This window comes from Artibeus jamaicensis, unplaced genomic scaffold, assembly GCF_021234435.1.
Source record: "Artibeus jamaicensis isolate MK-2021 breed Jamaican fruit bat unplaced genomic scaffold, CSHL_Jam_final contig_1539, whole genome shotgun sequence".
NCBI lineage: Eukaryota > Metazoa > Chordata > Mammalia > Chiroptera > Phyllostomidae > Artibeus > Artibeus jamaicensis.
In genome coordinates, this window is record NW_026521299.1 from 399,686 (window position 1) to 470,394 (window position 70,709).

At 53.4% G+C, this 70,709-nt stretch overlaps 2 pseudogenes; both read right to left on the reverse strand.

Moving 5' to 3' along the window:
- Positions 1–24,531: 24,531 nt before the first annotated feature.
- On the reverse strand, positions 24,532–26,089 carry LOC119041208 (protein FAM118B-like; annotated as a pseudogene).
- Positions 26,090–43,511: 17,422 nt separating this feature from the next.
- LOC119041248 (40S ribosomal protein S10-like) lies at positions 43,512–43,987 on the reverse strand (annotated as a pseudogene).
- Positions 43,988–70,709: the final 26,722 nt, after the last annotated feature.

Sequence of the window (70,709 nt, forward strand, 5' to 3'; positions counted from 1 at the left end):
GACGGGGGCGGGGGAGAGGCAGGCTTGGTGCCATTCACACCAAACGGTACCAAGAGTGAAGGCAGAGGAGAGGTAGAGCGGATGCAGGGCCAGGTGAGGGCAGGCCTTCTCTGGGCTTCAGTTTCCTCATCTGTAAAGCGACGGGGAGAGACCGGGTAGGCCTCGCACTTCCCCTCATCGTCAGCTCAGAGTGAAGATGAGATGCGGGCGGAGAGAAGAGGAGACCGAGAGTGTGTCAGAATTGGGTCTTGCTGGCTCGGCCGCATCACTCACAGCTCAGAGACAACTCCCCAACAAGGGAAATCTTGTTGATAAACTGATAAATGTTTAAATAGTACTATCCCAATTTTTTAAATAAAAAGCTTCTTACAAAAAATAAAGTGCCATTTCCAGGGTGAGGCACAGGGCTAGAGAGAACCCCCCACCCCACACAGTGGAGCTCCAGCGCGGGTCTTTCCAGGACAATGTCTCAAGTCTGTTCAGATAAATTCATATTCCCATTTGGACAAAATCACACGCCAGAGTGTGACTCCTTCTGATTCCATAAGGGAACCTTAAGGAATTTCATCTCCCTGAAAAAACACACTAAGTGTATAATTGTGTTTGTGTGTTTGACATTAGGGGACATTGAGAAGCAGTAAGTTTTTCATTTTCTTCTTTTTTGTGGAAATGTTTATGTGCAAGAAGTTGCAGTAGTAGAGAGGAGGAGGGCGGGGGGACACAGAGATGTGTGGGAGAGATTTTACAATTTATCAAGACATGAATACAGGTCCCTCTTTTTTTTAACCCTCAACTCTACTTTGAGCTTCTTAAATTAGGAAGCAATCTTCCTAATGGCCACCCTGAGGCAAGGATCCTTCTAGAACTCCTAGACCTGATTCATGAACATGAAATAATGCTTGGGTGGTCCCGGTGCTGGGTAAGCCCAGGGTTTGAACCACCCTGGGGTGCAGCTTCAGACGGCACGCCAGCGTGAGTGGGGGCCGGGAGACGGACTGCGGCTGTGGTTCAGAGGAGGCCGGCCTTGGTGAGCCTCGTCCCCTTCAGTCCCAACTCCCGAGGCAGGTTCCCTGTTGCCACAGCGAAGGCTCAGTTGTAAACTTCCAGTAAAACTCTGGTTCTGCTCTTTGGACCTCCCCTTTTCACAGCCTGCCTTGATTTTTGGCCATTCCAGTATGGCAAAGAATAATCTAGTATAACGAAGATGTTGCATGGGAAATGATACCATCTTTCATTTGTATAGAAAACCACTCCAACCACTCTTAGAGGATATACACCTACCTTATTAGACAGGGTAAATTATAAATGGAACTAAATAGCCCATAAGCTAGCAGGCTCTATTTCCAGAGAATCTGGAAGGAAGTTTTAAGTGCTATGAGATCAATTCCCTTAGCCAGGAGAGGGTCTCGGGGAATCCTTTTAAAATGATTTTGTGGGGAGTGGGGGTGGGGGTGGAGAATAAACTGAGATGGGGAAGAATTAAGCTTGCAAATATACCATTTAGGGCAAATGACATAAAATTCAACTTAGTGTGGCAAGCACTGACTGAAGTGCTACTGGGAATAGAAAATAAGGCCCAGCCCCAGCTCCTAAGAGATGAACAGTCCAGCTGGGGCGGTCAGACTGCGTGCTGATTCAAGAGACAAACCAAAGAAGAGACTAAACTAACTGCACTCCACCGCAACCCAGCTTCTCACTTGCCCAGGCCCATTTATTCTTTCTCTCGTGCCTCCTGGCACCCACACTTCTGTGCAAAATTCTCTCTTCCCGGATTTCTCACGTGGCCTGCCCCCAGTGATATCCCCAGACTTAGTCTACATAAGCCCAAGATTACCCCATTTCTGCTTACACCCTCCAACCCACCATTCCTTATTCCTTCTTTGTACAGCACTTCCCAAGGGCTCAGTCTGTCTTGTTTGTTTGTTTAAAGGAATCTGGCTTCACTCAAGACTAGCTGCTGGGAAGACAGTCTCCGGGCTCCCCAACCCCTTTGCTGTGTTGAAGGTTTAACTACAAAGAAAGGAGCTGATCAAAATTGAAACACTCAGAAATGACCAGATACAGATCCTTCAACGGTTTCCTAAGTTCTGGTCCCTAGTTTACAGCTTCCGATGTCCCACTGGAAGAACCACTGGAGTTCTGCCCTGGGCTCCTAAAGCCAAGCTGCCCCTACGTGGAGGCTTTCCTGATCCGTCCTGGCAGGAAGCTGGCAGAGGGCCTCGGAGGGGCGTCAGGGCAAGCAGCCGTGCTCCCTGCGTTCTGAGGTGCTCCTGCTGGGCCCTCGCCGTCCTGACTCGCCCAGACCTGTACTGGTACTAAGTCAGGCCTTCCACGGGGCTTCAGCTTCCCTCCTATAGTTACCAAGGTTTCCAAGGACACCCACTTTGGGGATGTGAGCCTTTCTGCGGGGGATCTGAAACAGGCTCTTGTAAGAATCTGGGAGTGTGCATTTTGCCCCTCAGACTCCAGCCTCCCTTGGCCGGCTCCCCACCACAGCCCGACACACGCAGTCAGGCTGAGCACAGCCGGGAACCCCTTCTAGATACAGCCTCTCTCACCACCACTGCCACCAGAGACAGCGCACTGCCTTGCAACCTGAGTCCTCCCAGGGGGCTCTGCTCCTCCGGCTTCCGATATGGGCCAGCTTATTAACCTAGTTACCACACGCCTGGGGAGAGAGGTCTGCACCTTGTTTTCTTTACATCTTTCAGTATCTCCCTCTACTTTAAAGTCCAAGCTCTAATTAAAAGCAGAGTTCTCCTTCCATCCCTCTTTCAGGGCATGTTCCCTTGCAGTTTCCCATGACTGTCGGTGAGAATAACAGTCATAGACTGATTTGGTCCGGGGGCAGAGAGGTTACTGCAGGGAGATGGATTGGGATCATCAGTGAAAATGTGGATGGTTATAAACTTTCTATTTAAATGGATTTACACAGACACAAATGGTATAATTTCAGAGTCACCTTTTGTATGCCTCCCCAAAATGGTCAATTCACTTCAGGTTTTTAAAAAGGTCTTCAGTTATTTAAAAAGGAATGATGGGGAGAGGTGGGGGTGTGGCGAGGTAGGTCGAAACCACGCTCAGCTTATTAAATCCCACTTTCTCCAAGTTCATGTTAGAACCATTTAGGCTGAAAGGAAATTACTTTTCACCTCACTGCTCTAGCTCCTCCGGAATTAGGAGCGAAGTGGAAAAGAAACGCAGAGTGGGAGAGAGGGGCTCCAAGGAGTGGACGACGGTCATTACCCAAGACTGCCGAAGAGTCTGGAGAAGAACGCAGCCTGCCGCTCCTTGGGAGCGCAGGGCGCTGCTGGGGGAACTCCAATGCCTCAATTTCTGTTGGGGAAGCAGACAAGATCCTTAGACTTCAACGGGGATGGAGAGGAACAAGAGGGTTCAGGGAGGAGTGGGAGTGGGAGGTGCCCAAGATTTCCGTGAGTGCGTCCTCGAGCCCGAAGAACACAAGGCAAACTCCACAGGCTCCTCGAAGACATCCGAGCCAGAAGGGCCTGCTGGACCCGGGCGCCTGAACTAGCTGAGGGCGCTCCCAGTAACCGACAGTCACTCCGTTCAGCTCAACCTGAGACCCTTCAGACGGCGGATGAACACACAGCTCCCCGAAGGGCAGCGAGGACCGCCCAGCCCGAACCCAGCCCCGGAAACTTCAAACCGGGGGTATGTCTCGACACTGGTCTTCAGCCCCGGCCCAGCAATCTGGAAGGCGGAGCCGCAGGGGCAGCTCAGAGCTGGAGACCCCAGCCGCGGGGCGGTGTGCGGCGCGGCGGCCCGGGTGGGGGCGCTGCCGGCTGAAGCCCTTAGTCTGGCAGGGGCGCCGGCCGTTGGACGGACCCGCTTTGCGGGCAGCACCCGCCGCGCAGCGCGCAGGCCTCGGAGTAACGGCCGCTCCCAACGGTTTTCCTGGGTCCAGTCGCGCGGCCGAGCCGCCCGGGGCTACGGACAGGCGCAAATGGGCTTTGGCCACCAGGAGGGGCCGAGGGTGCAAGCGGGTTTGGGGGCGCCTTCCCGGAGGCTGGGGCACCCCGGTGGCCCCAGAGAGAGGAGGCGGACTGTGTCCTGGGCGGGTTCAGTCCTGCTGCTGCCAAGAGCAACACTCTGTTCTTCGACACCCTTGGTCCCGAAGCCCGTGGGGAGGGGGGGGCTCGTTGGCATCTGAGCGTAGGGCAGGCACTGTGGGCCATCGAGGTCGATGGGGATTAGGTTGGGGTGGAAGCTGCCCACGCCAGAATTACATAGCTCAGCCCACGGCTTGGTTGCTGTGACCTGAGCTTGCTAAGGCTGCCTCTTCGGGAGCGATGATCCATCTTGAAGAAATGCTGGCATGAGGTGCGGCAAATAAAGGGCCCGTGTGATACAGGGAATGGGCTGAAGCGGCTCCTACAGAGCGGACTGAGTGGTAGCTCGCTGCAGATGGGCCCTGGGGATGAGAAATGTGGAAAGATAATGGACTTCCATTTCTAACAACACTGTGGTGGGCTGATGCCAGCCAAGGTTTTAACCCAGTGTAAAAAGACGGGGTGGGGGGCAATGTTCCTGGCGCCCAGCACAGCCATCTCATCAGCTTTTCGATGTCAGTCCTCAGCTCCCTTTGGGAGACACTTCCTGACTTCGGGATCCATCGTCAGTGGAATGGAGACGGAGAGGAAGGGGAAGTCTGGGGCCTCACTGGCTCCCTACTGAGATGTTGGAGGAACAGCCTTTCACAGGTTAATTCACAGTACAGGGAATCTTCTGAGCCTCACCCTGAGTTGCAGAGGGTCTGAACCCAGCAGGCATGACTGCTGGTGCCTTAGGTTTTCCGTCCTGAGCATCTGGAAAAGAGCTCTTCACATCCCAGTATTCTCGGCTCTGGCTAGAACCCAGACAGTCTTTCCTGGGGACAAAGAAAAGGGAGTAGAGCAGGCCTCCAGGCCCTCAGGCGTCCGGGAGGATCACCAGAGATGAGGCCAGGTTTTAGGTTAGCTGGGGGTCAAGATTTGCCTGTGTGACATATATGGGGCATGTTTTTTTCCCCTTTTTCTATTTTGATGTGCTTCGCACATTTGATTTGTTTGAAGAACAGCTCCCCATGTTAGAAAAAAAATATTTTAAATCCTGGACTAAATGATCCCTGGAATGTGAACACCCTGCAGGTCTGATTCATTTGGAATGGCTTTCGTTGACTGCCACCTGGCAGGGCCTCCCTTGGGCTTTGAAGAGCACAAACAGAACGCACCAGGGGACGGAGCAGGAAGGACTGGGGCTCAGTAACTTGGACACGAACTGGACTGTCCTCTGCACATACCAGGCTCACAGCAGAGCAGCCTCCTGGGGAGGCTCCCCTCGCCACAGCCTGCAGGGACTGGCCCTGCGCATGCACACTCAGGAGCCCTGCCCAATTCTCCACCGTTTCCCCTGGTGCAGGGTGTGCTGCAGCAGCCCATTGACTGTGTCCAGCAAGGTCACCCAGGTGGCACCAAAATAGACTTCTCTGACGGGCAGGGAGTGCCTCATTCACCTCTGGGCCCTTGCAGACCTGGCTGTGAACTGGTACTTGGTTGGCACTGGCACTGGCAATGCGCATCCTCACTGAATCCTGAAGGCCCAAACCACAGGAACATAAGAATCATATCAGCAGCTGGGTGGGGAGGGCCTGGGGAACCGACAGAAAATTGTGGAGAATACCCGAGAAGGTAGTTCAGTTGGAGCTTAACTACTGGAGAGCCTGAGCAGGCCCCGTTTGCTGACCCACTTGTAGATCAATGTGACTTCTGGGAACGTAAGAGCCAATAGGACGTTCCCTTTCTGCTGAACCATGAAGGATTTCTGGGTGGGCTCTGGGTTCTCTGTGGGCCCTGGCAGAAAATCCCAGCTGTCTCAGCCCCCAAAGCAATCTTCTACTCCCTAAAAAAACATAAGGAGACTACAGCAGCCTGGCCTAATTTCCTGAAGAAAGGGTCAAGGAAGACCTGAGCCTTCACTCCTGGCCCAGAGAGACTAGAGTTCAAAGGGAAGCATCTTTAGAGTGGGGAACAGTGGTCCCAAGGTCCTGACAGTGCCTAGAATCTTAGAGTTGGGGAGGAAGTGAAGTCCCTGTACCTTGCTGGTGACTTGAATCTCCAGCTTTGGTGTCCACCCCATTGGTGCTCTCTGGAGTGGCCCCTCCCTGGTTCTCAAGGAGCCAGCCGCATAGCCCTGAGCCAGAGGTGAATGAAAGGACCTGACCCAACCTGCCAGGACCACAGGGCCAGGACCACAGGGACCCTTATGTGCTATGAGGGATTTAAAGGCTGAGTGGGAAGTTCTCAGGTGTGGGTCAAGGCTGCAGGCACTGATGTCACAAGCCCCACCTAAAGACTGTCATTGTGAGTGCATTCCAGACCCTCTTCCAAGACAAACTTCCTCTCCTGCTCCGCAAAGTTCACCGTGGAGACGTGGGGAGTGGGAGGCTTTCCTGGCTTAGGATAACCCCAGGCCACGGGACAAGGCCAAAGCCTTGTTGAAGCCTCCTGTTGAGAGCTAACTATCCAAGGTTCCTGGACAGCCATCTCTGCTGGGCTCTGGGGCCTGGGGCCTGGGGCCTGGGGCTCATCTTGCAGGGACCTCTGCAAGCGGGGACGACTGTGAAACACGAGGCGAGGCCAAGGGGGACTATTACGTCTGAGGTCACGGTTTCTTCTGGACTTTAGCCAGAGGCAGAGCCCCCAGCTGCAGACTGGTCTGCTGGGAAGAAGCAGGCAGGGAAGCTGGTTTCTTTCACTTCAGGATCATGAATCCCCCTTTGAGGAAGCAAAGTATGTGATGGCTCCTTATCTGTGTGCCGGCTCAAGTGGACCTTGGGCATCAGTTACTTGAAATGGATCACTCCCATCTGTGAGGTCCTTACATATCCTCTGCATCCAAGACACCTATCCCTGCACAGAGCCCTCCTTGCGCCCGCCCTGTAGATGGAAACTCTCGTCTCCAGTTATTGCAGTGTTCCCCCTTTGCTGGATGCACGTCTCGAACATCTACAGTGGGGCCTGCAGATGTACTTTAGCCACAAATACAAGACAGTAAGAAACTCACCTAAAAAGTGGTCCTGGGACAATGGTACACTGGAGGCAGAAGAAAACTCGAACCTTCCCTTGGACGCCTCTTGCCCCAAGCCTCCCATGCTTGTGCTCTCAGGAGGAGGCTCTGTCACCTTAAGACCACAGAGCCTCAGAGAATCCCCAACCGTGGCTTTAGGTGGGATCAGTGTGGGGGAGATGGGAAGGCTGGTACTGGGGAGGAGGTGCTCACGCGGCCATGGTTTGCCTGTCTTTGCCCCCGCAGCTGCCCTTTAGACCGTCTCTCTGCAGCCGCATACCCCTGAGCCGGGAGAGCAACTGCTGGCGGATACGATGGGCTGTGGTGGGCATGGGGACCCCCGGGGACTTCCCAAACACCTCAATTGCTCCCCCGCCAGGTGTGATTCCAAAACCCAGGGTGGCCTCAACATGGGCTGACAGATAGCAGGAAGATGAGGTCCCTGGGCCCAGAGCTTGCCTTTCCATTCTTCACCCTGATGGGACAGAAATACAGAAGGTGCAGGCTTGACCACCACCAAGGTTGTAAATTCTTGGGAAGAGCAGGGCCTTTGCCTGTTTGGATCCCTGATCGCCCCACCCTGCCCCAACCGCAGATGTTTTAAAGCTGCCTCAGCACTTGGCAGGCCTGCCCTTGGCTTGCTGTAGATCCAGGCCCCCTGGTCCCCAGGCTGACCCAGTGAGGAGCCACTGGGGAGAGAGACACAGCTGGGGTCCTTTAGTCCTGCTGCTGCCCTTGTTTAAAATTTCAAGCTTCCTTCTCTTTCTCAAGTATGTTTTGATGGCATGACCTGCAGAAATGTGGGCTTGAAGCCTGGAGTGGCACAGCCTGGTCTCATTGAGTGGCCCTTTCGAAAGACTCAAGGACTGATGCTTCTCTTGTCTTGTCGGAGATAGAAGGGTAGATAACACTCCTTTCTCCGGAAAGATTAGGAGGAGGAGACTCGGCCAGGATGGCGGTGGGAGGGGTGGGATAAAAGGGCGGGCGGCAGGCTTGGGCGAGCTGGAAATAGCTCGAGGCACAGGCTTAGAGGAGCACGGGCTTCCACGGGGCAGGGAAATCTCCAGCTTGGCTTGTAGTAAATACATGAACCTATTAAAATCAATTGATTAGCAAAGGATCTCCACTTGATGCTCTTTAAACTCTAGCATATGTTCCCATTAAATAATTCACATAGTAGGTATTAATTAGAAGGCTTGGGAGCTTAAAATGTGCACTGAGGTGTTTCTTGCCAAGCAGTGCAAACCAAAACCCCTGTACAGATGGAGGCAACGTGCTGCGGGCCTGGGCGCAGGAACCTCTTCCTCCCTGTGCTCCGCTGGCCTTCCACTCAAGGCCACCCTGGCTTCGGAAGCTCCCCGGCAAGGAGGAAACCGAGGTTTTGGGAAGTCTGCAGCGATTCCCTCCCTCTGTCCGTTAGTCATGGGCAGCACAAGTCGCCCTGCTCTGGTCCCCGGCAGGTCGGCGGCAGCATGACAGCTGCCTGTCATCCCCAGCCCAGCAACACCCCTGGAGGCAGCTGCTTGCCCGAAGCTGCCACAGCCCACAACCACTCTGGGGTGTCTGTGGATTCCTAGGACACACCCCCCGCCACCAGCAGGCAGATGACTGCTCGCTCAGACATCTGCTAGGGACTGGGGGAGCCTCTGCCCCCTGGAGGCTCTCCTGGAGCCCTCCCTCCCTACCCGGCCCTCAGAGAGAGGGCGGAAGTCCAGGGTCAGTGATGGGAAGCTGTCGGACCAACCCAGAGGAGAGATCTCCCACCCCACTTTGTTTTCAAAAGGTCCCAAGCCCCTTGCCTCCTTTTCTCATCAGTTTCCCTTGAGTTTTGGCTTCTTTAGCAGATAATCATTGCTTTTAACTTTGGAAGGATCGGGGCTCTCGTGAGCCCAGCAAGGGGCCTTGTAGTTCCATTCCTGGACAGAGTGGGTGGGCAGTTTCTCCAGACAGGGTGACTCAGTTCATTTCCACGGAGTAGGAGAGGAGCTACTTCCACCAGGTCTGGTCAGAGGCCAAGGAGACGTGCCGCGGACCAGCCTTGCCAGGAGAGAGGAGGGGGCGGAAATGAGTCAAGGACGCAGGGAGTCAGGTTGGAGAGGTCTCAGCATCCCGCTGAGCCCCGAACTCCGTTTATTCAAGGCTTTTATTACAATTATGGGGAATAAGCAGGAGGGGGCTGCACCCAAGCTAGTTTATTTGTCCTTTTGGCAGTGCTACTCCACGGAACAACAGGGGAACACAGGGTGCTATCAAAACTTCCCTGTTTATCAAGCACCGGTGCATGACCTACCCTTCTACAGAGAAACAGGCTCTCTAGCTTTCTTGGGAGACCTATTGTCTAGCCACAGCAGGTTCCAGGCAGGGAGCCAAGCAAGGTGGAGAGGAACAGTGCCACGGGCAGCGGCCTTGCCAGCTGGCCCTGGCCCCCCGGCTTTGCCAAGGGGGGCTTACGGTCACGTCTCCACGAGCAGTGGCTATGCCGGGTATTCCTGACCCCCTGGCTTTGCCAAGGGGGGCTAGTGGCGCCCACAGAGACGGAAATTCATCTTATCTTCTGAGTGTATAGTTTGCAACTCACTGAGACCAACTGGGAATCAAGAAGATAGACAGGAAGAATACTTTATGTCCTTTAATTTCTACGCTCCACCAAGTGTTGAAAGACTTTAAGGACTGGAGTAGAGGAGCTGCAGGGGTCGGCCGGGGCCTGAGCCCACCCGCAGGCGCTGCCCTGGTGGGGCCGCGCCTTCCTGCCAAAGAGGGTGTCCGTGCTTTCCTCGGTGAACTCGGGTCACCAAGTGGTGTCTCCACTGGCACTTTAAACCCGTTTAGATGCCAAGCCAGCATCTAGCCTGGTGGGGAAACAGCAGCACCTGGTTGGGGGCCTGAGGAACAGGTGGGAGAGCGGTGGTGGGCGCCATGTGGCTGCCCAGGTGAAGGGCCACCCGGAAATCGCCCATATCGCCTTCTCCATGAATTGACTGAGTGTTTAATTCCTGAAAGCTTTGCTCTCCTACAGGGCTTGGCTCCATTCTTTGTTTCAGAGTCTCTCGGTGCTATTATTGCAATAACCATTCTCCTTCCAATCAGCAGTGTTTGAAGTGGAATGAATGTAACCACACGGAGGTCTCGGTTGAGAAGAGAGCCGCTGGGCTCTCGTTTAACACTTTCAGAATCAAAATCCAGGAAGGGAGGTTGGTATCCTGGATAGATGCTCCCTTTCCCGGGTTCCCTCTCTTTACTACAAGTTCAAATTAAAGACCCAGCCTAGGCAGTCACCTTAGACTCCTGAGGCCAGGCCGGGTGGTTGGCAGTCAGTGTGGCCAGCACAGGGACGAACTCCAGTACTGTCACAGTGGGCTTACTAATTAATGTTTGTGGGCTGCTGTGCAATGGAGGTGGCAACTGGTTGGCCTATTTCTTGGAGAACTTTTAAGATCTCACACCATGGGCCTCAAGCTGCAGACAAGCAGGTAGGAGGGCCAGGGAAGTAGCCCAATCTTGGCATTTCTTGTGTTAGCTGAGGAGGGTTGAGGCATCAAACACAGGACTGACGATGTGCTGTGAAGAGAAGGGCCACCTAACTTTCAGACTTCAGTGCAGGGGAGGGTAACCTTCCTTGGGGGTAGAAGTGGCACATCCCTGCTAGGGAGGCAAAGAGGGCATCCAGGCCCTGGGCTGGAGGTCAGTATGGCCCCTGGGAAGACAGTGTGTGATTCTTGGCTGACAGAATGAAGGGTGGCCAGGGTGGGGCTCCAGACCCCATGTCACCTGTTCTGTCGTTTAGGGTGGTGTCCGTGGAAGCCACCAGGTAGTCCAGACAGCCAGTGGTCAGACCATCACTTGGCGAGATTTAAGTTAGATGGATGATGGGGCCAGTGGCCGATGGCCAGGGTAAGTGGCTTTTATTCATAGGGATCAACATTTCTTAGCTTCTGCTGAGAGGCACCCAGCTTCTAAGGGCAGAAAATACCAGTGAATGGAAAAATAGAAACCTCCCAGTGCATGTAATGAGGAAGTATTGCCCAGCATAGATCCCCAGAGGTGGGAAAACGTGCCTCTGGAAACCAGAGGTGAGCTCAACAGAACAAAAGAATTGACTGGTTTGTCAAAAGCCAACCGTCACCCCTATTGTGGCTCAGATCTGCCTGTCCCTCCGGTGACTTGTAGGAGGGCTTTGCACATCCAGCCAAGGGAAACGGACCCACCTACCAGGGCAGAGTATCGGGATGTAACCAAGGTCATTGACGCGAGGCCTCTGCTTCCTTCTTCTCCCCTGTCGGTGCATCCTGAATCTGAGGCTCTGTGGTCTGAGAGGGGCAAAACATGGGAACAAGTGTTTTTCTGTTATTTCCTGTGGCTAGAAATGCAGGAATGGTCAAGAGCAGGAATCTCACAGAACAAGGCTTCCTGAGCCCTTAGCTAAATACCAGACTGTGCTTCTTTTCTTGAGGTGCCTGGGATGTGCCTTACTCCTCTCTGGCTGGGCCTTCTGTTCCAATGTGGAGAGCTCTTCCACATCATGTGCTCAAAGCCTTCCTAGATCTCAGTTCTGACACCATTTCCAGGGGGCACCTTCCCAGGCCTTTGGCCCCGGCAGCTGTCAGGGACATCTCCAGGAGCCACTCTCTTGTGGCATTTAGCACAATTTGAAATCATACAATTATTTGTGTGGTTATTTGATTAACGTCTCTCTCCCCTCCAGGAAAGCAGATGCCTGGTTCAGCTTGCCATTTTCCCCAGCCTGCTGAAAGAAATACTCTGCACTTAATAGGTACTCAATAAATATTTGTAGAATGCATGAATGAAGGGGGCATTATAAGTTCTCCTTTTCCTCACACTCACCTGTGCAACCCTCATTCACTGGGCTGTTCACTTGAATTGCTTGATTGCCTGGCTCCAGGAGGAGCAAGGAAAGAAGGGGTCCAGAGCTGCAGGGAGGGACTTGGACCCATCTGAGGCCCTTTAGCGTGATGATGATAAAGTGGGGCCACTCCAAAAACCAAAGGAGAACTCGTGAAATGACATTCAAGATGTCAGAGGCAGAGGAAGATAGACCAGCACTGAGGGGTGGAGGACAATTTGAGAAGAAGAGGTCAGAAATTCAACAGCAGGGTTTGAAGGCAGCAGGAGGGGGGCGGGGCTATAGCTGGTTGTGAGGATGGTTACCAGCCACCTGCTCAGGTGTGCTGTGGGTGAGTGGGGAACTGGGGCAGCCTTTCTGGCGGGCCATTTCAAACATAAAAAGTGGTTCCACACTGGGGACTCTCTACAACAAAAACACATAACTTTATGAGGATATACACACAAGAAAAGTTGTGGCAGGTTCACGATGTTAAAAAATTGGAAACACCCCAGGTGGGGAATTGGAGAGCAGCTAAACCCACAGCACATTCGTTCCTGTGATGGGAAACGATGCAGCCTCACCAAGAGCGTGAGAGAGACATGTGCACTGATGGGAAGCTGTGTCGACGCAATAATTGGAAAAAAGCAAGCAGTAGAACAAGGTGTGTACAAGGTGTACTAGGATTCCATTTCTGTTTTTTGGTTTTGTTTTTTATGAAATTTCCTATTTCATCTATAACTCTGGGTATTAAAATAAGAGCTGAGTCAAATTCCTTGAGAAATGTGCTGATGGCCACGAGGGAAGTCACCTTGCTCCTTCAGCTGCCCCATGAACCTGGACCATTAACAGCTGGGCCATGCCACCACCAACTCTTGCAGACAAAATATTAATTAGCATATGATAATACCATTTGTAAGTGGCTATATTTGCTGCATATGATAATATCTCTAATGGGGAGTAATTTGCATGCACGATGCTCAAGCCAGCTGCTGCCTGTAACACATTAAACCATTTTTTCCAAGGCTCTTATGTGTGAAGTGTCTCTGGAGTCTCAATACAGAGCTATCAGTGTGTCCCCGGTGGCGTGGTGGAGACCACGGCGACAAGGAGCACCACCAGGGGCTGCTGCGATGCTACCTGAACTAGATGTATAACCCGTGGGCAGCTGCGATCCAAGAGAACCATCATGCTTCTTAAGATGGCTTTCAGCTGTGAAGGAGCAGTGGAACACAGGAACGGCCTGCATAGCATAGTTGTGCACATATTGCACAACTAGTGAAAAAGTTTCATCAAGTGCCATTGTTATGTAAGGAGAGCAGGAACATGCCCCACAGTAATAGGTCATGTTCAACTTCTAGACCAACAGTAGAGAGACTTTTTGCAAGAGCCCCTGGCCCAGAGTCCTGATTCCTCACTGTACACCGAGTGTGTCGGGTGTTCATGTAAGTGGGTTAGGTCCCCATTTCTGTCTTTAACAAACTTCTATTTGTTTGCATAACACTGTGTATATATTTGTGCATTGAAAAAAGTCTGGGAGAATATGAACATACCCCACATTTGCCACCATGTCCTCTGGAATGGGACTCGGGTAGGTTAGAGGGGTGTCACACTATTCGACTCTCTCTGTGCTTGGTTAGAATAAGCACATGTTTCTTCTGTGGCAAAAAGGAAGAGGAAAGGCTGTAGGATGAGGAGGGCAGAGCGGATCTGCCCTCCGCGAGCTCAGACTCGTTCCGGCGGGTGTAGCACAGAGGCCAGTAGCGCTGGGCGGAGTGGGTGGGGGGAACGGGCAAGCGATCTACAGACTTCGAAGATTCTTCCAGAAGTTTTCTGGTGAATGGCATTTTTAAAAGAGAATGCTACTTAAAGAAAATGCTTGGTGGAGGGAAGGTTTGTTTTTTTTTTAATCTAGTGAGAGGTGTTGGCACATTAGTAGGCTGAAAGGTAGGAGGCAAGGTCAGAAGTAATTTCACAGGATATCTGGGGCACAGATACTTGGCTGAAGGCCAGCCTGGGGTGTGTGAGACCCAAAGCTCAAGTGGAAGAATTATCCAAAAAAGGAGTGAGGAGCCTGAGGGGGGAGCATGGGTAGATAACATGAGATGGGAAAGCTGGGGAGAGAGTTTCAAGTTGACGGCCTGGGTTTTCATCAGTGAATGAAGAGTGGCTATATATGTCACAGACAGGGAGCAGGCTAGGAATGGGGACAGTGGCTTGAGGACAAAGGTGACCCCTGGGAATGAATTAAAAGAGTAAACCGACTAGCAGCTGGCAGCAGAGGAAGGCACAGCTGAATTATTAATCAAGCCTTTATAATGGAACAACCCCCAGGTTCTGCATTTTTCTCTTGCAGAGCTCAAGTACAAGTCCAGGAAAAAAAAGAAAGTCATGTTCCAAGGCTGCAGAACAACAGGGCAAGTCCAGCTCAAAGAGAAGAGAGTCAAGGGTGTTAAGTGGGTTGACTGTGAGGTGCAGAGGCAACATGATATGGAACTGGGACCTGTGAGTTAGGTTGGTAGTCATGGAAGCAGCTCCAAAGACAGGGGTTTGGAGAATACAGGTGGGGCCCGTAGGGGATATCTGGGTTTAAGGACTGGTTGAGGGGATGGGTTGTAGAAAAAGAGGAGTGGAGACGGGGTTCCTTGGAAGTTGTTAAAATTGTCTAGGTGGGGGAAATATTGGGGCAAAGATAAAACCCATGATCCTGAGGCCAGAGGTCTCCATTCATTCATTCAACAAATATTTATTGAGCACCTACTATGTGCCAGGCATAATTCTAAGCCCTCATGGGGAGGTGAATGTGGGAGTCCGCTGGGTTATTAATAGATGAAGACAAGAAGAAGAGAGCCATGCGGCATGTGGCATAGGGTATGGGGCTCCGAGCGGAAGAGGAAGCATTACTTGGGAAGGAGTTAGAATAGTCAGGAGGATGAGGCAGGTGGACAGGAAGAAGAGCAACCTCTCTCTTTTAGAAGAGTTGGAGGAGCGCCATCAGGGAAAGGCAGGCTTCAGATGAGGTGGAGGAGGGAAGCTGGTGCGTTTTGCGGCTCCTCCTCGCAGCCAGCCCTGCTGTTCCCCACACCTCGGCCTCACCGAGTGGTACAGGGCTCACAGGCGGGAGAGGCAGTCTCTCCTCGGACACCACGGGGCTCCATCCCGGCACTGTGACACTCCTCTGTGACTTCAGCTCTGGATTCTGGCCCTCAGCCATTGTGCTGAAGTGGAGAGAAACAGAAGGGCCAGAGAGGGACAATAAAATAGATGCGGCACAGGAGGGAGAAAGTCCAGGAGGAGAGAGAGGTGGATGACAACCAAGCGGAAGCCAGAAGGTGTTCCTGAAAGAAGAGCACGCGGAGGAGGCGGGACTGGAAGACAGTCAGAGACAGAGGGAGACGGGGCCAGGCACGTGCGTCTGTCCAGTTCTGCCGTGTCTTAGGGGCTCCCATGAGCCAGCATAGGTCCCTCTGATGGCTTCTGCTGGGGGAGGAAGAGGTCTGGGGGCAGTGGTGGGGACCAGTGGAACAGAGAGGGCCTAGAGTGAGGTGGATGGTGACGACCCGATGGCCTGGTTTGCTCCCCCTTGGGGAGGATGCCTTTCCTCCTGCCTGAACACCCAGGCCCTTGCCCAGTATGACACCTTCCAGACTGAGATCCACTGCCTAGGGTCACCTACTTTCACTTGGACCTGTTCCCTGCACTGCTGACCTTGTCATTTGACTTGAGCATCCTGTTCTTCATTTCCCGTTTGTTGAGGAGTGGGCCTGGGGTTCGCCCGTTGGCGAGGCACTAACAGTCACACTGTGCTCTTAACTCCAGACAAAGCTTCCAGGCAGGACGACCTGGGGCCTTCAGCTTCCCCTAAATGCCAAGAAGACTGTCCTCTAGGAAGAGCCTCTCTGAGTCTGGAATGTTCTTTCTGGAAGAGCTGGAGGCAGAAGCCTTTTGAGGGAGAGAGAGAGGGAGGGAGGGAAAGGAGCTGAATGCCTGTGGATGGCTTTTCCCCCTTTTGCCTTCAGAGTCTTGGCGATGCCGGTGAGGCCCCAGCAGCAGGAGGTCAGGTTGCTCTTCCTTCTCAGTAGCCACTTTCACAGCAGCTGCTGCTTCTGGAGAAAGAAGGAAGGCAGCTGAGGTGGGTGGGGCTGCAGGGAGGGAGGAGCAGGAGCCCAGCCCTGGGCCAAGGGACAGCACTGACCTTGGTTAAAGAGGATGGGAAAGGGAGCAGAGTGCTCAGAAGGCGACTCTACCCTTCCAGCCCACAGGTGAGCACCTGCGAGTAGCAGCAGATAATTCTAGCGGAGACTAACAGAAGAGGCAAAAAAGCTCGAAATTGCTTAGACGAGGACTGAGGCAGAAGAGTGAAAAACTAAAAGTGCTAGAAACAGAACTGTTTCTGGGATTGGCGGGTGGGTCATGCACAGAGTGAAGCACGGCTGGGGGCTCCTTTGGAGGAGGAGGAAGGGGTCCGAGACGGCAGGCAGGCACCCTCACAGGTCCCTGTCCTCCTGGCTTCACCGTCCTCCTGGGTGCCTGCTGGGGGTCTCTATGCGTCCTAGTTCCCTGGCCTCCGAACCAGGGCTGCTGGGTCCTCTGGGGCCTTGAGCCAGCCCGAACTCTGAAGAAGGGGAAGCACTGGGCACTCCACTCCCAAGCTTTAGCTCTGCTCTAAGCTCTGCCTTCTTCCGAGACCATGCTAGTTCTTACAGACCAAACTCTCCTCACTTGCACCATTCCCAGGATGAGCTCGTAGGTGACAATGCCACAGTGGCCTGGGATGTAAGGCACGTCACCCTTAGGCCCTCCCCCCAGGGCTGAATCACTGAAGACTGACTGTGGAAAGAACAGGACAGGGCTCCCTGGTGCGAAGCCATAGTCGGGGCCCCCAGCTCTCCCCCTATAACTTTTTTGGGACTCTTATGCTTTCAATGTATCTTAACCCTACTTTCAGCTTAGAAACCTCTCCTGAGAGAAACCATCTGCTTACTAAATGAGTCCTTCACCCAGAAGGGTCTCCTATTCCCGACACCCCAGGGTTTTACTAACTGATTCATGGTCTCTGCTGACATATCTTTATAGACTGGGCAGATCAGCTCAGGCCTTGTTGTACACCGCTCTGCCTGGTTTTAGAAATTGTATCTCAACCCCTTGTGGCTAAGGGCAAGGGACAACCTCTGGGATGCGAGCCGCAGGAGACAAAGCTTGTCTCTGATAGGAAAGGCTGCCTCAGTTTCCTCTCCCTGCCCCCAAAGCTTGGTCAGAAGTCAATGATGGGTAAGACCCTTCACAGTGGGGGGTGGGCAACCTAAGCCAGACTCGATCACTTGGGAGGCCTTCATGGAAGGACTGGGGGGCTGCAACAAAGAGGGAGCAATGGACTCTCCTCCCCTGGCTTTGACATAGCCTGAGTCCCCATGTTCTCTGGGAGAAGCGCTTCCTGGCTCTAATCCCCTTAAGCCTGAATACCTGATGGGGAGGGGTGCAGCTCCTTGCCTTGCTAGAGCATGTCCTGGGGAAAAATCTGGCATCACAAAGACTTCCTGATAAACCTGTGAAATCTGCTCTGCTAAGAGTGCTTTCATTCTTATGTTAAGGGTTCAAGCAGGAAACCCTAAAAGTCTGTTCCTGACAGACTCTGACTCAGACTAGGCCCTCAGATCTCTTTGAAATGTTACCTACTATTTAATCCTTGCCACCCTGTATTCCTGTGTATTACAACCCAATAGAAGGCCCTGGAAGAGGGGGCTCGAGGCCTTTTTCTTCTGTGAAACTGGCCACTGCTCACTTCTCCTCCCTAAGCAGATCACATCATGTCTCGGTCATGATTACTCTCCATCTGTGGCACTGGGGGGACTTTCGAGAGAAGTCGCCCCCGCAAGGCCTCTTCTTCCTAGAACACATGAGCTTCCTGGCAGCCTTCCCTGGACTAGAAAAAAGCCTGGTCACCTCTGGCGTGAGGTGGAATAAACAGAACCCCAAGTCAGCGTCATGGGTGAAAGCTCACTGCTTTGAGTCAGCGTCAGCTGAGGTTCTGTTCTGCTTCTGCCTGTGATCCCACCCGTTCGCTGGCCTCACGTGCTCAGGGGGGCCCAGCTCCTTCTCTTCAGGCCGTTCTGGAGGCCATGCTTCCGCCACGCACTCGAGGCTGTGTCTGAGCACCCTGAAGTTCCAGTCAGCCATTCACTTCCCTGCTCCCCAAGCCTCAGCTTCCGCAGGTTGCCAACGCCAGTGCTGGGGAATTGAACTACTGCAGTTGGGTGTCATTATTGTTTTGTATACCCCGTTTCCCCTTCAGTAGGACGGGTCCCAGCTGCGTAGACCCCCTTACTGGGAACAGTGTTCATTCACCTGTCAGTTCTGCTTTTGAGTTGTACTTTGGTGATTACCTCTCCTATCTATACACATGTCTGACACACCTACTTTCTGCCTCGGATTTTTTCCCCCTTAAAACCCAGCCCCCAGGGACCTACTGCTCCATCTTCACCCAGCTGCCTCACCCCTTTCTCACTTAGGCAGTAGTTTAAAAGCCAGATGCAATGGATCATAGAGAGAGGGGGTCTAGGTGACCGTGCCCCAGCTTTGCCCTCAGTTCAAGCACACCGGCCCTTCTGAGTGTAGGCTTCGACTGGTAATCACTGCAGATAATAACAGAGGAGAGTGAGGCAGGGGAAGGTGTAAGGCCCCAGGACCAGCCCTGGGCCGTCCCCGTTTTGCTTCCTGGTCTCTATGGCGGTGTCACTGATGGCTCGCCCTCTTCTTATGTTGTGGTGGAACGGAAGCCTCACCCGTCCCTGCTCCTGTCTCACATTCTTCTCCAGAGCCAAGCTCTGCCCTCACTGCAGCTCCTCTGCCCTGCGCTGGGCACAGGGTGCTGATGAGTGGACCACGAACGGCTTCCAGTGGGGTCAGGAGGCACCAGCTGAGGTCAGACGGCAAAGGTCACCTGGTGTGGCCCTCAGCGGGAGGCCCAGCCCTGGCCTGGCTGCCCCCTCTGGTCTCAATCCGTGTGTGCCCACTCTTCCTAGGCCCCACATTTCTCTCTGCAGCACCCCACCATTGTAGACTGTCAGCCGTGAGGCCTCGATTCCTGCTGGCTCCCTGGCTGGTACAGCCCATCCGTCCAGTGTGCTTTCCTAACTTCTTAAATCCACATTTCCTGTTGGTAAACACACAGCATCTGGCGCTTGCCGGAGATTCTGAAGCGCCTGTTGGGCAGCGTGGGAGGCCCCGGCCTGCTCAAGTGGGCCCTGCGGACGCTCGGGAGGGACGAACTGTTCGCTCTGCCAGCGGCCTGCCTGGCTGTGTGGAGTGGGCCTCTCCATTGTGTGGTCTTGTTAGCGGTCACGGTGGGCTTTGATTCTTGAGGTCGGCTTAGAAAGGATTCAGAGCCAAGAATTCTAGTGTAACCGAAAGTCTATTCAGCAAGCAAAGCAGAAGTACCCTGGAAAGAAAGAACGGAGCAGGCTGCTCAGCGCTGCCCCAGGGAGCGGGCAAGGGCTGCCTGCGTCCTGCGTCCGGGAGGCAGTAACTACTGCTACTACTTCTTCTTTTCTTAAATTAATAGCCAAGCGTAACAAACGTTACCTCTCTTCCTAAGTTCTTTGTTACTACAGAGAAGTTAGTTGCGACAAAGAACTGCTTACTACAAAGAACTTAGGAAGAGAGGTAAATTTCAGAGCCACTTAGTTCTAAAAACAAATTTTAACTTAAACTTGTGGATTTTGAGCCACTTCCTTCTTTAAGTTGACTTATCTCAGGGTCTGTCATCTCCTGTCCTTGTACTGGAGTCATAAAAGGCTACTTTCCCGCCCCTCGATACTCCTGTGAGGGGGGTCTAAACCACATAGCTAACCACATGCCAGGGGAGCGAAGGTCACCTTGGGGCGAGGTCCCGGCCTACAACGGTTGTTTCCTCTAGTTTTGCCCGTTGGGCACCTGGGACTTTCGGTACCTGGCCTGTGGTTCCCGCTCTGCTCATGCCTAACTGCCTGCTCTGTCAGTCTGTACTGCAAAGACTCTCAATGGCTGGCTTTCTAAATGTATAATTTGAATGTGCTTTCATTCAAATGGCGTCTCCCTGAGATTCTGAGCTCTTCTGGACCTCCAGGTGGAATGGCTGGATAGAAAGCCTGAACCAGGGGGAGGGGTGGGCCCCAGAATGGGAGAGGGCCCTGGGTGGGGTGCCTAGGGTTGGTGTTGCTGACAGGAAAGGCCCAGAACAGTATACTGACCCTGAACTTTGGGGAAAGTTGATGCTTCGGGGGCCAGCACGGGAAGAGAACTGATTCGAGAGGACTGTGAGAGGGCAGAGGTGGGAGTGAAGAGAGGAACTAAGAAAAATCGCTGGCCCAGAAGTCAAGAGTCCCAACAGAACCCCTGTGACCATGTCGAATACCACCCAGAGGCCTGAGCTGCGCCCCAGGAGCTGAGCTCAGCGTGGCGGCAGCCCTCAGGGACCCCCGCAGGGAAGGAAGGGGCTGCCTGTCTGTGGCCCAGACAGGGAGAGGCTGAGGGTGAAGTCCTGCATGCCGGGTGGGGCAGGGGTCCCGGGTCCACACGCCCACCCCGGATGCCTTGGGAAAGAGCCGGGTTCGGCTGACGGGCACACGGGTGTGACGAGGGGAGCGGGGCGGCATGCGCAGCAGGGCTGGCAAAGGCCTCTGCGCTCCCAGCCTTTCCTCTCCTCAGTGACACAGCTGCTGCCGGCCTCTCCGGGCTTTGGGGTAGTGGCTGCAAGACGTCTGGAGACATCACGGCCAAGGAAACGTGTTGGCTGAGGGCACACACTGACCAGACAGCAGCTTTCCTGAGGCGCTTCGAGGCCTGCGCAGCTGGGGCTGAAGAACAAGTGGGGAGCTGTTCCCGGGCCCGGGTGGGAAGGAGGCCAAGACCACTGAGAAGAGCCCGGGGGCGAGTGTGGGTGAGGGGCCTGAGCACTAAAGGAAGCAAGGGAAGCCCAGGTGCTGAGACCCAGCAGCGTACCGGGACCCGGCGCTCTCAGTGACATTTTAAAATGGCCACATTTTTATAATGACTATTCGACCATCTTTGTAATCAGAAAAAAAGTCAGTTAAAAAGAAAGACTGCACAAGCTCCCATCAACAGTACAACGAATGAATAGAGCGTGGCGTAGGTCCTGCAGCGGCGCACACGGCCCTGCAGCGGCGCGGCTGCCTCTCGCCAGGGGGAGCCGTTGAGCAGAAAGGTCACACATCAAAGACTAGACACGATTTGTAATCGTTTATGTAAACTTCGAAAAGCAGGCAAAAGTAATCAGCGGGGTGGGGTTTCGGGCTGGTGATCACTCCTGGGGAGAGAGACCCCAGAAAGGGACACGCGCCCCCGGGGGCAGCTGCTCTTCCCTGAGCCCACCTTGTGCCAGCCCCGAGGGGCCACTCAGGCGGTGAAAAGCGTTGGCCACGCATTTATGACATGGTCATTTTCCTGTCTGTTTATTGATGCTGCTCCACTGAAAAAAGAGACCTGAAGCAATTCCACTGGGTTCCACTCCCGTCGCTTCTGTGATGGCCTCCACCAGGTCCTTCCGGCCGAGCCAACAGCGGCCACCACAGCAGCAGTGAGCCTTCCCTCTGCTGCCTCAGGGGAGTGTTAGGGGCTAAGGGAAATAGTCTTAAGAAAACTAAGTTGTTTGTTCAACCTTAGCTGCTTGCTCAAGCTTGGGTGGGGGCACCGCACCCACCCCCGGGCAAATGTTCCAGGAAGTTAAGTAGATAGCTTCTTGGAACATCTGTTAGGGGGGAAAATTTTTACCCCTAGCATGAGCCCCTAGGCCAATGGCTAACCTGAGCACGAGCTGTTCATGAGTCCTGCCAGCCAATCATCAGCAAGATAACCAGCCCTAGCATAAGCCCCTGAGCCAATAGCTAACTGCCACCTTTTGCTTCTGGAAGTTGCTTGCTTGCTTGCTTCTATAAGAACCCTAGCCTGTAAGTGTTATTAGGTGCAACTCTCATCTGCAGCCATCTTGGCACTGGTGCATCCGGAGGCACCCCAAGAGTTCGCCCCTGCGCAGGTAAAACTTTGGCCAATAAAGTAACATCTTTGAACCTCTGAAGGTCTCCGTCCTTTCTCTCTCAATTTTGGGATGTAACAGGGAGAACCCCACCCTGTCTTCTCCCTCTGCCCTCACCAGTTACAGTGAAAGGCATTTCAGATAAGCAGCCATATCATCAATGCTAACCACCATTTCACCTCTGGAACCCCCTGGTCTTGGGTCACAAGTATAGCTCTGCAGTTGTGCCGGCTCCACAGAGCAGGCCGTACCACACGCCAGCTGCCCTGGATCCAGCCAGGGGACTGCCTTTTTCTAATTTGCCCAAAGGTGCCCAAGAGATTCTCAACATCCCAGCTAGAGGTTGTTGGTCAAATGTTCTCGAGGTCTTACAATGTCTGGACCAGAAAAAAGGGAGTTGAGGCTTCGGCCATAGTGTTACACCAACAATAGTGGTGGGTATAGGACCTTTCATTTTTCAAAGCACGGGCAGGGGCACTGTCTGTGACCAGGGCAGGAGGAGTAAAAGCGTCTCTCCTGGCCACAGTTCCCAGGTAGCCATGTGAGAGGGCTAGCTGGGACAGTGTGCTCAACAGCCTTTTCCCTCGTCTCCGTGTGCCATCAGCAGACCCTGTGCCTGCCATTAGTTTGCAAGACACGTGTGTGCTTCCCACTGTCATCCTACTGCTGATGGAAGCCTCTGCGGCCGAACTCGTGTTCTAGTTCCTGCCTCTGATGTGAGTGTGCGGGGGAGCTGAGGCTCCGGCTCCCGGGCCCTCCCTCCCAGCAGGCTCTCTGCTCTTGGCTGTGCATCCGGCCGCCTGTGGCGTCTGGGCAGGGCCTAGACTTTTTGTTCTGCAGGACACATTTGTTTGCACCCTGCCCCCCACACCAGCCCGCCCCATTTTCAAATACACTCCATGGCTTCCTGCAAGATTTTTGCTCTTTAAACAGTTCCTTTTGATTTTTTCCCTTTACTAATGGCCACATTTCATCTTAGTTCCTTTGTCTGAAATCGAGTCCCCGAGAGGGGCACATCTGGGACCTTCCCTCTGCCATGAGAGCATTAAATACCACCGTGTGGGCAGCAAGATCCTCAGGGCCACCCGAGGACCCCTCCCTCCTGGGTCTGTCTCTTTGGAGAAGGAGCACAGCGTGTTTCCTGTCTTTATGAAGGAGAAACTCGTGTCTTAGCCAAGAGCCACCCTCATTGTCTGGTCCCAGTGAGGCACCAGCAGCTGGAGTCAGGAGAGGAGAGTTTCGTCCTGAGGAGTGAAATGGCAACTGACGGACAGGGCGACAGACAGAGCTGGTCATCCAGAGAAGTGGCGCCACTGGAAGAGGTAGCATTCCAGAAAGCTTGGTGGACATCTCGGGGCAACTAGTAAAGTGAGGTTTGGTTGTCGAAACCAAGCCCATTATGGTTGTGTGACGACCACGTGCCACTCCCCACGGCCCGTGGACTCGGGTGTTTAGACAGCCCCGGGGTGGCCTTCCCTTCCCGGAGGCCGAGCTGCCTGCCGCCGGCAGCGAGCAGCCCTCCACCTCACCTCTTCCACTCGCTTCTGTGCAGACGGCACCCAACATCCCAAGCAGCACTTTATTTCTTGGTTTGTGATTTGTGTGTGGAAACAGTTATACACTTTGTCTTTGCTTTTTGTTTTTGTGGTAAAATGAACAAGCTCTGATACAGCTCAGGTACATAAAATACTGTACACTATAAAAGATATAGAAAACTAGAGCTTCAAGTCTTATTTTTAAAAAGCCGTTAAGCTTAAGAGAAAAACAAGAATAATCAAAGAACATGTATGAATGACTCATGGATATGGACAGCGGAGAGGGAAGGGACTGACTGTGGGAGAGAGGGGTGGGCTAAGTGGAGGGGAGCAAAAGGGGGAAAAATTAGGACAATTATAATAGAATTAACAATTTTAAAAAGAAAGAAAGAAAAAATAAGAATAGAGAGCAGCCCTGGCTGGCATGGCTCAGTGGATTGAGTGCTGACCTGCAAACCAAAAGGTCACCAGTTCGATTCCCAGTCAGGGCACAAACCTGGGGTGTGGGCCAGGAGCATGCGAGAGGCTACCACACATTGATGTTTCTCTCCCTCTCTTTCTCCCTCCCTTCTCCTCTCTCTAAAAATAAATAAATAAAAATATTTTTAAAATATTAAATTTTAAAAAAGAATAGAGAGCAAAACTGCAACAAGGGCCATGGTGAGTCCCTGGCATCTGCACCCCGAGTCCTGCGTGCAGAGCAGCAGCTGCCCCCGGGAGACCACACTGATGTGCCGCGAGGGCACGAGCAGTGCGTCCAGCCTAGGCGTGGGGTGGGGAGCTGCACCTGGGTCCCGCTGTCGCTTGGGTATACTCCAACAGGAAAGGGCCATAGAAGACCAAGAACCAAAGAAAAAACAAACCAAAAAGACCAAGAACCGGCTGGCACAGGGAAGGGATTGAGTTGGAACATTCCCCCCACTCTGCACAGCCCCAACCTTCAACTCTGGGCTTGGCTCCTCCCAGGAGCTGTGTTGGGTTCCTGTGAGGTGCCTGCTAAGCACCATCCACAGTACAGCCTGCAGCGTGGGCTGACGGCGGCGACTCCTGCAGCGCGCTCACGTGTTGCGGTTCCTCATTTCACTGTGTGCTGCCCAGGAGCCAGCGAGCTGGCCTCCTCTCACCACCCCTGCTGACCCGCCCCTCCGGGAGAGCCCACAGGTCAGTCACTTGAAATATTCTGGAAGACCAGCATATCCATTTCCATAAAGGACGATGAAAATCCCCTGTCCCCATGTCTTCTCAAAGCTTCTTGAACTCATCTGCATCGCCTCTCCGAGCCAACATGCGATTTGCTGAGTCAGAGTCACACTGGACAGCCTCCGGCCTCCGGAAGGGAGGGCCTGCAGGGCGTTCCACCCACAGCGCGGCCACAAACTGGGAAAAGAAGTGATGGTGTTTACGGAGTCTCTGAATCCCTCTCATAACTTCAGTATTCCTGGGCACATTCTGATACCCACCTGGACGAGGGACGTGCTCTTAGGGTTGGTGTAGATCCCATGGATGTGGAACATGCTCAGTTTCGGCTTCTCTCGAGCCCACTCTCGGACCCCTTCTTCATCAGTAAGGTTCCAGGACGTTGTCAAACTTTTACTCAAAACCAGGGCTCCGTTTTCCAGCAGGTGGAGAACTAACTGAAGTAGCTCTCTCCAGAGTCTTCCATCTTTGACTCCAAGTCATCAAATGCTAAATATAAACAGGCCTTGAAAAACAGTGATTGAACCATTTGTAGTACCGCTAGGTGGGATAGATAGCAAACCAAGGCAGGGAGAGGGAGGGAGACGTGTCTCACCCACTGACCCAGCGGTCCTGAGCCTGGTCCGACAAGATTGCCAGGAGTTCCAGCATCACGAGAAATACCCTGAGAGCACGGGAGGAGGGGAGCCCTTGAAGCTCTGTGCATGTCGCTTCCACGGGACAGAAAGCCTTTGTAACTGTGTATTAATGCCAAAGTCTAGAAGAAGGACAAGGAGGGGTACCTAGAAGCTGGCTAAAGTATATAACCCCTGAACCCCAATAGTCAGGGCGCCCGGATTGGCTGGGTGCTCACTTGTACCTGCTGGTTCGAGTGTATAAAATAAACTTACTAATAAACTCACTAATCACTTCATTTCGTCTATACCTGGGGCATTCAAACCAGCTGGGTCCCTGCCTATAGTTTCATGCTCAACTGTGTTTCACAAATGAACTTGCTACCTCATTTCCACTATACGTGCTGTCTCTTGTGCTTATTCTCTTGAAGGCAAGGCAAGAACCGAGGACAGGGAGCCCCCTGACTCGGGTCTGCCCAGCAGCAGTGCAAGCAGAATTTCTGAATAAGGTCATGGGTTCCACAAACAACATTCTTGTCTTTATGGATACATTTCTGAAATTTTTGCTCTCCTCATTTTCTAGAGGAGCAAAATCAATGGCAGCACCCAGGGAGGCCCAGATGAACTCCTCCCGGATCTCGGGGCTGGAACTCGAGGCGCCGCCACAGCACTAATGCCTGTTCCCCAGGCATCTCACCTTCCGGCTTGGAGACGGCGTCCCGGCCTTTCTGGTGGGGGGTGTGCCATCACTGAGGAATCCGAAAATGCCGTCTGTGTCAGAGGCCTGGATCCCTGTAGAAGCCATCGAGTTCGTGTGCCCCTCCAAGTGCCGCCACCGCTCTGAGGCCAGCACAGGCACACCCAGCGTGCACCCTCACTTGACTTGGCCCAGGTTCCCCTCCACCGACTTTGTTTTTCTGCCACTTCTGGGCCTGTGTCAGACTGTGTGGGTAAATTTCACCGTTACCCCTGTTCGTTTAGAATCCTTTACGCTTCCTGCTGACCACTCATTGTCATGGAGCCAGTGCCAGTCAGAGTCTTGTACAGTTTGGTGCTGGTGGGTGTCTTCTCTGATTTTAGTTGAAAAAGTACCCTGATTCCATTTGAGTCTCACTCCCAGCAACTTAGAATCATGCATCTAACCTCTGCATTCAGTCTCAGAGGCCCTGGTGTGTCTCGTGTCCTGTAGGGAACAGAAGACTTGGGAGGAGCCCTGGCTGGTGTGGCTCAGTGGACTGAGCACCAGCCTGCAAATGAACCAGAGGGTTACCAGTTCAATTCCCAGTCAGGGCACATGCCTGGGTTGTGGGCCAGGTCCCACATGAGACCCAAACATGAGAATTTTTCTCTCCCTCTCTTTCTCAAAAAATAAACAAATAAAATATTTTTTAAAAAAAGACTTGGGATGAGCAGGAGAACTGTAGGATGAAGAACAAACAGCATGCAGAGGGTGGGAAGGACGGGAAGACAAGGTGAGCGCGGGCTGCCGCAGTCAGAGGCAGGGCGGGCCACAGCGAGCGCGCATGCGTGAGTTGACGGGAGGGGCGGGGTCAGAGGGTCTAGAGTCCAGGAACGCGCGTTAACGAGGGGGCTGGGCTCCAACAGAGTGTGCAACATTGACCCAACATAACTTTCCATTGTTTATTTTCTCTCTGAAAGTAAGATATTCAAGATTATAGAGTATATTTTTCATAATTGGTACAAAGACTGGATTTATAGTTCTATGTGGTCTAAATCAGCCTCAAAATTTATTGGCAGAAATGTTAGTTTCATAATTACTCTGCATTGGTTATGCACTCTTTCTTTAAAAATTTTCTTGACTCTATTGGGGTGGCATTGGTCAGTAAGATGATACGGGTTTCAGGTATATGACTGTGGGTTACGCATCCTTGGCACGTTTATCCCCTGGAGCCACGCGGTGACACCAGTGAAACACCCGCTCCTGGGCCTCCTCTGGCTCTGGAGGCAGATTTGCGAAGGTGTCACTATACAACACAGAGTTTCACTTTCAACGTTTGGGTGGTGTGGGGCAGCCAAGAGAAGACGCTAAACCTTTACATACTGAAATAATAATTTATTCCTTTGAGAGTATTGGGCTGGATGTGTTTGTACAAATACAAACACAAAATGAAAGATAAATTAACTTGGAAATTTTGTTTAAAATAAGAGGATTAGGGAGATTGAATGAATGAGGCAGAGAGGCAGCTGCAGAAGCCCCAACACTGGGAAGAAGGAGGAGAGGTGTGAAGCGTCCCGCTGGGGCGGGATGTCCTGTCAGCCTGGGCTGACCTGGAGGACAGGCATTCTGGGCCTGGGGACTGATGGCCCCCACCCTTTGGGACCACAGACAGGCAAACGACTGGCAGTCTGTTAGAAATCTCTCTTCTGCTGCCACACTCACCCTGCTCCACGCAGCCTCGGACTCCTCTGGCATTGGCTCCACCTCCCACCCTCCCTTCCCGCCTCCAACTGCCCACTGGCACCAACAGCACAGTCCTCAGCCAGCCCACTCCCAGCCGGACTGAAAGTGCCTCTTCCTGGGCACAGAAGTGGCCCATCTCTCCCCCTCCTAGGCCCTCAAATCTAAATAACAGGCGTCCCTCCCCGCCAGGCCTTTCCCCACTTGCTCCCTTATCCCCAGCAAACAGGCTCTCTCCAGACCCACCACCTCAGCTGGCTGTCCTCTTGGACAGGCCAAAGAGCAGAGGGCTGCCCCGGCCTCGGCCCAGCCGCCGCGTGCCTTCAGAAAGGCAGTGAGGAAGCAGACAAGAGGGAACAGGCCTCCAAAGTGTCCCCCTTTTCCTGGGACCCAAGGATGCCTGCCGCAGTGCCACCCAGGACTGCTGTGGCTTCTGTTGTTGCTGCTTTTGGTATCTGGGTATCTGAGCTTCTCACCCCACCCTCACCTCTCACCCTTCTCTGTCCATCTCCGAGGCCTGCCTGGGTCCCTTCCCCTCCGGGAGGCTTCCCTGGTTTACTCCAGCCCACCACCATCTTCCCAGTCCCCCTACAGCACAGACGTCTTACTGTCTGCATTCCATTTTTTCTCTGTCAAGATAATGAACTCCTTGAGCATGAAAGTCTGACCCTGCATGTCTTTTAAAGCCCTCCCCCACCCCACCCCCCAACTTGGGGGCGGGCAGGGAGGGAGGATAAGGAATGCCTGAGCGCTAACAGCCTGGGTCCTGATGGCTGACGGCTTGGGTTTACGGGGTACTGAGTGCGCAGCCCCTGGCTGCAGACAAGGTTGGCTCCCGTACCTGCTGAGGTCTCAGTGGGGCAGAAGAGCTGAGTTCTCCAGGGGCAATGGCCTGGTATACAAGACTCTCTCTGGACCATGGGAACATAGGGAAAGCTCAGGTGACCAGAGCCCCGGATGGGGGTGAGGCAGAAGGGATGAGGGCTCACACACAGGAAGGCCCCTTGGGAAGTGTGTAGACTTGGGAACAGGACTAGGGGTTGGGGGAACAGTGTGTGTGCTGGGCTTTGGAACTGCTGCTTTGTATATGGGACCACTGGGCCCCCTAATCAGTCCCGCTCCAACCAGGTCAGCTTAGAGAGAGAAGTATGCAGGGCAGGGATGGGGTCTGGGGTACAGGGAGGTCCCTCCCAGGGCCCAGAGCTGGGGTCCACCGCAGACTCCCAGAGGGCTGGCAACAGGGCACAGCCCCAGTGGTCGGTGAACACAGGCTGGACTGAACTGAACAGCGAGGGCAGTAAATCATCTTTCAAATGTTCCCACCTCCCAGGGAGGGAGAGACAGAGTGGGAAGCGGGGAGAGGAATCTGGTGCATTTTAGCCAGGGCTGGGTTTAGACTGTGCTTGACCTTCACTGACAACTGACCTGAAGCGAGGCAGTGGGGGAGGCTCCTGGGGGCGGGGGCAGTGAGAGCAGAGCTCCCATTAGAGACAAGCCAGGTGTTGGAATGTACCAGGACGCAGAGGACCTAGCCAGAAGGTTTGCGTCACCAGCTGAATACCTGAGCACGAGGTTCCCTGTTTCCAGACACATCTGAGGCATGGCCACCAGCTTCCTGCTGGCAGCCAGTTGTGCCCCTCCATCCCACTGCCCCTTCCCTCTCACTCCAGCTTTTCCCAGAAACAAGGCCTGTAAATCTCCTGGATTTTCTGTCACTGAGTCAGCCATCCCTGACCAGAGGACACTGTCTTGCAAACACCTACACCCTGGACTCCTGGGGCGGATCGGCAGGGTGACCCACCCTCCCTGGGCTCTGCTACACACCCTTAGAAAACATACGGTCTGCTTGGCCCATCTGATCTCAGTGTCCAGCCTTGAATAAAAGCCCCTAATTGGACATTTTTGGTCCCCGGTCCTTTCTTAGCCACCAGGCGGTCTGAGGCAGAGGGGTCTCCAGGAAGCAGCTTTTCCCCGGGGAGCAGGCCCTGGGCGCTGTTATCCACTCCTGCCCTCCTCGCCCACCCCGATCGATTTCCAGATAATAGAAACTGTCTGGCTTCTCCTGAAACATTTGTTCTTCTGCGCACTGCTGGCTCATCCCCACCCCTCCGGCTCAGCCGGCCGTGCCCCTGAAGAAGGTCTGCTCCGCAGCCCGCGGCTCCAGTGGCTCCCTCCCCCACCAAGGCTGTCCAGTCACGGCTGCTTCTGTTTCCTTCCCAGAACTTATCATTATCTGGATTTATCTTGTCCTGATTTCCTTGTTGGTGTCTGCCCCTCCTCCCAGGAAGGAAAGCTTTATGCAGACAGGTCTGGCCTCTATCCACTGCCGCTGTGCCTTTGGTTTCTAGAATGGGCTCTGACACAGAGGGGCACTCAGTGAGTATTTGTTGAATGAACGGGTGGGTGGATGACAACAGATGGACAAGCACCAGGTCTCAAGTGGGATGGCGGTGCTTATCAAGCCTCCTTGACTGTCATCTCAGGACCCTCCTCTGGGGGAGCGGCCAGCACAGGCATTCTGGGCCTGCCCAGCTGGTCTTTGCTCCCTGACGATGCCGTGATGAAAGACATGTGAAATGGAATGTAACCTCAGTTTCATTTAAACCTGAATCCCTGGAGGCAGGGAAAGGAAGGACCAAAGAGGTGTCATTCTGGTCCATCCGCCCAGGTGTGGGGCCTGCTCTCAAGGGCTAGACAGTAGAAAGGGCTGTCTCGGGGAGGGGAAGGGTTAGTGTGGTCTCCAGGTTGTCTGATGGAGTGGGAGGTGTGATGCTGTGTACAGTGAGCCTACAGGGTGTCACGGTCCCTGGGGAGCAGTGGCCAGCACAGTGACGGGCAGTGGGGAGGACCTTGGGCTAGGTGCAGGAGTGTGGGGCTGTCCCACTGCCACAGCCCAGGCGTTTGGGTGTTCTGGGTGGAGGCTTTAACCTAGATCTCTCCCATCCAAGTACTAGCCAGGCCCGACCCTGCTTAGCTTCCGAGATCAGACGAGATTGGGCGCGTTCAGGGTGGTATGGCCGTAGACTAACCTCGATCTCTTTCGAGGTTTAGCACAGTTTCGGTCCCGTTCACTTTTCTAGCTAACCGCACTGCCAGGGCCATGTCTGAGCCCCCAGCATGACCAACACAATGAGAAGTCAAAGGTAGAGAGGGCACCTGGAGATTTGCCCCTGGCCCACAGGGTCCCACCACCTCCAAGTGCAGGAAATATCAGGCCGTGGACGCAGGGGTGGGGCCGGGAAGCTCAGAGAGGAACTCAGAAACCTCACTGAAGGTGGGTTGTAGAATAGGTTGTGATACCTCTTTCTCTCTTTTAAGTGGCTCCTCCCTTCTTTCTATACTTGTTAGGGAGCTCAAATCTTTATTTTTAAGAGGAAATATCTGAGTTTGGGGAAGAGGAACTCCAAATCATATCCATCTGTGTGGGAATATGTAGTGCTAGAGCCCTTCCCATGCACACATGTCTTCTGGGGGACACTGGACAGAATTACACACAGAGCAAGAGTGGGGGAGAGGGAGGGGGATTGCCCTTCACCCCACCCATGTCCTCTTTGCCTGTCTGGCCGTGGCCAGGCCCCTCAGCCCTGATGGAGGGTCCACAAACGTCCCGTAACATTCCTCCCAAAGCATTCACTTCCGAGGCTTGGAGAACACTTGGGACCTGGTGTCTGGGCCCAAGAGATGAGAGCGGGACCCGGTGGCTTTGGAGGCTCCACTCCTGCCCGTGGATCGTCAGTGTGATGAGCGTCTGCAGCCTCCCATACTGCCGTCCCCACAGAACAAGGTGTCCCGTTGGGCGTTTCCTACGCGTGGACCTGACATCCTCTGCACCTGCCCCCCTCCCACCACACTCACTTCCCTTTCCTTGTCCTTTCGTAACTGGGCTCTTGCCAGCTAAGCCCCATCCTATTTCTGGGCCCATTCCCCATGGGTCTCTTCCTTGCTTGGGCCCCAGGGTCTCAGCACAGCACCCTCTTCCCTTCACAGCTGCAACCACCTACCCTACCCCTGAGGTCCTCTCCCTGTCCTCAGCAGGGGTAGCTGAGGGACGCTCCAGCTGCCTGCTCCTCCCAGTCAAGCACAAAGTTCTTGTCCAGTTTAAATGCCTATCTCTAAGAACAAACAACATAAGGATATTAAGAAATCCACATCCTGTGGATTCACAGGATGCAAGAAGTCTGTGTGTGGGAGACAGCGGGAGCTGAGGCAGAGCCTAAGATGAATGGGGCCTGGGACAGGTCCACATATTAGTCCCTGAGCCTCCCTGGCAGCCCTCAACCCCCATCAGTTGGGAAAGACTTGGCAGAGGGTCTTACGTGACTGGTAGAGGGGAAGGGGTTTCCAGGCAACAATGCCCACACTAAAGGTCTTCAAAGGGGGGCCCCCCTTGGGACTGATCCTGCCTGCCAGTCTGGTTTGTAGGTGAGAGTAATGGATTCCAAGCTGGAATATGTGGTTGCAAAGTTTTAGGGAGTGCTATTTTTGTAAGGACCCGGTATTAAGGTTTCTGAGGTTTGCCATCACTACTGTTCCAATTCTTGGGGAGCCATAGGCTTAGGGAGTTGAGTGAGTAAAGTTAAGAGGATAGAGGGCTAATGGTTGGCCCCCAATAGCCACAAAAGCAGAAACTGTCTGGCACTCGGGGTCCTGACCGTGAGGAAGGCGCCCTACTAGCAGAAAGGACCACAGAGAGAGAGAGCAAGAATTGCTTCCTAAGAACCCAGATTGGAGGCAGAGAGGGGACTAAAGCACTGTGCCTGGTTGAAGAGTGTGGAGGTACGGAGGAGCTGGTGGCAGCAGTCTGAGTCCGAACTGTCCATGGGTCAGTCCGCTCTGGATTGTAGCCTGGCCTTGAACCTGGCCAGGATGGTTAGAGACTCTTTAGCCTCCAAAGGAGACATGTTCTGCTAGCCTCAACTTTTGGGGGAAGAATGTAAACAAGAGCAGGGACAGGGTGGTTTGGGATGGGATAGGGTTTTAGGGTCTTCGTGGACTAAGGTGATAGCAACTACCATAGTAGACAAGCCTGTTTCCATGTCAAAAAAGAAAGAAAGAAAGAAAGAAAGAAAGAAAGAAAGAAAGAAAGAAAGAAAGAAAGAAAGAAAGAAAGAAAGAAAAAGAAAACCATCTAGAAGCAAGGCAGCAAATCCAGGAACAAAACCCAGATAGATAGGTGGCCTAATATTTTAGGACTAGAGTTGGAATATGAGAGCATTGGAATTTGCTCCAGAAGGAACGAAGGAGGCAGTGGAAGTAACCCTCAGCTTCCAGTTCTGCAGTGGTGCATTCACAACAGGTCCAGGAGGTAGCATGCCAGGCTTTGGCTCCGAAAGAAGTGTCTAATTTCCTCACTCACCTACAGTAGTGTGCTGAGGGCCAGGCTTGCTAGACTATGAGGGCCAGAGCTAGACTATGGAATTTTTACTTCAGAGAGGTCCAGATGGAAAAGAAAGGGGCAAAGCGGGCCCTGCCTGCCCAGGGGATGCTGGGAAGAAGAACAGAGAGAGCATGACTAGCTGAATAAGGTCAAAGCAAAGGGTGAGCAGCCCGTGGCCACCTGGCATGCACCTGCCCCTAAGCCACCCTTCATGTGCAGGCTGAGTGGTCATTGTATCTTAGTTTTTCTTGACCTGCCCTGGTGCCCACATGTTATAGGCAGAACCCAGGAGAAGCCAGGGGTTTGTCTACAGAGGTACCTAATATAAGGGTCACTTCAGTGTGGACACCAGGCTGGACCACGTGGAGGCCACAGCTGGCTTGGAGTGCCATCAGAAGAGCTGCATGGGCCACAGAAGGATCTACAACCCTGCACCCAGGTGGCAAAGAGCCCCACCCTGAAAACCTGAGCCAGCCACACCTGGGGCCTGGGAGAGACCCTCCATTATCAAACAGGACTGAACTTTAGACCAGATTAGGCTTTTGGGCAAGGTTTTTATTTAAACTATAGACAGAATAAAGAAATTTTGTTTCTCTTACTTTATTTCAATTGTGTTGGTTAAGTGTTGCATCCCTGCCTCCGTAGCCACCATTGTCACCAGGAACTATAGTGCTTTGAGGCTGAAAGGCCTCCTGAGCTGCCAGCATCTCCTGGTCCTTGCCAGGGTGTTTATGGTGTCATCAGTATTAAGAAACAGCAAAGTGCTGACCAATCCCACAAATGGCCTTGGCCTGAAAGTCCTGTGTCCTTCTAGACAATGCTGGACCCATGGTCTACGATGGGTGAGCCAAACATGCACACTTGGGCCTGGCTGCCCCTCCCCATGTCCCCAGGCTTAAAGTCCAAATAATCCTTGGGCCTGGGTCAGAGGAGCTTCCTCAGGGTCTGTTAATTGACCCTCCAGGGCAGTTGACAAGTCTCGTGGGCAGGAGTTTTGGGCAGCCAAAAGCAAGGTAGGTAGGAGCCATATAGGCCAGAGATCAAGCAGCACACTAATACCTCCTCCAGCAGCAAGGGAACCTCAGCTCAGACTGAGCATGAGAAACCATCTAATCCCAACAGGTTGCAAGAGCCTGGGAACTGTTGGGAACCACCCTGCCTGGTTTCAGAAGCTGTAACCTCCCCATGGCTAAGGCTGAGTAAAAAGACCTTGGGACCATAAGCCACTAAGGAGACAAAGCTTATCTTCCTGGTAGGGGCATGGCCTCTGCCCCCTTTACTTCACCCTGCTTGGCCCTAGGCAGATGACTGGTTAGCCAATGACAGGCAAGATTCCTCAAAGGAGGGGCAACCTAAGACAGGCACAGTCATGATGGGGCAATTAGGAAAGAACTTGGGGGACTACAGAAAAAGGGGTGATGGACCCTCTCCCCTCAACTTTAACATAACCTGGGTCCTCATTCTGTCTGTAAGAAATCTTCTAATCTCTTGGCTGCTTTACTTCCCCTACTTGACCTAAGCCTGAAACAATGCTAGAGGGTGGTACAGCCTGAGCAAGAATGAGAGGTTCCCCAGGGCAATCAGGCCTAAGAAAGAATGCATAAAATTCTGTGAAACCTGCCTTGCTAAGAATGCCCTCGATTTTCTAATAAGTGTCCAAGCATGAAGTGAATTTGTTTCCCAAAGTTTTATTGCCCTTTGGCTATCTGACCCTGACTCAGAATAAGCCCTCCACACCAGTTCTTTTGGTGTTATCTATTGTTTGATCATTACTGCCTGACAATAATTGATAAGCTTTACCTGTGTTCCTGTGCAAATTAAACCAAATAAAAGCCCACTGAGAAACAGTGTCAAGACCCTTCTCCTCTCAGAGATTGGCCACCTTTCTTCCCCAAGCAGATCATGTCTTTGTAGACTTATTTGCATTCAAGACAACCAGGGGTGCTCTGCTGGACAAAGCTCCCCCACAGGGAACATCCTGACTGTGCTCTTAGCCTGGGAGTGTACCTACAGCAGGTCTCCTGAGCAGGGGTGGTGGTGCAGCAGTGGGCAGCCAGGACACCTGAGGAGGGCTCGGCCAGCAGCCTAGGCATAGTGGCCACGTCCATTGGGAGAGGAAGTCCATGGAGTGTGGAAGGCTGGAGCTTGGGCCATTGGGACCTTGCCCATCTTTCTGCCATCCTTAGCATGTCATCTCCACCCTCATGGTCACAAGAGGCTGATGCTCCTCTAGGTACCATGCCCAGAGGGAAGGGACAGAAGGCCTGATGGGGTAGACTGGGCTCTTGTAGCCCTAGCACCTCTGCTTACATGCCATCAGCCAGAACCCTCTCACATACCATTCCTATGGAGGCAGGGCCTTTGCGCTGGTCCCTGGAGTGTTGACCAGGCTCTTGTGGCAATTCAACAGCAACCAAGATGGATATGGCCTCCGCCACCAGCACAGTGTGATCAGTGTAGGTTGGGGCAGCATGGCGTGTTGGGGAGCATACAGGAGAGATGTGAATCCCAGTCTGGAGGGGGCAACAGCAGGGAGAGCTTCCTGGAGGTGGAGACATCTGAGCTAAGACCTAAAGGATGGACAAGAGTGATCTGGGGAATGAGCCAGGGAGGATGACCAATGACACAGATAAGGAACCAGGAGGAATTCAGCTTCAGTGCCCAGAGAGGACCACACTGCAGAGCAAGCAGAGCCACACCAGGTACACAGGGCTCTTTGGGCCACACAGAGGGGTATGGGCAGCTATGGGATCCAGTGTGGGTTGGAGAAAGGCTTTGGCCTGCAGGGGGCACAGGCCAGACTCAGGGCAGAAGGCTAGTTAGGAGACTAGTGCAATTAGAAAGGCAGGAATAACAGAGGCCTGAGCTCATAAAATGACAGAGATGGAGATGGTACCTCAGAGACAGACCCCCCCCCAAGACTCAAATACTAATGAAGAGGTGTACACGGGTTGCTGGAGAGGGAGGGACTGCTAGCCAGAGAAACCAAGTGCAGATGGCCTTCAGTGAGGGAGGGATACAAGGAGGAAGCCTGTTCTAGGCAGAAGAAGCATGTGTGATTAGAGAGACTGGGGCCCAGCCTGTTCACCTCTTCAGTGGAAAATGTGGGTATCTGGTCCGGGAGCCCAGCAGAGTTCCCCTGCCCTCCCATCAGGCCACCGGTGCAGAGGCCATCACCAGGGGAAAAACCATCCTGCCGCTGACAACCAGAAAGACAGTGAAGGATGAGGGATATGCAGAATGGGCCTTTGCTTTCCTTTGAGCCAGCCTGGACAGCCAGCCTTGGATGGGCACCGGGGAGTCTCAGACCCTCCTCTCCAGCCCCCATCCATCGCCCTCCTGTCGCCCAGTACCACCAGCATCCTGACTCCACTCAGGTCAGTCGTGAGCTTCTGAGGATAGCAGGGGAGGTGGCAGCAGCATATCTGGGCCTTTCAGACTGTTCCCTGAGGGATGACTAAAGGCCAGGCAGGTCCAACCTCTGCCAGGGCGCTCAGTGCTCCAATGGCGGACTGTGGTGCAGATCACACTGACCAATGCTCTGGCCCATCACAGATGCAAGGGGGGTGGTTAGAGGTCATAACTCCACAGCGGGAGCTCATCCATCCCCAGGGCAGATGCAGAGAACTCTTCCCCTGGCTCTTTTCCAGAAAATGAGGAGCCTTTGAGTCTTGGCAGGGGGCGGGGGGGGTGTGCAGAGCTCCTAGAGTCCAGCCCCAGTGTCCCAGGGCCAAGCAGGGTGTAGTTGGGCAGCATAGCCACTGCTTCTAGAAGGACGTGGCCCCATGGCCTATCCTGAGACACCTCTGCCAGCCTGTCCCAAGAGCAGGTGTGCTACAATCATCATCTCCTTTTCTCTTGACCAACCCAAGAGGCTTTCGTGAAGCACCCTACACAAGAGCAGGGAGGACAGGGAGGAAGAATCCCAGTGGGTCCCACTGAGGACAAGGGTTTCAGGGGACTAGGTCAGCCTACTGGACAGGACCCCAGGGGCCGGACTATAGATGGGGGCAGCGGAAAATGGGGTGCACCAGGCCAAGTCGCTTGAGGGGCCAAGGAGTAGCTGCTTTAGGTTTCTCACCTGTATAAATAGGTCAGTAATCATTCATTCATTCATTTACACACTTATTTATTGAACAAATATTTTCAAGCCACAGTTAAACAAATGTTTTCAGATACCTGCCCCTGGAAATACATCTACAAATAAGACAGACGAGGACCCACCTCTCAGGAACTGATTTCCAAGTGGCAGGCAAGGGGACAAAACAAACACAAAACAAATTAATATTAGGTCTGAAGCTGTGGATATGATGAAGAAAGTAAAACCAAAGGGCAGGATCACAGAGCCGCAGGAGGAGGCAGGCAGCTACTGTTGGAGGAGGTGGGTGGGGAGGCAGGGCCACTCCAGGCAGAGGGCCCGGCAGCTCAGACCCCGCTTTCTCGGTGGGGCGCCTGGGAGGCTAGAGAGGACGACCAGCCTGGCACAGCCTGCATGCCTGCGGCACTGCCACCAGGAAGGAGATACCTTGGGGTGCCTTCCCATTTAAATGCTGGTGGTAATGGGGCCAGAGGGAAGGAGAGGACGACAGGGAGGTGACATGGCATGGAGGGTAGGGTTCCTCTCTGTTGGTTGCTCTATTCTCTGTGAAATGGGAGGTGCAGTGTCTGCTGAGAGTTCGGGACCGGGGGCTCTAGCTGGGGGCTAACTAGAGGCCGACTAGGAGCCAGCCGAGCCTGCCAGGGACACATGCTGGTGGAAGCGGTGCCCTGCAGCTCAGCGAGCGAGGCCAGCATGGTCGGATTGATTTGCAGTGTTTATTTGATGGATTTGGGGATGTGACCAAGAGGGTGGGCGGAGAGGCAGGCCCAGCAGCCAGAGGCACAGAGCATCGGAGGGAGGCCAGGCACCCCCATCAAGGGAAGGGAAGAGACCCAGGCACGGGCGGGGAAGTGGGTCACCCTCTGGTGGAGCAGAATCAGTGGTGGGAGAGGCTGGGGCGGCCTCCGTGCGGTGTGTGGCCACAGAAGGCCGGCCCAGAGAGAGGCTGCCCACACAGCCGCCTCACCTTCATGCCGCCAGGCACCCAGTTCTAGTCCATCGTGGCACCCAAATCCTCCTTGGGCCTTGAAACCTCAACTCTAAACATGATCCCCACTAGCACCTGAAGAAGAAAATTGGGGAAAAAATTTAAATTTTTACCTGTGTTTAAACTGTTGTAAGTTATGGAAATATAGATTTTCATGAGTAAATACAAATTTTTACAAAGTACTTTGTATTGTGATGAGAAAGATGGGGGAAAGAATTAGAATTTAGTGCCTACTATGCGCCCTCTCTCCACCAGGGCAGCAGCGGCCCCCACGCCCCCTCCACTCCCATCCCCCAGTTCTTGGCCACTCCAAGCGAGACAGCTGGGTGAGCTCAGGGACAGCCCCCGAACGTGCCCTTTGCCCAGGGACACATCCGGTCCCCACTGGGCCCAGGAGCGGAGGCGCAGTGCAGGAGGCCCCCCCCCCCCGCCCCCAGCCCCACCCCTGCAAGGAGGTACACTAGGAAAGAGAGGTGTGCATCTGGGAGAGGCTGGGGCTGAGCCTGAGTGGGAGGGCGAGGGCGAGAGTCCTGGGCTGCGCAGGGCTGGGAGGCACCTCTGAAGGCTACGTGCTCCACCCCCACCCCCACGGCCCTCCACAGCTCTCCCCACACGGCTGCTGTGGCCAGATTTCTTAGTCCCTGAGCCCAGCGCACCAGCAGGTGACTGAGCAGTGAGTGAATGGCAGCCCCGTTGCTTGGCAGCTCAGGGCCTTGGGCAAATTCCTAACCCCTCTGAGCCTCACCACCTCCCTGTAATATCGGGACAGCATGTCTTTCTTTCATAGGGTTTCTATGAGGAAAACAACGTGACAAAGCACTTCCGATTCTAAGCTAATGCCTGACACTCGGCCAGCACTCAGGAAGAACCGGGCACTCACAGTGGGATTCAGCGCTCAGAGAACACGGAAGGCCCCAACCTGTCCCCCCCCCCCACCTCCCCGCCCAGCCAAACCACCAGCCTCCTTGCTCTTTGTTAGTCTCAGCTCCATGGGTCCAACCTGCGCTTGCCCTTGACGCATGGCACCCTCCCACCCTCCTGTTCTCCATCTAAGGCTCCTGTCTGCCTACCCACCCACCCACAGGAGTGCGCTGGGGGCAGAGCCATCCTGGCCGAGCACACCGTGCTGTCGAAGGAAGTTCTCCAGCACTAAGGAGGGTCAGCTGAGAACACTGAGTCCCAACCCTGGAAGGGGGCGAGTCTCAGCAGCCGGGAGGGAAGTCGCAGTTTGCCCTGGGCCCCAGGCTGCTGGATCCTGAGAGCCCTCTGACCACCCGCTCCCACCCCAGTCCATCTGACAGCAGCAGGGCTGTGGGGCGCGGCAGCCACCCGAGGTCAGGAGTCCTTCCACACTCACCAATCCCAACTGTCCTGACTACCAAGGGGTACCGCAGCCACCACGTGACATCCATACCTGCCTTTTTGGTCATAGAATCCTGCTTTTTAGGTGGAAAACATGAGGTTGCACAATTTCGCAGTCAGCCCTGGCAGCCAGGTGTGGCCGTGTGCTGGCCAGCAACAATTGTGATGTGTGGAGATCAGGAAGCACCTCGAGGGACGTGGGGCTCCTCTGCTGGCTAGAAGGTCGGCAGGTAATGGCTGCCGTCTCGGACCACATGGCGGAAGCCCTGTGGTGAGCTTGACGGAGCAACCAGATTGTCGGGGCAGCCCCGCAAACCAGCCTGTACGGCCTACGTTACGGTGAGGGGGAAGCATCTACCTTATTTAAATACAATGACTAAAAGTCAAAAAATTTTAAAGATTTTATTTATTTATTTTTAGAGAAAGGGAAAGGGAGGGAGGGAGGGGAGAAGAGAGAGAAATATTGATTGGTTCCCTCTCGAAAGCTCCCAACCAGGTACCCAGGCTGCAACCCAGGTATGCACCCCGACCAGGAATCAGACTGGCGACCTTTCGCTTTGCAGGCTGATGGCCAACACGCTGAGCCACGCCAGTCAGAGCAGTCATCACTTTCTGTGCAGGCAAACCTGATCCCGCTACACAGTACTGTGCTCCGCCCTCCCCCTCCTGCCTCTCTCCGTGTCCCTGATACTGGTGCAGCGCTTCCCGAGTGAAGAGCACAGGAGGGATACAGGAGAGCCGGAGGCAATTTAGCAAGAGCAAGGATGCCAAGGATGCAAAAGAAGGGGGCAGAGCCGGGGAAGATTTGTCGGAATCAGGAGAGGGGTGGTGAGCAGACCCTTCCAGAAGAGCAGGGGCAGCAATAACTCCCCATCCATCCCCATACCTGCCTCGGTTCTCCCTTGGAGGGCCCAGTACCACCCACCCCCAACCTTGCCACCTGCCCAGCACAGTTCAGCTCCCCTTCCTAATGAGCCGCGGGTCTGGCGAAATGGTTGTCTGATGAGAGTCGGAGGCCAGCGAGGAGGGAGGGGGTGTCTCTCCAGACCTACTTGTCTCACTTCGTAGTAGCGGGCTTCCCACTGGGTCCCCTTTGACCTCAGTTCAGTAAATACCTAGTCCTGCTGTGTACCCCACATGCACACAAAAACTCCAAGAAGGCCCCACACTGCAGCCCCAGGTACAGCGCTGACAGGCCAGCCCAGGAGAGTGGCGTGCTGCACACGTCTAATGACCAGCTCTCTGGTTGGCAGCGTCCGCAGGTCCCTGTGCTCTAAGTCCTCCCCCGTGGCTAGTCCAGGCTGCGCGCGCACGAGAAATGCCTGGAAGCGGAGCTGGGAAGGCAGCTCAGCTCCACTATCGGCACACCCCCACCAGGGGCTTCCGGCACCAGCCCCAGGTCCCCACCCTCACCACAGGGCCTTGGCCCTGAGCCTATAGGTTGCCTGGCCTGGGTTTGGCCTCTGGGAAGGCAGGGTCTGAGCCCTAGAGCCTCCTACTGGCGTGTGCCTTGTCCTCAGCAGATCAGTCACTGGCACTGGGTAGAGAAGCCTTGGGGCCAATCAGCCACAAGATGCCCTTAGAGATGCTCACTTCCCCTGACTCCTGTCACTGCCACCCCACCCTCCAGGTCTCGTCCCACCCTTCCCACTTTTCCTGCATGGCTTCTTCTCACCTTCCAACTCCCTTGCTCCTGGTCAAAAGGAGCAACCCCCCGGCATTTAGGGCCTGAGCCTCCTCCCAACCCCAACGCCCATTCTCTACCTCAGAGCAGGGACTCTGTGGCCCTGCCCCCAACCCCCCCCTCCACACACACACAGGGCGCCCACAGCTGTCTCCTTCCTGGGCACTCACTCCCTCACCCCTTTGGCCCTGCTGCCAACCCCCCAGCACCCCCAGTTGTCCCAGAGGAGGCCTCCACACACACCCTCTGAACATCGCTTGAAGGAGGCGGCAGTTCCGTCAGCTCTGCTGGCTGCCATGAATTGCTGTCTTCAGGAAGGGTGGAACGTCCCCTCACCCTTCCTGCCTGGCTCTCCCTACACAGCTCCAAGACATCCTGGCACCCTCTGTGCCACCTCCAGGCAGCTCAGAGCCAGGCCTCCACCTGCCTGGAGGCCTGGGGCACTGAGTCTTTATGGCTCCCGGGTAGGACTCTGGATCTGGGCCCCTAGGCTCCGGGCTCCAGGCTGCAAGGTGCCAGCCCCACAGGGGAGTTGCTTAATGACCTTGTGAACAGTAATTACACCCCAGGGCCCGCTCTTAATAACCACGTATTCTCCCTGTCAATGTGCCTTAATTGAAAATGAGTAGGCGATACAGTTGCTGTGAAGTTGGCTGACAAGTCCTTAACGTGATATTAATTGTAGTAATTAGTAGTCACTTTGTGTTGGAGTCATCTATAAATAGGGGGTCTATTAGTTTAGCAAAAGAGCATGATTTAAAATGCAAATAAAAGCCCAATTACACAGATACATCACCCATCTTTCTCGGCAAATGAAGGGGAAGGAAGATTGCAGCCATTTTGAGGATACATTGGTCATTTCAGGGGCTCTGGACTCAACACCACCTGAGCAGCTCCTCTGGGACACTGTCCCTTTAAACAGGTTTGCTGGGCTCCCTCGAGAGGCTGTCACTCTTGGGGAGTCCCAGACTCTTTACAGTCACAATCGGTGGTCAGGCCCCCAAATAGCCCCTCCCTCTGCCAGCTGATTGGTTCCCTCAAATAACACTAGCACACTTTTTAAAGGAACAGTAGTACAATGGATCCATAAGCCCTGGAAAAATGGGCTGGGGCATACGAGGGGTCCTCTTTGTGAATGCAGCTCTTCATTGTCCAGACAGAGTGAACCCATGGATGCCATGTGCTGTCCTCTGACTCAAGTGAGTTTAAAAAAACAGCCCCACAGATCCTGGGCCTCCCCCCAGGATCACCAGCTACCAGGGCTGCCTACACAGTTGCTCTATCACAATTGAACTGTCTGCACTAATAAATTTTCCCTCCACCTTACCCCACATTGGGGGTTCCTGTTGGCATTGAACTGGTTAACAGTTTATAATCAAGAGAAATAAAAACGTATGTCTACACAATAACTTGTATAGCAGCATTATTTATAATAGCCAATGGTGGAAACAACCCAGATATTTAACTGATAAATAGATAAAGCTATTATACCATGGAATATTATTCGGCCATAAAAAGGAATGAAGTATTGCTCCACGCTGCAACATGGATGAACCCTGAAAACATCATGCTAAGTGAAGGAAGTCAACCTCAAAGACCACATATTATGTGATTTATATGAAATGTCCAAAGTAGGCAAATCTATAAAGACAAAGTAGCTTAGTGGTTGTGTGTGGCTGAGGGGAGTCACGGATGGGGGCGATAAGTGAACAGTACACAGTAAGTGTTCAAGGTGCTGAAAATGTTCTAAAATTGACCATGGTAGTGATCGCTCATACAGTGGGTGCATAGTTCAGTATACTGTTGAATTTTACACTTTAAGTGGATGGATTGCATGGTGTCTGAATTACCATATTTTGCCATGTGTAATGTTCACTTTTTTGCCCAAGTTTTTGAGGGAAAAATAAGGATGCGCATTACACATGGAATAACCCCATGTATAATGTGCACAAAACCATGAGTATGCATTATATACAGCAAAATATGGTATATCTCAATAAAACTGCTTAAAAGAAAAAAGAGGCCGGCTCTTCCCCACAGAGGCTCCATTTTAGAGGAGAAGGTCTATATGGAACAGGTCGCCCACACACGCAGCTCCCCACCCACATGAGGGCTAGAGGGAAGCAGAGGGCCAGGGGCCCGGCATGGGCTGCATTTGGAGGGCCCTAGGGGACAGGTGTCAGTGAGGCTGCTCTGGGGAAGTGACTCTTTCAATACCTTTTTTATTTTACAGCTTTAATGAGTTTTTAAAAAATTTCTGGCCACTAGTTTATTCAACACAAAATAATCCCTCCAACTTTACTGAAGCGGTTGACCATGTCCATGACCAAATCCGCCTCTGAACTAGAATTTGGCTGCTGACCCAGCCCCGAGCTGGGCTCTCTCGTTGGCCCCATGGGGCACAGAAATCTCTGTAAGTGTCTCTGTCCGCTTCCCTTCCTAGGAGTCTTACAGGCTGCCCGCCCTCCAGACCTTTGGGCCTTGGCCTGCCAGTCTCAGGCCGGCTGTGGCGCAAAGTGGCAGGCACGATCTCAGGGGGCAGGTGGAAGTGATCGCAGAGATACTGGATGGTACCAATAGAAATGTCTCCAGGCAAACTGTTCCTTCATGTAGCCTCATGGGTTGAGAGACCACACAGCCTTCATGACGTGAAGATTAGGCGCGTTCTTGTCTGCCAGCTCGGGGTGTTTAGGCCTGTGCACGTCCTTCTCGGCCACCACCGCTCCCTCCTTAAAAAGGAGTTCATAAATGGCAGTACGGTTCTCCTGGGACATCAACGTTGCAACCAAGGTCAGAGCTGGAAAAGCAATCAAATTACTTTTTATATGTCAAGATTCACCAATTTCAAATGTACAATTCAGTATTTGGTAAATTTACTGTGTGGTGCAAACCATCAACCACAGCACAGCTGGGACATTTTCATCACCTCGAAGAGGCTCTATAAGCCCAGAGGCAGTCAGTCTGCTCCTGTCACCACTGGTCTGCTTCACTTTACAGATTTGCCTTCCTGGAAATGTCTTACTGGGTCATAATATGATGTCATATGTTTAACTTCTTACTCTGTTTTGAAGGCCCATGTTGTGGCATGAGCCAATAGTCCACGCCTTACTTTTGGTGAACGGTGTTCCACTGTATGGACAGACCACACATTGTCCATCTGCTCACCTGCCGAGGGACAACCAGGTTGCCTCCCGTCTTTGGCTGCTGCGAACATTTCACACACAAGTCTTTGTGAGGATGTGTCTTCATTTCTCTTGAGTAGTGCCTGGGGGTAGAATTGCTGAGTCCCATGATAAATGTAACTTTTTAAAAGACTTTGTTCTCCAAAGTCCCTCCATTTTACCTCCTGTGGAGAATCTCAGCTGAGACCTAACAGATGAGAGAGAGCCAGCCTCGCCTGCCGTGAGAGGAGCCGCGATCCAGGTGGGGCAGGGCGGGCGGGGGCGCACGCGCCAGGGCCCGAGGCCTGGAAAGGCAAGAGCTTTCCTGGATAGAGGAGCTGGTTCCCTCAGGAAGAATGGGTGAGATTCTTTATATTTAGCTGCAAAAAGAAAAGAGTCCAAGGGAAGGAGGCCTCAAGGGTAGGCAGCGTGAACCCTGGATGTGTGCGGTGGACACGAGACAACAGGAGTGTGTGTGATGGCTGGAGTGTGTCGACTCAGGCTGCGGGCAGGACCTGAGCTTCCACGGCGTGGATGCTGGACTCCAAGAAGTACCTGGGAGTGAGCCTGCCAGGAGACGCAGGCAGGAGTCATAAGGCTTCTAATGCCCCAGCCTCAGTCACTCGACATCACTTCTGCCACATGCTTTGGGCCAGCGCAGGTTCAAGAGGACAGGACTATGCAGGCGTGACCACCAGGAAGCAGGTTTTGTCGGGGCCGCCCTGCCAGACAGAGAGGAGTCCAGAGCTGCGTCCAGAGACCCAGAGTTTGGCATCAGCAGCATATACTGCTGACCGAAAGCCCAGAAATGGACGAATTCCGTATGCAGTTGAGTGTGTGTATAGGATGCGTGAGGGTGTGTGGCGTATGGGGTGTGTTATTGGGGGGGTGTAACATGGTGTGAGGTGTGTGGTAGGTAAATACAGTGTGGGAGTGGGGTGACGCATGTCCACTCATGATTGGGAGCTGGAGGCGGGCAGAGAATAAATGGAATTCAAGGGAGGGGCGTCTTTAAATTCGTCTTTAGGGGTTTGGTCCCCTTTTCTGCTGCTTCCCACTTTCTTCCTTCAGAGCCTGTGCTACCACTAGACAGGGAAGGAGTTAGCAGAGACCACCTCTGGGGGAGGAGCCCGGCCTAGGCCTCCTGCGGCAGCAGGACTGGTCTCACCCAGCCCACGCGGGTGGTCCCTCCTCACTCCCCACTCCCAAGGGCCGCAGGTCCAGGTGGGGGGCCCCAGGGAGAAGGGCAGGGCTTACCGAAGCTCCTGCCTCACCAGCAGCTCCCAAAGAACACAGTTCTTGTCACACCTCTGCCCCATGCCAGAGGCCTGGGGAGGGAGTGAGGACCCTGGAGTCCTATATGCAAAGATCCCTGGGGCAAAAGTCAGAAGTCCTGGGTTCCACTCCAACCACACTCTAGGTGGGTCCCTTGCATTCTCTGAGCCAAATAGAAGAGCCAAATTAGACCCCAGTATTTCATGCAGAGTCCCAGCATGAACAGGGCTCCACCCAGCCTCCCTCGCACGCCCTCTCATCCATGTTCTACTTTCACCGGTGAAACCTGGAAGGGCCCACAGAGGCAGGAAAGCACCAAAGCTCCAAAGGTGACCTCAGGCGGGGGTCTGCCTGGGAGCCAGAGGCCCTGATCCGTCAGGTCAGGCAATGCCCAGTGTTTCTAGGGGAGGGAGAGGAGGAGGAGTTAATCTTCCCTGGAATATTAATGGCCCCATCAGGAGTGCTGGGCATGAGCTGAGCAGCAATCTGCCTTCATTTAAGGAGACAGGCGACAGCTGGAACGCAGGGTGGGGGACAGGAGAGCGGAAGAGCATCAGCAGCTGGAAGGAACCAGGAGGGGGGGCAGCAGGTAGACAGCAGAGGGGGTGGCCCCCCACCTCCTGTGCCTTCAAGCCCCCTGCCACCCTCAGCCAGTGCGCCTGCCCCATCCCCTCACTTCTCCCCTTCCTCCCGGAGGCCTTCTGGCAGCCGTGCTCAGCTGGGAACCCTGCACGGCCCCCATGTGAAGTGGCCTCTACACAGTCTTCTCACCCGGCGGTTCCAGCCCTGCTGCACATGAGAACCACCTGCAGAGTTCCCGCGATGCTGATGTCCTGCCCACACGCACCCAGAGATGCTGGTTGGAGCGGTCCAGGGAGCCCCTTGTCAGAGATATCGATGTGCTACCAGTTTACCAGGTGCTTCCCACATGCAGTCACAGTGGAGACACCCTGCCCGACCCTTCCTGATCTAGGGATCCCCTCACCTGTCCCCATTACCCACTGCCACTCCTGAGACTACTGGCACTTCCGGGTGCTCACTGCCGGCCAGGCACAGCGCCACCTGACTTACACTGTCAGTGATGTTCAGAACAGCCCAGTGACCCACCTGCTCTGCCCCCATTTATACGTGGAGAAACCGAAGCACAGAGAGGTAAATTAACTGGCCCAAGATCACACAGACATGACGGTGGGGCTCCAGAACTGGGCTCTTAACCTCCCAAAAAGGACCTGATGAAGAGAAAGGTTCAAGCTGCACCCCTTTAGGAGAAGACATAGAACATGTGTGTGCAGCCAGGTCATCGGGAACTGGGTCTTTTTCTGAGGACAGATGCAGTAAACTCGAGTGGGCTGGCGGGAGAGTGGCGGGGGTCGAGGGAGGGGCGAGGGAGCCAAAGCAAGGCAAGCCGCAGTGGAAGGCTGGGTGGCTGCGGAGAGCTCGCCACCGGAAGCCCTCTGAGGCCTGTTCCAATGCCCACATCTCTGAGGGGGAAACTGAGGCTGGGAGTGGGGAGGGGTCCCGGCCACCTGGCTCCCAAGCCAGTGTGGGCAGAGGCCGGGACCCACATGTGACGGGGCGCCCCGTGCTGAGGCGGGAGGGCTTCCTTCCTGACCGAACCACGTGCGGCCCCGTGGGAGGTGTGTGTTGGCCTGTGAGTTCCCCTCTACCGTTGTGGGGGCTGCCTGCATGACCTGAGTCCACCTGGCGCCTGGCCCACACACTGGCCCAGGTCCCCGAGGGCAGCTGCACTTGGGAAGCAGAGTACCCCCGCCACACGCACCGCTGGTTCCTCTGTGAACGAGCCAGGCCCCTGCACTTGACTATTTGAGACACCACCGGGCAGGGTTACAAAGCCGAGATTAACCACTGTGTCTGTGGCAGGAAACAATACATGTTTCCCTCTCTTTTGCCATTTTGGTTCATCAAATTGAAGCGATTTATAATTAAAGTTGATCACAGTCTGTTCGCTCTAATTCCCCAAAAGTGAAGAAGAAAAATGAGTCATTGGGACCCCAGGGCCAAATCTCACTCATTGAGATTTGTGACTCTGTGACTGCCAGAGGGGGCCCAGCCTGCCTGTCACGTGTCGCCTTCACCCTCCCACTGGACTGCCCCAGCCCTCAAGCTGAAGGCCGCCTTGTCCCACCCCAGGGCATGGGGACACGCCCACACCCAGCTGCATCCCCAACCCTGGGGCCCCGTCTCTGACCCCAACACCTCAACTGAAACAAATCCTGGCCCCACCTGGTATGTCCCCCGCACATCAGGGACCCGTGCTGACCAATGCCTCACTGCCAACACACCACCACTGTGCCTCAGATGCCACCTCGGGAACCGTGGGTCATCAGCCATGATACCAGCTAACAGCTGAGAGTTTCCCAGACCAGGAGCCACTGCATGAACTCACCTAACAGTGTAATTTCTGTGATCATCTCCATTTTATCGGTGGGACACCGAGGCTGGAGGGTACGTGGCTTGCCCAGGGCCACGCAGGCAGGAAGCAGTGTGGCCCACACCGGGGGTGAACCACTCAAAAGCTACCGCCAAGCCCTCTTCCCTTCCTTCGCTTATTCTATGGCTAGAAAGCTGAAATGCTCACGTTCCAGGCTCTCTTGCTCTAGGAGCAGCCCCGTGACATAATTTTGACCAGTGAGTGACCGGTGAAAGCCCCTGGAGCAGGCATTCCCTCCCAACTAAAACAGCTAGATGCCTAGCTAGAGGACAACCCTTTGCCCTCCTCCGTCCCACTCCTTTCTGGTTTTCCTTTGCCCTGGCCCTTATTTAAGGGGAACAGGAATGTGATGGCTAGAGGTACAGCAGTCACCTTATAATGATGATGACAAAATCGACATACTACATAGGATGGAGCAGGAAAATAGAAGGATCCCAGGTCCCCAGTGATACCTTGAAGCTACTGCAGCAGCCCAGGCCTGCCTTCTCCCAGGCTTGCTCTGGGGTGAGCCACAGAACGCCCTCCTTTGTTGAAGCCTCTTACCATCACGTCCTGTCACTCACTGCTGGCTGCCTTGTGGCTCCCGAGCCCCTGATCTTAGCAACCTTGTCCTACCTGTTACTGAACTTACGGAGGATACGTTTGGAGGCTCTGCATGCTGCACCCTCTTTTCGGTTCCCTCCCATCCCTAGCTGAAGGGCTGTTTGTCCCAAGTAACTTGGCAGCTGCCTGAACACAGCTCTGTGGCTTTAGAGAGGACACCTGACCAAGAGCTGAGCCAGATTCATGCTCCAGAACACAAACTGAGCCTGGGAACATCGCCATGTGCTGCCCAGATCCTCCTTTAGGAAAGAAGGGCATAGTCCCCCCGCTTCAGGAATGTCCACATGAGACACAAGACATCTCTCAGCGGTCGCCCCTTCAAGGACTGCCTCCTTTGAAGAGAGGTGCCTTGTCAAGGTCACACCCTCTTTCCTGGGCAGCTGACACCCAATGAGTAATGGGGGGGTGTGGTTTAAAGGCCTGGTCCCCTCGCTATTCCAGGTCCAGAGCTTCCCATGAAATCAGCTGAGAACATTTTGGGGACAGTCTCACAGCCCAACTTCTCCCTGTGCCAACTCCTGCATCCTCCCCTTTCCTCCCGCAGGTGTCAGTCCTGAGAACATTCCAGGTAAACACCCTCGGTGATAAACTCCCTCTCACAGTCCGCCTCCCCGAGAGCCCAATCTGTAATGCAGTAGCTGGAGGGACCCAAGCCACACAGGTTGAAGAGACAGACCACTGTCATCCACAGACAGGGACAAGAAGCAGGAGCCTGGAGCACAAGAAGGGGCAGGTGTGAGGGCGGCGTGGCCCCAGGAGGAAGCAGTGAACCAGGTGTCTGGGCTGCTTCCTGACACTTCCCAGCTCCTGGCAAAGGCCTTGGGTTCCGTGGGCACCCCAATTCCTCACAACAACCCCCACCATGTAGGGGTAACTTGAGTGGATTTCCATTTCTTGCCATCAAACTATCCTTGAATAAGATCTACTGCAACTCTGCACTTCGTGAATGAGAAAACTAAAGCTCAGAGGGGTGGCCCTTCCCTGAGGTCACAAAGGGTGAGTGAAAGAGCCAGGCCCTCACCCTTTATTTATACAACAAATAGCTACTGAGGACCTACTGTGTGCCATGAATGGTGTCGACTTTGGGGTTATAACTGTAAGCAAAGCAAACAATCTCTACTACCATTGAGCCCACAGTCCAGTGAGAGAGAAGGGCAGGTAAACAGACAATGACAGTACAGGGAGAGAAATGCTGTAAAATCACTCAGGAAGGGGGCTTCTACCAGGCTTGGAAACTCATGGGAGCTTCCTAGGGGAGGTGACATCTATGCCACACCTATAGGAGAACAGAGCCCTCCAGGAAGAGGGGACAGAATGTGGAAGGCTCAGAACTAAAAGGAAGTGGTGTGTGGAATCCACATTCTGATTTTGTCTGATTAGGGGCATTTCCTTGGGGGAGGGCACAGTTTCCCTGGCAACCGTGTTCTTCTGGGAGGTGGCCAATCAGTATGCCTGTGTCCCTCGCTGTAGGGTTCAGTTCCTGACCCCATCTAGCCAATCAGAATCTCTCTCAAGAACCTACATCTCTAGTGGAGATGCCCTGGATGGAAGGTGCTGAGACCGGAGGCGCCTTGTGGCAGCGCCCTAGAGAGCTGGCCATGCCGCTCAGGTCCCCAGAACCGCCCGGGTCCGCCATCCTGAGGCCTGCAGTCTAACTCCTCCTCCCACTCTGTGACCTGCCGCACTGTCTCTTCAGTGACGCCCCTGTTCTTGTTTCACTTTTCACAGTCAATGTTTGGTTCTCACAATCAAATAATCCCAATTCAAAAATTAGCACCAGGTGTGGGATTCATGAAACACCTGCAGGAATACGTGAGCTGCTTGGAACTGGTTTTCCTAACTCCACGTGGCCCAAATCAGTAGGACTTCGGTTGCTTAACAGGACAGAGGATACCAGTGGTGCACAGTGGAGGACAGCTAGTCACGTCATACCCTCCGGCCACTTGGGAACACGTGTCAGCCAAAAGTGGAAGACTCTAGCAGCTGCCATGGGCCAATTTGTAAGGGGTGAGGAATGCTGGGACTAGAGGCTGGATGACGGTTTCTAACATTAGATAATTTAAAGCAGGAAAATGACAGGCTCAAGTCAAAATGTCCACCTCAAGACAGAGAACAAAATTCAAGGCCATTATACGACCAAGCTGAAAGAATCTTGTATTGTGTGTGGCCGAAGAGCTGAAGTTGCTGAAGACTGAACTTAGAGACTGAGTTTGACCTTACTGAGTTACAGGGTCAGTTGAATCCACAACCTCACCAGGCCCCTTCTGTGAAAGGGAGGACATTGTCCGACAACATCAGTATCCTGTCAGAATGGCAATACCTGGGAGGACTGCACAGGACTCAAACAACACTAAGTCCCTAAGTAGCTTACTGACCTGCCCCTCAGTGTTTCCCCTGGATGATACAGTGCAGGACCCAGGGTAGAGGGGAGTGAGAGCCAGAAAGAATTGTGGGAATTGACTAGTTTGTATTTCCAGGGTACAAGGAATAAGTGTGAGGGTGCCCTGATCAGGCTGTGAGGGACAGAACTGTGGATTGGGCTATGTTTGTTGATGTGAGTGACATTCCCAGAAATTTTGCAGTCAGGGTGCTCTCTCAGGCAGTTGGCAGGAGTTCTGACATTTTGCAGAAGTCACTAATGAGAATCTGGACCAAATGATGATTCCCCACTAATTGGCTTAAAAGGACCAGAAGATCTCTAGCATAATTAGAGGAAGGAAAGTAAAACTCCTAGAGATGGGAATGCCGAACGGATCTATCAATTCCAGGGCACGCTGCCTTCCTACTCCCCAGGAGGGTACTGCCGGTGAGGATCCCGATCTTATCTCTTTCAATCAAAAATTGATACCATATTGCAGGTATCCAAGAGGTATAAAGAATAATGTAACAGCCCTGGCTGGTGCGGCTCAGTGGATTGAGTGCTGGTCTGCAAACCGAAAGGCCACTGGTTCGATTCCCAATCAGGGCACTTGCCTGAGTTGTAGGCCAGGCCCCCAGTTGGGGGCACACAAGAGGCAACTAATCACATTTCTCTCACACATTGATGTTCCTCTCCCTTCTTTCTTCCTCCTTCCCCCTTTCTCTGAAAATAAATAAATAAAATCTTAAAAAAAAAGAATAGGAATAGTGTGACAAACATTTGTGAACCTCTTATCCACTTAAGATAGGAAATGTGTGAGTTTGAATCCTCTGGGAACTAGACATCAAGAAAGGATCAGAAAACATCCATGAGGGAAAATGAGAGGAAGATAGAGGGGCGGGAAGGGCTGTCGCAGCACCACACAGTCTGACCGATGGGAAGGGCAGAGTCAGGGAGGCAGGTCGGGAAGCAAGAGTCCCGGACGGCAGCAGGCTGGTGGAGCCAGAGCCGCCGGTGAGAGCAACCCCGTGTCTCACAGAATGGGCTGCCTGGTCACCCCTATCGGCCCAGTCAGTCAGGCTGAGTGTGGCCTGGGGACACTCAGCCTGGACACATGTGGGGGCAACTTTGCCCGCAAAGTGTGTGTGTGTGTGTGTGTGTGTGTGTCCCCCGCTGTCTGCCACGGATGAAAGTGAAACTACCAAGACAAAACCTGCTTGGGGAGGAGAGGTGGCCCATCTCTCAAAGGAGAAAGGCCAAGAGCCCCTTCTTCACAGGGCTTTTATTGGGTTTGTTTGCACAAGAATACAGGTCAGGATCAAACAATAGATAGCATTCGAAGAACTATGAGGGCTTATTCTCTGTCAGGGTCAGATAGCTAAGGAGCCATAAAACTTTGAGGAACAAACTTCTTGCTTGGACCCTTATCATTTAAACCAGAGCATTCTAAACAAAGCAGGTTTCACAGGATTTTACATATTCTTTCTTAGGCCTGATCACCCGGGGAACCTGCCCTTTCCAGCACAGGGCTGCACGGCCTTCCCCATCACAGGTTTTTAGGTTTAAGTGGATTAGAGCCAGGCAGTGCTTCTCCCAGACAGAAATGGGGACTTGGGCTATGTTGGAATAGCCGGGGGATGAGGGTCCATCACTCCCTCTTTGTCACAACCCCCTGAGTCCTCCCATGACGGCTTCCCAAGTGATCGTGTCTGACTTAGGTTGCCCCCCCTCTGAGGGGTCTTACCCATCACGGACATTGACCATGCTTTGGGGGCAGGGGAGTAAGCTGAGGCACATTTGCTACCAGAGACAAGGTTTGTCTCCTAAGTGGCTCACATTCCGGAGGTCACTCACTCGGTCTTAGCCATGGAGGGCAGTTACAACTCCTGCAACCAGGCAGAGCGGTTCCCAACAGACACACGCCCAGGGGAGAACTCAGAGTGCAGCAGCGGGAGCCACGGCCAATTACATGCACTATACTAGGCAGAGCACATTCCTGTGGCTGCATGTGAAACACGCCAGTAACAATCAAACTGCTCAGTAAGCGGTACCTCCCAACTCTTCACAATGGACTCAGCTGTGGTCTCCAGGAAGAGAGCCTTTTGGCAGAAGGGCTACTGTTTGGTGTGATTTTTAATCTTGGAGTGGGTGGGAGGAGCCCCGCACAGGTGATGTCATGTGAAAATTGGGGGATGGCATTTCGGTAATCTTCTGGGGGCAGAGATCCCTGCACGTGGGTAAGTGATCGAGGGTCCCTAGGGATAAAGTGAGACCGCAGCCTGCTGAGGCCTCGCTAGAGCCCACAAATGAAACCCTCACAAATGCAGCGGTGGGCAGGGCCTCTGATCAGGACATGCTCAGAGAATAGAGGACATGCGCAGAGAATAGAGGACGCGGTGAGCCTTCCGTCCAGCTGCTGCCCTTTACCTGGAATGCTGAGCACAGGTGAGGTGGAGACATTAAATGAGTACTGGCTAACTCTAACTCCTGGGGACAGAAATGCCACATGGTCTGCAGGTAGGAGAGGCACTTCAGGAATCTGGGATAACGCAGCTCCCTCCAGTATTCACTCTGCACTAGGTCAGTGGGACCTTACCCCCTCCAGGGTGGCTTCTCAAGTTCCTGAGAGAAAACTGAGGTTCTTGTGGGTGACTTAATTCAGGACCTGCCACCTCAGTGGGGATCCCACAGGTCCCTGGTCTGGAGTGAGCTAGAATATTCTCTTCAAAGTGAAGAAGAATTTGTTGCTGATCAAACCCTCTTACCTCTGAAAAGGAGGCACAATGCTCCATGGCCTTCTTTGGATTTCAAGAGCAGCCTCAAGGTCAACCCATCTGACATCCGGCTTTGCAGGTCCTGCACAATGCAGACCCCTCTGCCCTCAGCCCCTGTCCAGCGGTGCTCCGAGCATCTAGGCCGTCACAGTGCTGTGTGGGCTCACTGCAGCAACCCCCAGGGGGAAGTCCCAATGGAGTCTTAGCGCTTTTGAATAAGTAACTCTTCTCCTTTGAGGAAACAGGTTCTTGCCATGAACTCTAGAAAAACTGAACATGTGACCCTGAGTCATCTCAGCAGCCTAAGATGTCCATTATGAATCAGATGCCATTGGTCCCCCAGCCCTACACCATGTGCAGCCAGCACAGTAACTCCATTCACAGTAACTCTGTCCTGTGCATGACCTGTGTCAGGGCTCAGCTTCCACATGAGAATGAGCCTTGAAACCCTGCAGCAGAGACAGGAAGGAACACTTAGTCGCAAGTAACAGAAAACACTGGATGAAACAGTAGAAAGGATCACATAATTTTAAAATATGCAAAATTACAGCTTCAGGTGAAGCTGGATCCAGCAACCCTTTGCTATCACTGGGAACTTTGTTCCTGCCTATCCTTTCCGCTTTCCATGGTGGAAACCTTACTCTAACATTGTTCTCTCTGCCCCAACAGGATGGCTGTCAGCATTTCCAGTGTTACATGGGCTCCATCCTTCAAGTCTGGTGGCAAGTCTTGGGGGAATGCAGTGGGGCTCCTTTCCCAGAACTCCCCGGCATCCTTGTGTCTCATTGGCTTGAACTGAATCCTGTGCCCATTTGTACATCAGTTCCTGTGGCTGGGGAGTGTCACTGATTGGCTGGGGAGCTTCACTGATTGGCTGCAGGCCTCCAGGCCCCACCCCTGGAGCTGAGGGGAGCCAGTCCTGTCCAAGCAGCATAACCAGGATTGGGGGAAGGCCAGTACTCCAAAAGAAAGGGGGGTTTTATTGCTGTAAAGTGAGTGAGATGGTCCCTGGACCCTCCCAAACAACAGGCTTTGTAGAGGGGACAGTGGAGGAGAGAAGAACCAGGTTTGATTATAGAATCATAGTCCCATATTTTGGTTTGAATCTTATAAACTCTCATATTCTAACCACGTTCATGGAATGTTTCCTCTTCTGGGGCCTCTGCTAGCTGTGAGGAGGGGAGGGAGCTGTGGCCTCTGGGCAGAGGCAGTAGGAAAAACCTAAGAGCTTCAGCTCCAGCTCTGTTTCTCCAGGGCTCTCCGGCGTGCACCCTTCACCTCCCCAAGGGTGGCTTTTCCTCTAAGCTCCCACTCTACAAGGGGCACTGGGGGCCGCAGAGGCCGCCTACCAACAAGGCTGGAGCCCTGGGAACCAAGTCCTGGGAAAATACAGCCTTTGCCTCAGGCCCTGCAGTCAGAGACTTTGCCCTACAGGCTCTCTCACAGCTTTTCAGACAGAAGCGCCCCCCCCCCTTTGTTATACAGGCCCACCTCTGCTTCCGGAAAGGGGGCCAGGCCGCATGACCTGCAGCGTGTGGGTGCTTGACTGCATGCAGGGCAGATGTCACAACACGAGTCCAGGTGACTCTAAGGGTACGTTTATGAAAGCTGGGGACGGTGAAACAAGGGAGGGCCCTGGCGGGCTGCTTTAGCTCACTGGGAAGTCGGAGAGAAGGGGCCTTGGGACAGGTTTGGGCGGTCAGCCCAGGACAGCTGCTGCTGCCCGTTGCTCCTCTGGTTGTAGGTCTCAGGGGACCCAGGGAAGAAAGGCCTGGGTGTGCTCCCGGGAGGGAGGGTGTGCCCTGGGTCCTTCATCTTGATTTTTTTTTCAGCTTTTTTTGTCCCCACCCAAGGGCGTGTTACTGATTTTAGAGGGAGAGGAAGAAAGAGAGAGAAACACCAGTGTGAGAGAGGAGCACTGATTGGTTGCCTCCTGTATGCACCCACCCAGGAATGGAACCTGAAACCTAAGTCCATGCCGACTGGGAATAGAACCCACATTTTGGTGTACAGGTCAGTGCTCCAACAAACAGAGCCGGCCAGTCAGGGCTTTCTTCCCGATGGTTTTAAAGGCTGGGAGTTTAGTGGAGGTCTTAGGGAGGATCCAACGGAATATTCATCAGATTTATGCTGATGCACCAAAATGAGATTTATTCCCTTAACTTGTGTGTCCTTGGCTGTGGTTGGCAAATGGCACTAATTGGATTTCTGCCATCAGTCTCCCTGAGTAGGGTGATTTAAGCCATTTACCTTCTGGTTGGGGAGGAGTGTAAACCATTTACTCTTAAGTGTCCTTAGTTCGGGAAGATAGGATTTTGCGATTTACTAGATGGCTGTAAACTGCTTGGCCATTTAACCATCTGTCTTAGTTTCCCTACTGCACTTGTCCTGGCTTACGAGCCTGTCTCACCTCAGAGGTACTGTGGGTTTGCTTCCAGATCATTGCAGTGAAGTGAGCAGCAATCTTTTCGCCAGTGGAGAGTTTTGCCTTCAATTTGTGAAAAATGCAACATCTGTGAAGCATGATTAAGCAAGGCGCAACAAAATGAGGCCTGCCTGTACAAACATTCTGCCCCAAAACCCACTAATTAAATATACTTTACAAAGAGATATTTCTGCATCATGGTTTCAGATGAAGACACACTCACCATCTGTTTCCTGGACTCTGCCGTCTCTGGGCAGAGACTGCCACGTGGAACGCGTCTGAGTTGCGTGCTGTGTCTGCAAGGACCGCACTGCTTTGCTTTGTTGTCATGCACCAGGCGGTGCAGGGGAGGGACTTCGCTGCTGCCCAGGCTGCTGCCTATGTATGCGTCCGTGTTCACGTGTTCAGAAGGGCTCTCTGTGAGCCTGTTCTTTGCCCCGGCATTATTTTTCTCTGCTATAACTTTATTTTTCTGTGCAAGATCGCCAGGAGCCCTAGAAGGCACTGTCAGTCAGTCCTCAGAGATGTCCCCCTCCCTCCTCCCTCAGGGCACAGCGCTGTCCCGCTTCTGCAGTAAAGATATAAACTTCATCACATTACTGTTTAGTACAAACCACAGTACTGAATTAATTTCAGGTTGTTGTTTATTATTTACAGAAACTTGTTTTCCTTCTTCAATTACTATGTTTTTTGTTTTTTTTTACCTATGAGAAATTGAGTGCCTGGGAATGAAAAAGAACACACTGTAAATTTTTTATTAAAATAATTTAAATTTTTTTTTTATTTTACAGCATTTCATCCAGGGCCAGGGTTTTTAGAAATGAATTAAAGACATTGAATAGGGGATAGGTGTGTTCACCCTGGCATTCCTGAACTTAACCTCTGTGGGGAGGGGTGGGAGGGGCGACTTGCCGAGGACCTGCAGGTCCAGGGGATGAGCCCCACTGTGTCCTCCTAGGTCTCTGCAGTGACCTATGTACACCTCTCCCTAACTCACCTGCAGACTTCTCAAGCTCCTTTGCACTCCAGCACCCAGCCAAGTGTTGAGTGCCCTGGTATTTAAAAAATACCGACAATTGAAAAAAAAAAGGCAGGTGGCAACCCTGCTTTCACCAGGAGCTGTCCCCCTGGGACAGTGGAGCTGGGGCAGTTGAGCACCAGCACCCGGAGACCAGGGATGTGGGTAGAGGGCCAGCAGGGCCTGAGAAGTTGCCCTCTGACTGACTAGCCGCTGGGCCCAGTAGGCCTCACGAGCTCACTCCACCCTGGGCCAGGGACTCCCAGGGCAGGCGGACTAGCACTATCTCCCCATTGGGTCATGTCCAGAGGGGCCAGAAGAGCTCCCATCCCATGTGCCTCCAGGAGAGCTGGGAGCAGATGAGAAGGGAGAGCTCACTGAATCAGAAGCTGACTGCTAGGAAAAATCTGCTACTCCTACCCTAGTACCTGTTCATCCCTTCTCCCAGTAGTCTGTCTGGAGTGTAAAGACATTTTTCTTGCAGCTAGAAGTGGTCATATGACTAAGCTTTTAGGAATTTTGCTTAAAGACAACTGGCATACACACTTTGCCTCTTCTTATTCATCCCTTCTTCCTTTTTTATGATGGAATGAGGATGAAATGGCTGGAGCTGCAGCAGCTATCTTGGACTATGAGTTGGCCCTGGAATAAAGATCATGTATAGCAGAGTACTAAGGGGAAAAAAAGTCCCTGAGGACTTTTTAGAGCAGCGCTGCTGCATCATTCTTGAACTACTTTACCTAAGAGAGGAATACACTTTTGTCTTGCTTAATTTATTGATATTTTTGTCTCTGTTACTTCCAGTCAAATATAATTCTATCGAATTCACATTCTAGTCCTCTGACTCTCATAGTGGGCCCAATAAGAAGGCCCTGGGGCAGTGGGCACTGTGCCTATATTAGAGCTCCAAGGCCTGAGGCCATCCCCCAAGGACACACTTCCCTTGCTCCCTACCCCTGGATGCCACTTCCCACCTCTTCCCAGATATACATGAAAACCACCTTCATCAGGATTCTGTAGCTAGAGCACAGGGTCAGAGACCACCTGGTCCTACCTCACTCCTTTGGCTAACAGGTACCACGCACCCATTCTGTGCATGTCTTGGGGATGCAGAGCTAATGAGACAGGGCTCCTCCAGAGGTTTTCATAATGGGGATGATGACAGGTAGGGGGTGTCCCAAATGGAGAGTGTGCAGGGTATGTATGTGTACAGGCTATGTATTTATACAGGGTACGAGAGGAAAGTCAAAGACTTGTCTTAATGGACGAGAAGAATTTTGCTAGACAGAAGAGCATCCTAAATCAGCAATTTTCGACCCTTTTCATCTCACGGCGCACATAAACTAATTACTAAAATTCTGCAGCATGCCAAAATTGTATTTTTCTAACAAAAAACAGGTGTCGTTTTGATTCATTCACACTGGATGGCTATTGTTGTGTTGGCTGTTGTCATTTTTTAATTTGACAATCTGAGAAAAAAGAGGTCAGTGCTCCTGACTAGTCAGGTATTGCATATTTTAAAAATTCTTGTGGCACACCGGTTGAAAAATCGCTATTCTAGACTGAGGAGAAAGCAAAAACAAGTAAGGAAGAGCAGTACCTTCAGGAAACAGCCAGAAATTCCCCGGGCCTGGAACGTGGGGGCTGGTGCAGGAAGATGGGGCCGGGCTGGAAAGGCAACTGGGCCTGGCCCCAGGGTCCTGATGCCCTCAGGAGACACTGGGCCCCCATTCCATACACAATGGGGAGCCATCAGTTCTCCGAGGGGACATTGCAAGGTCAGATTTATGATGCTAGTTTGACCAGTGAGGAAACTAGAGGAAGTGCCTGACTGGAGTCACTCATTTATCAGAGGTGCCCTGGACATGAGCCCTGGGTATGCAGAGCTGCCTGCTGGCCAGCCCAGAGCCGCTCTCATGAAAAGGGGTGGGTCCAAGGGATAGCCCAGCCCCTCCTCTGTTCTTCCTCTCAGGTGCCTGGGTCAAGCATGCAGTAACCCCCCAACTTGTTGGGGCTACGGGAGGTCACCTGAGAAGCAGAGCCAGGGAGAGAGATCACAGCCCCCTGGGAGCAGGGCTATTCAGGAAAAGGACCTGGCAAGGCCCCCAGGCCAGAGGTGAATGTTGGCTCCCACTCTGCTCAGGGCCAGGGTGACAGAGACAAGCTGTGGAACCATCCCCGTGAGATGCCCCTTGGTGCTAGACCCTGGCCCAGCACATGGGGACAAATAAAACCCAGTCCTGTCCTGAAGGAGCTCACAGTCAGGAAGAGGAGACAGGTCTATAAACAGTTACAACACAGAAGGAGTCCAGTAACTGTAGCGACTTCCTGATACAAATATCATCACAACTTTATTTTTAATCATATTTTATTAATTATGCTGTTACAGTTGTCCCAATTTTTTCCCCTTTACCCACTGCAGCCAGCACCTCCCACTCCCACAAGCAATCCCTACATCATTGTTCATGTCCATGGGTCATGTGTATAACTTTGGCTACTCCTATACTGTACCTTACATCCCCAAGGCCGTAACTACCTATTTGTACATCTTATTCCCTCACCTCTTCACCCATTCCCCCACACACCCTCTTCCCATTTGGCAACCATCAAAACATTCTCTGTATCCATGGTTCTGTCTCTCTTCTTCTTGTTTGCTTAGTTATTTATATTTCATTGTTGATAGATATGTATTTATTGCCATTTTATTGCCAATACTTTTTATCTTTTTCTTTAAGTCTCTTTAATATTTCATATAGTAATGGTTTTGTGATGATGAACTCCTTTAGTTTAGTTTTTTTTTTTGTTTTTTTTGTGGGGGTTGTTTGTTTGTTTTGTCTAGGAAGCTCTTAATCTGCCCTTCAATTCTATGTGATATCTTTGCTGGGTAGAACAGTCTTGGCTGTAGGTCCCTGCTTCTCATGACTTGAATATTTCTTACCAATCCCTTCTAGCCTGCAAAGTTTCTTTTGAGAAATCAGCTGATAGTCTTATGGGAACTCCCCTGTAGGTAACTACCTGCTTTTCTCTTGATGCTTTTAAGATTCTCTTATCTTTAACCTTTGGCATTTTAATTGTGATGTGTCTTGGAGTGGGCTTCTTTGCATCCATCTTCTTTGGGACTATCTGTGCTTCTTGGATTTGCATGTCTATTTCCTTCACCAAATCAGGAAAGTTCCCTTTTTATTATTTTCTTAAGTAGATTTCCAATTACTTGCTCTTTCTTATCTCCTTCTGGCACCCCTATGATGCACATGTTGGATCACTTGAAGTTGTCCCCAGAGGCTGCTTATACTATCCTCACTTTTTGGATTCTTACTTCATCTTGTCGTTCTGATTGGTTGTTTTTTGCTTTCTTATGTTCCATTTCATTGATCTGATTCTCAGCTTCATCCAGTCTACTGTTGTTTCCATGTAAATTGTTCTTTATTTCAATTAGTGTATCCTTCATTTCTCACTGGATCTTTTTTATGCTGTTGAGTTCCTCACTAAGTTCCTTGAGCATCTTTATAACCAGTGTTTTGAACTCTGCATCTGATAGATTGCTTATCTCCATTTCATTTAGCTCTTTTTCTGGAGTTTTGATCAGTTCTTTCATTTGGGCCATGTGTCTTTATCTCTTCATTTAGGCAGCCTCTCTGTATTTGTTTTTATATATTAGGAAGAACTGTTATGACTCCCTGTCTTGGTAGTATGGCCTAATGTAGTAGGTGTCCTATAGGGTCCAGTGGCACAGCCTCCCATCTCACCCAAGCTGGGTATTTAAGGTGCATCCTTCATGTGGGCTGAGTATACCCTCCTCTTGTAGTTGAGCCTTGATTTCTATTGGCAAGTCAATGGGAGGGATTTACCCAGGCCAGTCAGCTGCAAGGACTAGCTGTGATCACTGACCACCACCCTCTGCCCACTGTGGAGAATCAGCTGTGCAGGGGCAGGGTGGTGGTGCTCCAACCTGGTCTGTAGCTGTCCACTGGGTGTGCAGTGCTCTGGGGTTTCCTGGCTGATGAAGAACAAGGTAAGCTCCCACCTGTGTTCTGCCCAGGGTCACCCTGCATGAACTTTAAAGCAATCTGAGATGGCCGCTACTTGTACTGAGCTTGGAGATTCCCAGGCGAAGCCAAGCTGTGAATTTAGGCTGGGTGCTGCTAGTGCCAGGCCTGGGGCCACTTAGCAAGGGGTATAGGTGCTGGGGGATTGCTGAGGCTGTCTGTTGCTTGTTTGAGAGGATTTAGGAAGTTGTGAAGCATGAGCCAAGATGAGCTATTCATATGGAAAAGTCACTGTTAACAATTTGGGTGGGCCCACAAGTTGGGTGAGACGGAGTCTCAGGGGATCTCCAGGGCAGGGCAAACAGTGTTGAGCAGGTTAAGGAAGTCTCAGATATGGCACCTACCTGCAGGCTCTGTCACTCTGTAGGGCGAGAGTTCAGAAAAGGGACAATGGCCTCTGCCCACCTTTCTGTTTGGGATAGAGCTGTCCCCCAGCTCTTGCCTCGATGCCAGACACTTCACTTCCTCTCTGTGTGCCACTGGTGCCTTTCAAGCTGCTACCCCAGTGCTGGAGCTCAGAGAGATACACGGAGTAAGTCATGTGTGGGTTCTTTAAGAGGAACTGCTTGGGACTCTAGAAGTTTCTACCGCCACTCCTACCAGACTGAATGGACGCGGTTTCTTTAATTCCATAGTTGTCAGACTTCCATTCAACTAGATTTCTGACAGTTCTGGCTGATGGTTGTTCTGTAGTTTAATTATGATTCTGATGTGGTTGTACAAGGAAGTGAACCATGCTTACTTATGCCGCCATCTTGACCAGAAGTCACATCAACTTTAAACCCTTGGTTTATCTGTCCAAATCTGTCCATGAGGTCTATCAGCTTCTTACAGAGGTCCCACCCTAGGGAGACTCCCAAACTGGTGCCCCACGTCAGCTGCCTGCAGCACCTTCTTGTGTCCTGGAAGCTTTGGCTATGCCCTCAATATGGGACAACTCAGTGGTACCCTCAGCAAGACATGGACATTCTCCATGTAGAGAAGGAAAGTGGTCTCTTCCCTGCTCTGGGCCAAGTGGCTCGTCCACATCTGGATACACCCAGGTATCTCACAGAAGCAGCTCCTTGATTATCTGGCCCTCACTTTCTCTCCTATGATGTTGAAACCCAATCTAAGGGACAGAACAAGGGACGGACCCCATCCCATCCACTGCTTTCCCCACCACTATCCCCAGTGCCCACCTCCACTGTAAAAGGAAACCAAGCAGGGCCTCGTACCATGGACAGGAGGCATTTGGGCAGGTGGACAGGCTGACTGGAAGAGGCTGCCTAGCCCTGCCCTGCCTCATGCCAAGAGCATGGGGTGCGTGTGACAGGAAACAAGTAGGAGCACTGGCCCCAGGGAGAGACTCCAGATGGACAGACCTTGCTCAGATATAGCAGACTTTGGCAGTGGGGAGTCACTTAGTGTTGTTCGGGACAAGGTGCTAGGACCCTCCTACTGACCGCCCAGAGGCCACAGTTCCCACCGAAGTCCCTCCCACCCCAGGCCACAGCCCCAGCTCCAGACCCTGCCTGTTTACAAAGCTCCCCTTGCTACCCTGTCTCCAAGCCCAGTAACAGATGCAGAAGTAGCCGCAGGAGTTGGGTGTGACAGAGCTGCTCTGAGGACAGAGGTGGGACACCCCGGTGCCTTAGTAGGTTGAGTGGGGCTCACATGTGCACCCGTGTTATGCGACCAGGAAGGGGTGAAGCTGCACGGACCACGGGGCCTTCTCTGACTCCCCACCCTGCCTTTCAAGAAGAGCCCTTGTCCCTAGGCCCCACAGCACCCCACCACAGAGGCCTCTGCCTTCGCCCTAATGTTACTGTTTGGAAACTGGCTACTGGTCTGTTTCCCTCCTGGATTGCAGTTTCCTCGAGGCTGTGACGGATTATTGCCCTGTTTCCAGGGAGCACTGCACTTGGCATATAACGGGCTCAAGGTGTGCCTATTGACTGAACAGGTGCGCTCTAGGACAGAACAGATGCTGAATCTACGGGTTGTATGCAGCTGTGGGTGCCTCGGGGGGGCGGGGCACAATGCGCAGTGTGGTCTGGTTCACATCTCACCTTACCCAGGGAGGTTCCTGCCAGGACCAGGTGGAGGGCCGGGTTTTCTTTCCCGCTTCATCTGCCTGACAGGTGTTGGCAGTTTATCTAACCGATAATGAAGAGGATGGGGGTGGGGGGGATGTGTGCTAATTCTTTCTCACTTTATTGAATCCACCAATACTTCCCAGCCTGGGGGCCCTGAGACGGGGTAATTAAAAGACACTTCAGCATGCTGGTTATTGCCAATTAACAGACTTCAATATAAACAATTAATAAAGCCACTGTGGGAGGCCAGAGGGAGGGATTCAATGGCCCAGGCTGGGCCAGCTCTGCTAGCTGCTGGGCTCCAGGGCACAGCTGCACAGATGGCCCTGCCCTGGGGGCAGGTGGTTAGGGGTAATGGATGCCTGGGAGGGGCAGAGAGATGCCAGCCAGGGGGAGAGTGCTGGCTGGTTGCTCAGCAGGAGACCTGGGGTGTGGGGGGGTTGTGAGTTTACCCCTACCACTCTGACAGAGCAAAGTCCTAGGAAGGCTGCAGGGGGGTGGGGAGGGCTTGCTGAGACCTCCAGGGACCACCTGTTCAGAGCTCTTTGGACCACACAGTCCATGCTCTTTTCCTTCCCTCACACCTCAGGCAGGCAGTAGCCAAACCAAGCTGGTGGGGTCTCCTCCCCAGTCCAAGGCCAAGGGGCCTTCATCAGTTACTGTGCCTCTCAGGACAAGCTGGTATACGACTCTGTCCACTTGCCAGCCTGGCCCCATCGTGGTTCGATGGCTTGCTTTCTCTAGAATGAAATGTGCCACACCTGCCTAGGAGTGCCCTTGCCACTCAGAGGCTGTTTTGGGAGTTGCCGTGTGAGCCTCCCAAAGGTGCCATTCTGTGTCCACTGATGCCAGATGCCACTCAAGCCCAGCTCATGAAATTCTCAGACGGATCCTGGTGGGAAGTATGACTTAAAGGTGGAAAACACTCATCCCTCAAGCAGTGACCTAATCACTCTCAGCCACTGAGTGGCGGAGCCTGCGCAGGACTCCAGCCCTGACTCCAAGGGCCGTGGGGCTCTAGGCCAGGAAAGCACACTTGCTGTGAAAAGGGCTGGACAGAGCATGGGAGTTTGCAGGCTGCGTACAGTTTGTGTCGGAACCACCTGGCTCTGCTGACGGTGGTGTGAAAGCTGTCTTAACGCAGTGCCTAAACTGAACATGGTGGCTACATACCCATTAAACTTATAAACAATGAAATTCTCCTTTCGTGTCATTTCTACATTACAAGACGTTTTTTATTTTATCATGGTTCTGAACTCAAGAGGTGCACCACTTGAGGTGCTGTGTTACAAATGAGTCCTGGTGGTGGCCAGGTAACTTTTCATACTTGCAGCGCACACAGGAGACAAGAGATTGGCGCCCAAAGCTCTGTCTCCTGGAAGGGAGGCTTAGCCATTACTTATATACATGATTTGGTCAATTACATGTTGATTTCTTCTTTGCTGTTGGCTAGTTTCATCCTATTCAGTTCCTATTAGCTCATCGTGTGTACTGCTGCATCTGCAAAATGCTGTGCTGCATTTTAACATTTACCAAAATTAACATTTAGTAAGAGCCACCCAGACTTTGAGACCCTTGTCCTATTTAACCTTTTTTACTTTTATTTTTCATTTAAAAATAAAAAAGCATTCTTAGCTCACAGATTGCACAAACACAGGTGGTGGGCCAGATTTGCAGCATTCCAAAGGGAGGTCATACGACCTCTGGGGGAAGGGAGTCTAAAGTCTGACACACGGCTTAGCTGGTGGGGAGGGGGAAGGGCAAAAATGGGGTGCCGGAGAGCCTGTTTGAACAGAGAGCCAAATGGCCACAAAGTGTGGGCCATGAAGTACAGAGAAACACACTAGGTTGGGTGTCAGTACAGACAGATTGACAAGGAGTAATGCCGCCAGCTCTCCTGCTGCCCCGCGGTTGCGGGGCAGGGCGTGGACAAACCGAAATCTGGTGGACAAACCTGGGACAGACTCTTGCCATCACATGGGACCACGGGTGCCTCTGAAGCTCTGGACTCCAAAGTAAATCAGAGGGAGCCGACTCAGGGGGAGCTGGGCCGGCTTTTTCTCTACCTGTTCATCCACCTCATTCATTCAGTCACCAGACATTTTCCGAGTGTCCACAAAGGTGCTTGCGTTCACTTTGAAAGGAAGCCTCCTGGTTTGCTGCTGTCCTAGGGGATGATCCTGGAGGCCCAGAGCACTGTGTTTGGATTGCCAAGGACATTCCTGACCCGCCAGGGAAGTAAATAAATAGAGCACATCCATGCCCACAGAGCAGGTGAGCAGTCTCCTGAGGGGTCTCCGGGTGTCGGCAGAGCCGGCCATCGAGCAAAGCCCGTGCTCTCTGGAGGCAGCGGGAAGGCTTCGTGCGAAGACGTGCTGACAGATGGAGGAGGGCGTTAGCTTCGAGAAACCAAGAGGCCGGTCTGGACGCCGTCGGGTGCTCCCCCCGCCCCACCCATCCCCAGTCGTCCCTGCCTCCTTCCCTGGCTTCCCCAGGGCACCTGTCATCTGGGGACAGGGGCGGAGCCAGGCTCCACCATCAGCAGCAGATGGGGGCTTTTCCTGCCTTACAGATGTGCCCCAAATCCGACCTCTTCCCCACATCCCTCTGCTACCACTCTGCGTGGAGCCTGGGGGAGTACAGTGGCCTCCTCACAGGTCTTCCTGTCCCACAGTCCATCTGCCACCTGCCACCAGAGCGACCCTCTGAAAATGTCAAACCACATCCTCTCAGGTCTTCATGGTCCCATAGTCCTGCCATCCCAAGGACGAATCCCGAATTTTAGCATGGCTTGACACTCTGCGACCTCATGGCCTCCGCCCTCTCCCCACTCAGGCACGCCCAGCTGGCCTCTGCCCGGTCCCTCCTTTACCACTGCCTAAAGGTGTCCTCACAGGGACCGGCTCCTTCCTGACCTCCTCCTGCCTGCATTTTGCGCCCCCCCCCCCCCCCAGCTCGTCTGTTTGTTTCCCCACTTTCTCTGGCTACGAGGAATGGCCCAGGGTCTGCAGATCTGGTTGAAGGGTCCCTGGACGGAATTCAGAGGATCTGGGAATATGGTTGGGAAAAGAATCACGTCTTTATTCTCCCTCATCTTTGCTTGAAATTTAGCTCGTCCTCCCGTCATGCGGCGTGTCAGCGACAAGCTGTGGCGGTCGCACGGAGCCCGCAGCTCTGTCGCACGGAGAGCGTGCGGGCCGTTTCAAAGCACAGCGCGACGGCCGCAGAGCTCTTGAGGTATCACTTCTGCTCAACGCTACTTCAAAGTGATGGCAGTTTTATCGGACTCACTGCTCAATCTTATTATTTTGTGCATTAATAAAGAAGCACAAATATTGCTTCATATTTTTCTTCACCCCATTTTTCTTCATATTTTGATAACTGCATTTTAATATACTTGGTTTTCTTTAAATCTTATAATTTTTTATTTTAAAGATTTTATTTATTTTCAGAGAGAGAGAAAGGGAGAGAAACATCACTGTGAGGTTGCCAGCCACCCGCCCCCCTACTGGGGACCTGGCCTGAAACCCAGGCATGCGCCCCTACCAGGAATCGAACTGATCCCCGCCCCCCCAGCTCACAGGCCGGCACTCCACCCACTGAGCCACACCAGCCAGTGCTGAATCTTATACATTTTATTGTGTGGCTTCACAAATGTTATTCTGAGAAAAAGCCCAGGCCCCAGAGGGGCCATATAGGGCCACGGCGAGGGCCCCGTTCTGAAATGTGAGCTCTTTGAAGATGGACCAGACAAGCATCCGCAGGGCACACTGTGGTAAACAGAGGATGAGGAAGCCAGAGGCAGCCAGCCGGTGGCCACCTCACACCCCCCGTCCCTACGCAGGCTCCCACCTCAGGGCCTCTGGTCTCCTCCAGGAAGCCACCGGATTTGTCGCCACCACTTCTGATCTAGGCCCAAGTTCCAGCCTTCTCCTCAGCCTGCCAGGACTCCAAAGTGGTAGAGAGGCCCTCGCTTCGAGTCTGTTTGTCTGTAAACAGGACAGTGCCGTTGGCCATGAGGGCAGAGATGGTGTCTAGGCTTTCCTGGGTGGAGCAGGCATGCCAACTAGGGCCCTGCCCCAGGCCTGCTGGTGAGAGAAAGCCTGTTGTTTTGGTCTGGGATCTCCATCCAGGAGGCGCCATCCGTCCTGGACCTCAGATGGACAACCCCCCCCCCTCCCAGCCCGCCTTCCCACGGCAGTTCCAGCGCAGGAGTGGACTTTGCCTGCTCGGCTGCTCCCACCGTCCTGTGAGGGAGGTGAGGCATTTTACAGATGGGTTCACAGCTCCCTGCAAGGGGAAGTGAGGAGCGCCCAGGTCTTTCCCCCTCCATGGGCTGTGGGCGGGCGGCACGATCCCTGCAGCAGTCCTTTCTCCGAGCAGAGTCTGCCTAGACTCACCGCCACACTCAGCGAGGGTGTTGGGTGGACTTGGGCTTCTGCAGCAACACCGGCCTTCACTTATTGAGCCCTTGACCAAGTGCCGCGCATTTGACTCTGGGACTTGTTAATCCTCACAAGTCTAGGAGTAGTCACGCTGTCCCCTGTCCCGACACTCAGATATGAGGAACCGGGCCAGCAGCAGGAGTCAGCCTGGTCCATATGACATGACAATCTGGGTCCCCCCCAGCGCTGCCCCCACAGCACCACTGAGAAGGGAGGCAGGGCCGGAGAGGAGGGCGGGAGAAGAGAATGCTGTCTGCGGAAGCTGCACGTTTGGGGAGTCTGGGGCCCTGGAGGGGAGACAAGGGTGGGTAGCTGATTCAGGAGACAAGAGGTGCAGCCAGGAACAGCAAGCTGGAAGCCACCTGGGAGCCAGCTGGCGGGCCAAGGGCTTGGCAGAGGAGGAAGGAAGCTGCCGGCAGTGTAACTGCACTCTCAGGAGCCTAAGGGCTTGCAACAAAGCTGGGATGAGGAGTGGGCTCCTGAGGACACTAGCTGACACATCCCTGCCCAGACAGGCCTGGCCTCCAGGCCAAAGCTCCTTTTCTTCCGGCCACCCGCCACGGCTGCACTCCAGGCATCTCAGTCCTTCCTGACTGGAGCCCAAAGATGGGACCCAGAGATAGTCAGGTGCGGTGGGTCCATACTGCCATGTGGGCTAAATTTCTGAGGGCTGGTTAATCAGGGTCAGGTAGCTGCAAGGCAGGAGGGGCAACTTGTCACTTTGGGTGGCTAGGTGTTTGTGCATGCTTGTGCACGCATGTGCAGGTGTATATTAAGTGTGTGTGTGAACACGCATGGATGTCTTTGTGTATAGACCCACATGTGTGGCTGCTTGTGCACATGGTGTGTGCATGTGCATGTGCAGGAGAACTCTGCAGAGAGAGCACGAGTGTTGGGGGAGGACACGGATGTTCCCGTCACCCCCACTGCAGCCAGCTGGGTGAGGGAGGATGTGCTGGGAACAGGAGGCCTGCTGAGCCTTCTCCCAAAGGTGCCACTACCAGCAGGGGAGGAAGAGAGTAAGGAAGAAGCATCTTATTTAAATGCAAATGACTGAAACACAACTTTCTTTATTAAAATGCAAATCGCACTTCTGTCTCTGACACCTCCAGAGTGCCGAAGCCACGAACACGATCAGGAATCAAGGCCTCGGACCGAAGCAGCCAGGATGGTGCAAGTGCATAAAAAGATAAGGGGGACAGGGGTGGGCTCCAGGTGGGCTTGGAACGCTGAGCTAGGTGTCCCTCCCGCCTCCAGGGCTTCAGGGAGAGGTAGCAGGCACTGATGCCAGAAGCAGGGGCCAGAGGTCTAGATGTCACTCCTATAGGAGACCAGGGTGGAGTTTGTCACGGGCCATCTGCTAGCTCCCTGCCTGGCTGGGGTAACACGCTGTGTGCCTGCCTAATGAGCTGGGTCTCCCTGGGGAGCCTGGAGCCCTCGCCCGGGACCTGGCAACAACTGTTTGTCTGCTTGCCGGCATGGTTACGCAGATTGCCTCTTGGGTGCTTAGACCGGGCTGCTGGCAGGCAAGCACTGGGGTCCACCTGAAGCAGTCTCATCTGAGCTCAGGTCCAAGACCTGCCTCCCTCCGCCCCTTCTTTTGCCAGGGCCTCAGGAGCAACCTGGCACCCTGCGAGGTATAGTTGTTCAGGTCGTCGGGGCTGCCATTGGGTCCATCCCCTGCTCCCCAGGCTGGGTGACCTTGCATGGGGCTGGTTCCTCTATGAAAAAGGGTGTCTTTTTCTTCACACTGAGACACACTGGACTAACACCTTTTCTAACTCATCAGCCTGCCAAGGGCGCCTTTTCCAGTTTTGCACAAGTCGCTGTAGAAGCTGGGAGCCACTGAGACCCCCAACTCCTCTCTCTTCTGCTCTCTACATCTCTCTCAGAGCTTTCCTCTCCTCCTGCACCTCGGTCCCTCGCCCACTTCTGTACTTCGTTCCTTCCACCCCTTCCTTGCTCCCTGCCTCTGTAGCCCCTCTATGGGTTCCTCTGGTTCGTCCTCCCCCCTCCGGACTCAGTGGCACAAGTCCTTACCCCCGAGGGCCAGAGGCAGGTGCGGGCAGCCCAGGAAGAGTGAGCAGGGCCGCCCTGGCCCTCGCAGAGCCCTGGTCACAGGGAAGGCTGCTCCTTCCATCTGTCGGGATCCTAATCCAGGCAGTGCGGGAGAGGCGAGCAGAGGGCAGGCTGGAGCTGGAGGGTGACGGGGCTGTGGTTCCTCATATAAACAGGCCTGCCCGGTGCCCTGGGGGCGAGTGGCTTCCTGGGGCCCTTCTCATTGCCTTTCCAGGAGAGGTCTGCTGGTGTCAGCTGGGGGCCCGCGACAGGGTCTGAGGTGAGGAGGCTGCAGTGCTGGGGACCTGGCCCAACACACCTCAGGGGCCAAGGCCTCCAGCAGCTCTGGCCCCTTCTGATAGCCCATGGCTGCCACGACTCCGTACCCAGGCATGCAGGCCACAGCTTGGGCTCCTCTGAGGCACCCACAAAGTACCCCTTCCTTGACCTCACTTCCAAATCACTCGGCTGGTCTCACCAATCCCAGGGGCTGTGCTACTCTGGGATGCCTCCCTGGGGGACCCCAAGGAGATGATAACCTCATTCGGATCCCCGCCTGTCTGGGAGATGGGTCTGTGTAATGACAGAGACCGTGGTGAGAGACACGGGTGGCCCCTGGCACTTGCTGCGCTGGCCTCACCCTCTCAGCAAGGCCCGCCCCGTCTCCAGGACCCACCCGCTCCCTCTGGGAGGAGGACACAGGTCCTCCTCACACCTGTGCGGGCACACCACCACCACCCCGCCCCCACACCCTCTGCTCCATTTCCGAGTGTGACTGCAGGGTGTTTCCTGTGTAGAGGAA